The sequence below is a fragment of the Leucopleurus acutus genome (assembly GCF_964270905.1).
Source record: "Leucopleurus acutus genome assembly, chromosome: 2".
NCBI classification, from domain to species: domain Eukaryota; kingdom Metazoa; phylum Chordata; class Mammalia; order Artiodactyla; family Delphinidae; genus Leucopleurus; species Leucopleurus acutus.
In genome coordinates this window covers 96591704-96662794 of record NC_139143.1, presented here as the reverse complement: position 1 = coordinate 96662794, position 71091 = coordinate 96591704, and the positions used below count along the sequence as shown (strand labels likewise).

Sequence of the window (71091 nt, the reverse complement as noted above, 5' to 3'; positions counted from 1 at the left end):
CTCGGGACAGGACACCACCGTTACTATACAGAGATCGTGATAGGGACCTTTATCCTGACTCCGATTGGGTGCCACCGCCGCCCCCAGTTCGTGAACGCAGCACTCGGACTGCAGCTACTGCTGTGCCTGCTTATGAGCCACTGGATAGCTTGGATCGCAGGCGGGATGGCTGGTCCTTGGACCGGGACAGAGGTGATCGAGATCTGCCCAGCAGCAGAGACCAACCTAGGAAGCGAAGGCTGCCTGAGGAGAGCGGGGGACGGCATCTGGATAGGTCCCCGGAGAGTGACCGTCCACGAAAACGTCATTGTGCACCTTCTCCTGACCGCAGTCCAGAATTGAGCAGTAGCCGGGATCGCTACAACAGTGACAATGATCGATCTTCCCGTCTTCTCTTGGAAAGGCCCTCTCCAATCAGAGACCGACGAGGTAGTTTGGAGAAGAGCCAGGGTGACAAGCGAGACCGTAAAAACTCTGCATCAGCTGAACGGGATAGGAAGCACCGGACAGCTGCTTCCACTGAGGGAAAAAGCCCTCTGAAAAAAGAAGACCGGTCTGATGGGAGTGCACCCAGCACCAGCACTGCTTCATCGAAGCTGAAGTCCCCTTCCCAGAAACAGGATGGTGGGACAGCCCCTGCAGCAGCAGCCTCTCCCAAACTCTGTTTGGCCTGGCAGGGCATGCTTCTGTTGAAGAACAGCAACTTTCCTTCCAACATGCATCTGTTGCAGGGTGACCTCCAGGTGGCTAGTAGTCTTCTTGTGGAGGGCTCAACTGGAGGCAAAGTGGCCCAGCTCAAAATCACTCAGCGTCTTCGTTTGGACCAGCCCAAGTTGGATGAAGTAACTCGACGCATCAAAGTGGCAGGGCCCAATGGTTATGCTATTCTTCTGGCTGTGCCTGGAAGTTCTGATAGCAGGTCCTCCTCTTCTTCGGCCACCTCAGACACTGCCACCTCTACTCAGAGGCCACTTAGGAACCTCGTGTCCTATTTAAAGCAAAAGCAGGCCGCCGGGGTGATCAGCCTCCCTGTGGGGGGCAACAAAGACAAGGAAAACACCGGAGTCCTTCATGCCTTCCCACCCTGTGAGTTCTCCCAGCAGTTCCTGGATTCCCCTGCCAAGGCACTGGCCAAATCTGAAGAAGATTACCTGGTCATGATCATTGTCCGTGGTGCGTCTTAAAGTCCATATGTAACTTGTATTTAGTACTTTGACATGGTTCCTGTTTTGTGATGTGTGATGGGATACAGCATTGGATGAAATTTTCTTTTTAATTAGTTGTTTAGTTGTAGCTTTCTTCTTTTTTATATTTTTATAAACCTCTTTAAAATAGAAGTCAGGAGAGTTTAGCTATTATTTTAAGTGAAAGGGATGCCCTAAAGGTAGCAGGCAAATGGATTTACTTTAATTAGGAGTTCCCACTCTTATGAGTAACTTTTTTCCTCTTTTTCTGCAGTTTTTTCTTTTTTAAGCTTAAGCTTAAAAAAATCCTCCAAGTTACAAAACCAGAAATTTGAAAAGTCAATTTGGAAAACAAAGAGCCCACTGACTATATAAAGATGATAATATACACCTGAAAATGGCTTGATTGGTATGTAGGTAAATAATTCCTGTACCAGAAATGTTTGTGTGGCTGAAATTTGATCAGGAATCTCATTAGTATAAGCTGGTAAATCATATAGCATTGTGATTATTTTATTCAGGTATTTGAGTATTTCTCTTAAAATACGTGGTTTATTCCCAGAGAGTTTGCTTTAACATACACATTTTTATCATTGGCTCTTGAGTTCTGTATCCTGTATATGCACTTTTGGTTTGTAGCAGTAACTGTTCAGGAAAAATTGAGGAGTATGTTACAAACCACATATGTCTTATGCTTACACTAGTATGCAGGAAGTGAGTAGGTGCTTTTAAAATCAGAATTCTTTGGTCAGTTGTTGGTGTGTGGTGGTGGTTTCACTGACTTTTTCAGAGAGATGTAGCAGGTACAGTTCTAATTTAATTGTGCATATTTCAAAACTTGTGTTTTTCATCAGAGATGAGTTTTTATTTTTGTATCCATTCAAATTTCTGATTTCAATAATAGAAAGAAGAGTTGTCTGCAGGCTCATAAGTCATCTTCTGTTTCAGTGGGCATTAATCAGCCATATGTCATCGTGAAATGCCTTTGACATACTCTCCAAATTTTGCTTGTATTTTTATTTTCATATTTAAACGCTAGCAATGACATTACATTATTGAAAATACTTTGAATATCTTTGAAATTTTGTGTTTATATTTTCACTGGTGTCCAACCACAGAAAATTGAAATGTCAGTTTAGGAAAACTCTTTTTTAGTGGTTTATTTTCTCAGACACCTGGAATGAATACAAAATAATTTAGCCCATCCTGACAGTTTTTTTCCAAAACTGAAGATTATATCAACTTCTGGTTCTTAACAAGGGTTTTTGCTGCTTAACAGTAATGGGTGTTTTCCTTGTTTGTCTTTTTTTTTCATCTACCCCCATCACCCCCACCCCTAGTTTCTCAGGTCATTTGTAGGTATATTTTCCCCTGTGATTTAAATGTTGAGGACTTTAGCTAAGGCCTTTGATATTTAATTATGATTAGAAACTTGAGGACCTTTGGATCATGGTCGTGTTTCTAGTCTGTGTAAGTGACTTCTTGAAAGCCTGGCAGAACCCAACTGTTTTCTTTCTGTTATCAAAGCTGATAGTTTTGAAATAGCACCAATAATAACCCAGGGAAACGTCATGTAATTTTTAATTGTCCGTTATGACAGGTGTCTAATGCATGTCAGCATGAAAGCCTCATCACTCTGTGTCATCCTTTTTGGTTTTCACTATGCATTTGTAAATTTTCTTTTTAAGTTTGGAAGTTTTTGTATTTTTTGTTTTTAAACTGGAAAAACTAGCCATTTTGAGAGAAGGAAGATACTAGGCTCTGAGCACAAAGGTCCTTGGTGTGCCTGTAGGGAAAATACCTGAAATCCTACAATTAAGACTTTTGGTCCTTTTTGCTTTTAAAAGGCTTTGCTTGACATGCTAATGTGGAGTAGACACCTGTTCAGAAACTTATGCAAGTGTGCAGTCTGTGCATAAGTGGGGTCAAAGTACAATTTGTGGCTAGATACATTTTTTCCAGTTTAAATAATCTCACTAACCATTAACTTTTGAATATCTTTTGATAAGATGGCTGGACAAATAATTTTACTCTTTTAGGGAGTGAAGTCCATGACATCTAATTTTACTCTAATCCAAAGTGTGTGTGGTTTTTGTTTTTTTTTTAAGTTGATGTGACAGCTTACCGAAGAGCAGAGTACTGTGGGTTTTGCTCCATGTTTGTTTGAACCTTAATCTGACATTGTGGCTTTTGTTAGATCTGGGCAGTTTGTGCTTCAATGTTTTTGAAACAATGGCTTGATACCATTTCTAAATATGTATTATAACTATGTTTAGTTTAGTGTGTACCTGCAGAGTGCCATCATTCAGATGAATCTCTTAATTTGTGTTGCTCGTTCTGTTGTGCAGGTTCATAATATTGGTAAACTACTTAAAACTTCAGAGTGTAATGAAAACAAATGTCTAAAACTATCTGGTTCTAATTCTCATTAGCCAGAATTTCATAATCTCAACATTGGATGTTCTTTGTGACAACCAATTGTTTCTTTTACTTAAAAAAAATGTATTTGTTTAATTGATTTTTTTGGAACTCAGTTCAAATGAATGGAAAGAATTTCTTCAGGATATCATTAAATGACTTATTAAGTATTACTGGTAAAAAAAATAAACCATCAAGCTAATGTAGATTTTTAATCACAACTTCAAAGTTTATGAAAAATTAATCATTCAGCTCCTAGCCAATTTTTTTATATTATTTTGTTGGTTATAACTGGTATCCCTATAAAGAGTTTTCCATGCAAAAAATTTAAATTCCTGGTTTAAGATGTATATTTTGACTCTCACCTGAGAGTAGATAGAGTTTTCCCTTTAAGGATTATATCTTAAAATGTCCATCCTCTGGCTGGTATAAGCTCTTGTCACATTTTGAAGGTAATATATATACTGTGGACCTTCTTAACTCAGATCATTTGAGGTACAATAGTAAAAGTAAGTTGGGTGTTGCTTTCTGAGTCAAACACTTGTTTAGGTTTATTTAAAAACTATTTTATGAGCAGGTTTTCACTGACAATTTTTGTGTTGTTTTTTGTCTTTTTGATTTTAAATCCACTTTCTTCAGACAGTGAAATTGCTCATTTGCAGATACAGCTTGAACTGCAGTTTGGTTCCCTATAGGACCCACTCACCAAAAACTGTGGTAACAGAACTAGGAAATCTTGTTGAGAAGAGGGCCTTAATGACCTTTTTTGTGAAAAAATTTTTGGAGAGAATTTCTGGACATTTTTTTTCTGTCTCTGCCACAGTGTTTGGTTTGGAGATAGGAGTTAGGTATGAGAACAAGAAGAGAAATGGAGCTGACCCTCTTAACATTCTGGTTTTAGTGATGTGCCTAAAGGGAGAAAATGATTTCAGGTAACCACGGTGAACTGTCTAGCTTAATGAAGAGTTTTACATGTATGATGTAAACAGAGTTGGAAAGTAAAAGTCCTACAGTGTTCTTTGGCTGTTTAGCGATTGTTTGTATGAGGGTTTTCTTAAAAGAAAATAACAGCTGCTGTCTTTGGTAACACAGATGAAGGTGGATTTTTAAAAGGCTTTGTATCTTGACCCCTTTGTACAGTAATGGAGTAGGTCTGTATTGCTCCATATAAATTACAGAATGAAAATAGAGGGGGTAAAAGTTTGACTAAACTCCACCTTTTTATAGTTTCATTTTTTAAGTTATATTTAGAATATATTGATTATAAATTGATTGTAAACTTGCTTTTTTCTGATATGTTTTACTCAGTTACATGAGTACCAAGGATATTTTCAGTCCTATAATCCTCACTTAATTGCAGTCTTTAAAAAAAAATCCACCCTATTGTTCTACTTGTTGTCTATTCATACAGTAAATTCATTTCAAGGTTTGTGCCAGTGGGTATTATTGGTGCTTTTTGAAGTCTAGGTGGACTATCCAGGAAGGTCTTGTTAATGTTATGTTTAGCTATAATGGCATAGGGGAAATATATATATTTTTAATATTGTAAACGTTTGTACTGAATAACCTTTTTCCCCTCCCCCCCCCTCGCAAGCAAAACTGGTGAACAACGGATGAAGATACGGAATTCAAAGCTCTAATGGACCTTTTTGAAGAGAAGTTGTGGCTTATGTGGAGTTTACATGGGCCTCTTGATGGAAGAAAGCTAATCTGTTTAGTATTTGTGCATTTTACTAAAATGGCAGCTTAAAGTTGTGTATCTGCTATTGTGATGCCAATGCCGGTGTTTTAAGTGGAAAAAAAATGACCTTGCTTTGTGCTGTGTACACAAGATTTCTGGAAAAGAAAAACCCTTTTTATGGCTCACACAGCTTAAAAGTAGCTGTCACTCAAACGTGCGCTCACAGTTGAGCTGCTTTTGTTTTATTCTAAATAAATTGTTTCTTTTGAGGAAAATGTTTTTCTGCCTGGAAGTGAATTGACGGCAAACCTTTGACCCCTTTGTTTGCAGCTGAGGGGGTACTTGCTGCTGCTCAGATCTTGTATGTCTTGAGCAAGAAGCAGGGAGACCATCATTTTGACTATCACAGTGTGTCAATTCTGAAGGATCACTAGTGTTACTGTGACCCCCTTTGTTTGCAGTGAAGGGGATTGTTTGCTTCTCAGTCCTCAACTTGATGAGGAAATGGTGCTGTTTGCTGGCACGCAAGAAGCCGGGGCAAGCACCGTAAGCCTCACCACAGTGCACGAGTCGGGGGCTTTGCTGGTTTGAAGAGCCGGAGTTGCTGAAATTTAAGTTTTGATTTATTTTGTTCACCCATCACGTTTGGCCTTAGTTTCATTTTTAATTTGAAGAAAAGTTTGAAATTGCTTTATCTTGCTCTTAACATTTGCACCAAATTGCCAAAAGAAGGAGAAATGCTCCGCTTGCTTTTTAAATGTTAATGATGATGTTAATAAAGCCTTTCCTGACACATTTGAGGAGCTCCTCCATCTTCAGGGGCTTCTTACCAGAGTTATGCAGTGATGGGTTTAGTTCTGAATGGATGAAGAGTTCCTGAGAGCTAGCGTTTGTAATTAGAACCGTTACTTGGTATCTGTGCCTTATTTGACCTGTGGTTCCACATGCCTTGGATGTGCATGCACCGTGACGGTTTCATAGGTACGAACGCACACTCAGGCCCAGTCACTTCGGTTGGTAGTACAGATTGTGAGGAAAAAATGGAGGCATCCTTAAGGAGGAAAAAGTGTTTGCCTTTAGTTCCTGCATTATCCTGTACAGGGGCTCCTGAGCTTTGGAAGCTGTTTCCAGTACAGGAGAACAACTCCCCTGTTTGCAGCAGGAGACTTCAGTGCACAGTGACAACGCTGGAGTTCAAGAGGAAGCCAGCAGTGCTGCACCATTGGCTTCAGACACCATTGTTGTTTGCCAGTTTTAAACTTAACTAGTTGCAGACGAAGACCACCTTGAAATGCAGGCTTGTTGGGCTTGTTTTGAATTTTAACCTCGGATGGAAGAGGCCTAGTGCTGTCTGTCTCCATGCGGGATGATGATTACTTAGGCAACAGGTGATTATCAACAAAGGATGCCACGCTTATACTCTGCAAGGTGGTGTTCCAGTGGCAAACAGCTGTATAAACTCTTGTAAACAGGTAAGAGGGTTTTTAGAGGTCAAAATGCATTATAATTATTAGGGTGAGGGCTTTTAATGTTTTGGGGTATGTTTCTCTGATTGGAAGTCTTTAGGTACTCTGCTGCTGTTACTAGCTTCCTCCCCTCACCAAAGTGTTGTATTAACAAAATTGCAGGCCAGAACTTTTGTTCTACTTGATATTTTGAGTTTTAAGTTTTAAAATTTGTTTTAACGTTTGAAAAAATTATTTTAATGTGAGAGCCAAAGTATTAAAATCCTGGTTATGGATTTGGATCTACAAAAAATTGACGTTTTCTTTTAGCCATAGCCTTCACCCTTAGTGGTGATTTAATGGTGCTGGAAGAACTCAGCTGGTGTAAAAATGTTGCTTATTACAAACACTGATTTCTAAACCTCCAAGTTAAGAATATTTTAGTATGTATAGCAAAAAAGTGTATTATCAGACTGGGAATGACAGATAACTTAGCCAAAATAGTTAATTTTGTTCTTTTTCCACAGGGAGATTTATTTAATTATAAAATTAGGTAGCTACAACGAACTTTAGGAGGTGAATGGGCAGTGTTGAGGAAGATCTAGCGCTTAACCATTTTCATTGTCCATTTAGCCCTGCCAGCCTTCTGAGCCCTTCCAGCCCCTCCCTCCAACATTAATCAAGTGTGAGGCTTTGGCCGCTTAATACAAGCACAACTTCTTGAATGTATAATACAACTTAGGTTTCCTTGCCTTATTTTAAATGGGATCAAATATTTTGAAGAGAATTTTTCTTTTTCATGAGATTTTTATCTTTCATCTCTTTCCAGAGGGGAAAAGTGAAGTGCGATGGTTTTTAGGTTCTCAGTATGTCATTTCAACAGTTTTTAAAACATGAGTTGGTAAATGATCTCTCATGTACATTTCTTTAAACAGTTTATTCCTGTTGGAAATGTTAGTTTCCAGTGTGTTTTCTTTCTCTGACTACTGAAAGCCCGTTAAGTAGTTTTTACAATTAGTAAAAAATATTTAAAATCACTGGCAATTTGAGGAAGATTTTGTTACACTCTACATATTTCTCCATGTTTGGTATCTTTCTAAGATCTCAGGCTTCATCTTTCAAGAAGAAGAAAAAATGTTGCAGACAGTGCATTTGTTTATTTGTATCTGAAACCATGTCATGCAAAATGGAAGGATACACAGTTTTTTGAAACTACTCATGAAATCATTTTATTTCCAGCTGTACCATGAAGAAAAAGTATTAATTGGGTTGAGTATTAGATCTAGAGTTCTGGTTTTATAAATTGGAAAGTGCCCTTTGGAATTATATGTGTGGTTTTTCCAGTGTCTTTTGTATGATCTAAATTTAGGGTTCTCCTATAAAGGAAATAGTTCCAAGAACACCCCTGAGTTGACTTGTGCTCATTTTGAAAAGTCTGGTTGTATTAAAATTGAAAATGGGGATTACCCTGAGTTTAGTAAAACAACCTAGATTTTATAAATTGCCACTTCAGTAGCTTAAGGCACATTATTATTTACAAGCTGTTTATCTGAGGCAATAAATTTAGTGCTTATGGCTTGTACAGCATCTATTTTTCTTCTTTGCAATAGGATATATGGTTATGGCTTATCTGACCATCACCACCATTTCCCATTCAAGTTTGCTCTTTTTAAGCTTTCCTGGTTAAAATAGGATTTTTACTTAAAAACTTGGATTATAACCTAATTATACGTTCTAAGCAGAGGAGTTTATTGAGTAACAAAATTCCTTCAAACCTCAGACAAGATTGTTGCTAAGAAGCAACCAAAAAGAGATTTTGATTTTGAGGTAAAATTACTTAGCATGCTTCTGTACCCAAATGCTGTGATATTAAGCATTCAGGTAGGGTTCCTGTATAAATTAAATGCTGGCTGTATGTTAAGAACTAAGATGCTGAGTATGTAGAACAAAGTATCAAATAGTGTCTTCCCCTGTCAGCAACTTGTACTCTAATTGGAGAAACTAGATATAAACAGGTAAATAGTTAAATATCAGGGGAAAAAAGTTCATAGTTTAAGACAACTATGAGAGATGTCACAGGTCAAATTTGATTAATTGAATTTTTACTGGCCATATGGGTATATGATTGAGTATATGAACTTTAAGCTGGGGTGGTCAAGAAAAGCTTTACAAAATAATTTGTTAGTTAGAGAAGGATATAGAATGGTGGAGGGAGGTTGGGATTGAGATGTCAGGCCAAGAAGCATGAATAATAATAGAAGTTGATACATGGAAAAGATGCAGGCTGAGCCTAGAAAACTGGTAATGTAGTTGGGTCAACAAAATAGGGAGTCCTGAAAGGCAAGCCAGTTTTAGGCAGGTGGGGAGTGAGGATGGATAATCAGTTGAGGGGTGCTGATGTAAAGCAACAATACTAATAGGAGTCACTTATTAAATAGCATTCTGCCAAGTCCTCGACAAACATTGTCTCATCCACTTTTCACCACAGACCATAATCTGACAGCTAGTAAGTGATAGAGCCAGGGTTCTAACCAGGCTTTTGTTCTAGCTAGGGCTCTTGGTCACTGTACTGTCATACCTCACTTTTTTTCCAGCGGCTGGGATGGGATTAAAGCTGCAAACTGGAGAAAATGTCTGGATAGTGTATTTCATACTATAGTGTATCAGCATTTGAGGTTCTTGGGAAACATACAGGCCCTTGGCTCCAACCCCAGAAATTCTGGGCTTTGTTAGGGCCAACATGGCCCAGGAGTCTTTGTTCTTTTGCAAGCCCTCCGGGTAATTCTGATGTAGTCTGTGGTCAGTGGCCATGGGTTGAGCAACACTAACCCACAGAGAGTAGAGTGTTGAAGTTATGAACTTGGGGTAATGTCATATTTAAGGCATGGGAAGGGAAGATGGTGCTAGAAAAGAGGCTCAGGTAGGAGAGCCAGAATAGTGTTCAGATTCTGAAGCTGAGAGGAGCTTCCAGAAGATAAATTCAGAGCTATTGAAGAGACAAGCAGAATGAAACTGCAAATGCCGTGGAATTTATTACTTAAAATTGTCACTTAAGTAATTGTTTTATAGTCATGTAATTATATCTCCCAGGAATTCAGTCTAGCTTAGTATTTAATTTTACCTTATAACTGTCTGTGAAGAAGCGTTGCTGTTGAGTTTATGAAATGCTAAAGGGGTACCAGAAAAGTTTTATGACTTGGCTGAGGGGTACATAGCCAGAAACTGATTGAAGTATCCTTGAGTTTTCAGTTAATCTAAAAAATAATGTGATTGTAGTCTATCTTGAAATCGAAAGCAATTGTAGGATTGAGTGAGTATGTGTGTGTGTACACAACGTAAGTTGTTTTCCATCAATGAACCATCACTTTTCTCTACTACCTCCTAACTAGGTTACTAATAGGATTGAGATACAATGGAATTATAGGTAAAGTTGAGTGTATCTTTGACTTGTAAATGGTTGAAAGATTTCCCATTTTGAATTATCAATACTTGGTTTGTCTTTGATTGGTGTAGCTAATTATTTAATTCTTCAAATATTTAGGTACCTGTTATGTATCAGGTAGTATTCTAGGTCTTGGGAGTATATTGGTGAGGAAAACAGCTCCTTATGTCTCATGGAGCTCATATTCTGATGAAAGAAGGGAGGTAGGTAGTAAACTAAGTTAGGGCCTTGTTGCCAAGAACAAAGGGTTTAGATTGTATTCTAAAGCTGAATGCAATGGAAAGCCATTGGAGGTTTTAAGCAGGGGGATGAAGTGATTTGATCAAGATTTGACTACGTGTCTCAGGGAAGTAACAAATAAATGTCTTTCAGATTTCTTTCAGTTATTCCCAAGATCTAGAATACTGCCTCGTATATAATAGGTACCCAGATATTTGAAGAATTAATTAATTAGCTACAGAAATTGAAGACAAACAGTATGAGTAATTCAAAACAGGAAATCTTTCAACCATTTACACATCAAAGATAAATGAACATTTCAAATTCTCTGCAAGACGGTGAATATGTTCTTGCTCAGAGATAAGCAGTGTTCTTTTATTTAAATACTGTAATAGAGATTTTATTTCTTCTTCAGGCTCATAATTGTTGACTACCCTGAGTTCTTCCTCCTTGTACATCCTCATTTTCTCAACATGTCATTTTTTATTCTTTCTGCTTTCAGCAAACTGTCATGACAGTTTACACTATAGTCACATATAGTTTCTGCTATAACACACTGACCATGTTTTCTGTATTTCATAACTTGTAATTTTTCTAGTGGTGTCAAACCAAACTTCAATACTAAAAATCAATTTAGAGGGTTTTTGTGGAATGGCTGTCATCCTATGCAAGCCAGTTACATGTGTGTATACAGTTTTAAAGTAGTGAATTAGTATCTGACCTTTCTCACGTAACCAGCAGATTTTCCTTTTACCCAAGCAAGGGGCTTAATAAAAAGCTGTCATGCATAAGCTTGTTATTGCATCTATGTTCAGGGTAGAAATATTATTACAGGTAAAATTAACACTTTGAGGCACCATATACATATATATTTTTATTACATATTTTTAAGGCATATTGAGAAAAGTGTTGTTTGATAAAATTGTATTTTAGCATATAGAAATTGACTGTCAGTGGTTTTACCTTGCTCCCAAGATAAGCATATCGTTTGTGTATATTCTTTTATAGAGAAACACTTCAATAAATACACTCTTTAGAATTTTTCTGCATTTTGTAGCAGAGGTCTCAAACCTGGCTATGCATTAAAATCACCCGAGGAACTTTTCAGTACCAATAGCTGGGAGTCTCTCGTAGATTATTTAAATTGATCTAGGTACAGTGGGGCTCTGCCAAGGCCCCACTGTTGTTTTAAGTGCCCACGGGATTCCAGTATGTAGCCAGGGTTGAGAACCACTGCCCTAGAGACAAATCTTAAACATACGGACCAACACACGCACAATCAGCCTCTTAAAAACTGTTGGAACATCAAAGCGAAAAACTTTCAGAGTATAATTTGGGTTCAGTAGAGTATGTATATTGTTTAGTCTTCTAGAATTTCTGCTGTTGAAAGTGTGGCCCTCAGACCAGTTGTAATAGCATCACTTAGAAGCTTGTTAAGAAATGTAGAATTGCAAGGCCTCACACAGACCCACTGAATGGACTCAGATCCCTAGGTGATTCCTCTGTACTGGAAGGTTTGAGAAGTACTTATTAAGATGCAGATATATAAATGTCCTTTGTAATAAAAATGGGTGATTAGAATCTTATCCCTCATGCATAAGATTCTCAGATTTGTGCATTAGTCAATGACATTTACTTTAAAGATTTAAAAAAAATATTTCAATAAGAAAAGTAAGAACAAGAGTTCATAGGTAGTGAGCTTCTGGTGACCAGAGAATTACCAGAGGGTCTCTGCCACCAAGATAGGGGAGGGGTTATTGTTGTCTATCCTAGTTGGTTGGTTCTTGCTTATTTTGTTACACTTTTATTTTTTTCTCTCCCTCCTATTCTGTTCTAGCCCACTCTTTTCATTGTGAGATAGAATATGTTATTTTTTTATAGATACAGATGAGGATATTTGAGACACTGTACTGATAGGTACCCCATAATTTAGAAAATTTGGTAGAGGTAGGTTCAGAGCTTTCTATGGAGGGGATGGATATGGACAGGACTGAGGAGTGGTTCCTAATTGCTTTTGTTTTTAATTGTATGATAATAACTTCATTAATAAACTGATTTTCCTCACATAGCAACAAGAATCTAATTATGTTAAAGTTCACAGTGACAAATAATAAATATTAAGATTTGTATATATTGAAGGGAATGGACCAATGTGAATGTTCAGAAAATACTGTAAATTGCATGATATCAATTTAGATACAGAAATGCTATTTTTAATGCATAAGTTTTTATGATAAAAAATTCTAAAATACATTAACCAAGCAACCATGTTGATATCAAATAAAAAATTGCAGCCAGATTATTCTCATCCCACCTTTTTTTAATTTTTAAATTAGCATGTGTTTTAGAGGGATTTTTCATTAAGCACAGCAATGTCAGCGTCTCTAGAAAACTTTGGTAGGGTGGTTTTATGATTTATAGATTTCTCCTGAGACATGAGAGGTGCTTTTTTAATTTTTAGTGGAGACTTAACCTGTATCATTTATTTCTCCTGACAAATTTCATTTATGAAGTTTACCCTCTGCAGTGTTATTAATCTTACTGGAAATTCATTCCACGAAAAGGATGAATTCATCTGAGCTTTAAGGTTTGGTGGTTGAAAATACTTTATTTCTGTGATACATGAGTGGTTTTTTCTTTAATATTAATGGTTTAAAGTTATTTTGAACCTTCAGAGACGCCTTTTCTTCTATTTGCTGCTCCTTAAGTTTAGAGATATCTGAAGCCCTAATTTAAAAAAAAAATTTAACACATGGTATTGGATCTACCTCCTCTATTTTTTTTTAATAGCCAAGTTTAAAGGAGGGAACATTTCTAAGTATAGTAATTGGTTAAAATGTCTTTTTTTCCTCCTGGGTTTCTTTTTAGGAACTACTGACAATCAAAAACCTATAGCCGACTTTGGGATATGGCTTTATTATTCAGCAACTAAAAGATGAGTTCTAATTGGCAGACTTCTGGCACTGGCACTTGTCCTTCTGTTTCTATAGAAACTGGGTTGGAAGTCAGAGCTGCACAAAGGGAAAGGGTAAGTTTCTTTTAAACTCCATATTTATAAACCCGTATTAACTGTGGCATGGTATCAGTTTTCACATAAGGATATATACATTAGTGTACTAGAACGCAAATATGAACTACTGATTTTTACTTGAGTGGAAACTGACATCAAGTCATTAAATGTAATAGGAGGGTTTAAATATGGATTTATTTTTCTCGTGACTCTGACTTCACATTTCTTGAAGCAGTGAACTCAATATGATAATTTTCACTTTCACTTATATCTCATTTCGGGGTGATAAAATTGGTTTTTATCCTCTTAGATCTTTATTGTCGTTTTCTGGTAAGTGATATAAAATATGTACAGAGGACATTTAAAAAGTCTGCATGAATTGTAAGTCTCTTCTCTGGGGCAAAGTCTGATTCTTTCCATTATAAAACAAGTACTGTACAACTGACTAGTTTTTTAGCTTCTCTCCTCTCTTAGCCAAGCAGGACGAGGTCGTCTGTTGGGCACATACATGTGTTCTCATCCAGGCAGACACCCATTAATCGTAGAACCTAAGACACCTGGCAGTTGGTGAGTTATCTTATTACTATGGCTTCAGAGGACTATGCTGCACAGCTGGGGCATTTAGCCTTGAAATGGTTTAATCAAGTGTGATAAACTCCTCTGTTCTACAGGTTGGTGTTTGTAAATTAATTTATACTAAACTTTGACTAGTTGGGATATTGAAGGAAGGTAATATTAGCTCTTGTTCTTTAAAACTTATCTATCATTTCCTTGCTCATGAAATACTGCTCTTAAGGGATAGATTTCTCTTTTCCTTACTAAGAGAATGTTGAAGTTGGTTGACACCAACCAAAGAGTGCGACATCTTGGCTTTATTTTGGCCCAAATTGTTAGTTTTGTAAAAATAGTGTAAAAGCGAAAGTTGGAAATTTTTCAATAGGGAAAGTTAATTCAGTTTTTAAAATTTCACTTCACAAGTCCTTGGTCAGTTAATGCCTGAAAGTGGATTTTCATTAAAACTGTATGCCTCCCTTCCTTAAGTACTACTGTGTATCCTCTTTGTTTCTATGTGTTCACTGGAGCTTGAATGATGTAAAAATAAATTGAATTTGTGACTGTTGGTAAGTGTGGACAGAAAAAACTTTAGTCTCTAGCTGCCTGCTGTCAAGTATCCGGACATCCAGATGTGTCTTTACTCCTTAGTAAGGGTGGCCAGCTTGTCCTGCTTTTAAAACGGAGAGTCATAGGTCGCAGGAACTCACTGATTTCCAGGCAAGCCAGACAGTTGGTCACCCTGTCTTATTCTCTGCATGCCTGAAACAATGTCACTAGGTTGTTACTGATCATCGTTTTGGATAGAAGTAGATTTTTACGTTATGTTAGCTTCTGTTGGAATGTACCAGAGAGTAAGTTCTTCTTTTTAAAGAAATGATAGTCTTATTTGTCTCAGTGATCCTAGGTAATGCCAGCTTCCCTCTCATAGAAATAAAACATGAATTTTATTTTATTTATTTTTTTATTTATTTTTTGCGGTACGCGGACCTCTCACTGTTGTGGCCTCTCCCGTTGCGGAGCACAGGCTCTGGACGCTCAGGCTCAGCGGCTGTGGCTCATGGGCCCAGCCGCTCCGCGGCACGTGGGATCCTCCCGGACCGGGGCACGAACCCGTGTCCCCTGCATCGGCAGGCGGACTCTCAACCACTGGGCCACCAGGGAAGCCCTAAAACATGAATTTTAAACTGACCGATTTAAAGGTGATTACAAGGACTTTTGTCGTTTTTCATTTGTGTCCCCATGTTAAGACCATGGGTGATAAATGTGAGACATTTAGGTTGATATTTGTGGTGAATGAGTAGCCAAATGAGGCAAATATTTATGTATATATGTCTTAAAGCCGTATACAAGTTGATTCTGTTTTAAGAGAAACCCTCAAGGCTTTTAATAAGTATTGGGCTTTGGTTTTATAATGAGGTCCTCAGAGGAACTAGGTTTGGATTTTTAAAAATTAGATCTAAAATCAAATATTAATACACAGTGTGCTTTTTTTTTTCTCATGGAAAAAGCCAGTTTTACAATTAGGCAAGTTTATGTGCTAAGGAGCTAATTTTTTGCAAACAAACATAGCATCACATATGTTAATATGCCTAGATTATTTGAAAAATATCACAAATTATTTCAGTCCATTTAAGTAATTGTTGCTTTTATTATACTTTTAGAAAATCATTAAAGAAGAAAAGCCAGGGGCTGTGATCTAATCGGCGTTGTTAATTAGTTTTCAGAATTGGCTCCATTAGGACTAGCTTTGTAACTTTAGGCAAATAACTTGGTCTTAATTTGCTGTTGTCCTTAGGTGTAAGACAGGAATATTAATACCTATCCATCTTCCTCATAGGATTGGCATGATGCTGATGAGGTAATAGGTGGGAAAGAACTTTAAAAACTTAAAAGTACTATAAGGTGGAGTTTTATTTATTTATTTATTTATAAATTTATTTATTTTATTTATTTTTGGCTGTATTGGGTCTTCATTGCTGCGCGCAGGCTTTCTCTAGTTGCCGCAAGCCGGGGCTACTCTTCATTGTGCGTGGGCTTCTCATTGCGGTGGCTTCTGTTGTTGCGGAGCACTGGCTCTAGGCGTGCAGGCTTCAGTAGTTGTGGTGCACGGGCTCAGTAGTTGTGGCTCACGGGCTCTAGAGAGCAGGCTCAGTAGTTGGGGCACACGGGCTTAGTTGCTCTGTGTGGGTAGAGTTTTAGTATCAGAAATAGTATTTCCTGAACAACGTATATAGAAAATTCCTTTTACAGTGGTGGTATGACATTTTCTTAGAGTAAGAACAGCAAGAAATGGTATCTTAATAGTTTTAAATATCTCAGCAAGTAACTGTGAAGAAAGTATTATTGAACTTTTATGTTCAAGTTATGCTCTACTAAATATGTATATTTATAGATAATACTTTATATACTTTATAAACATTTCAACTAATATTTTAGTATTGAGGAATTATAAGTGGCACATACTTAGGCATTACCTTCTTTGGTCAGGGTTGGTGAATATTGGAAGACCTAAAAAAGTTCATTATCTTTAACAACTACATTATTATTGCATTGTACCAGATGTGTTTTGTGGCTTTAATTTGTTTGTTTTGGTTCTTAGGTATTTTGCATCCTCATTTTCATTTCAATCTAGATATTAAAAGTTTATGCCAATTTGAGTTAGAACAAATTTATTATAAGATAACTGCTTACAATTAAATTAGCTTCGTAATCTTGTGACACTGCTAAGCAGCCAGGGTTGTCTGAAGGGGAAAGTGTAGGGTTTTTTGTCAGTTTGAGTTTGAGTTATGACTCCTCTACTTACTGGGTATTTAATTACTTTGACCTTAAGTTTATTCATTTGTAAAATAGTCATCATAGTATTTTCTTCCAAAGTTTGTGAATATTAAATTAAGATTAAATATAAAATGTGTCTGCCTCAGTGACTAGTATGTATTAGATGTTGAAATAAAGTTCTTCACCAGCCTACTTCTCCAGACACATGCTAAGCCTCTTTGTTTCCTCTTTGTCCCATGGGATATCTTGAGGGGGAAGGAGATAGAAAATCAGTGTACGCTTGCTTTTCTTGAAACCCTGTATCTGTCCGAGATAGTATTTGTAGATTATGGTTACTTAGAAATGTGTTAACATCTTATAATATTGTTCAAGGGCAGGAGTAAATGAATAGGAACATTTAAAGTTAATTGTTAATATAGTGAATACATTAGTTATGAAGTCTTTAGCTTCCTGTAGTCTAGGGAGTCAGTCTTTCTTGATCCATACCGCCCAGGTTTAGAGGGGCTGTTAGCATGGAGTAGGATGAAGAACTGCCCTGTTGTGTAAGAGTCATAAAGCCTATGTAAATCAGAATTCAACTTGGAGTTCTTTAGTTGGTTCTACTTTTACTGTTTTGTGGGTTATTTTATTTTATTTTTTTTTGGCCGCGCGGCTTGCAGGATCTCAGTTCCCCAACCAGGGATTGAACCCCGCCCATGGCAGTGAAAGCCCTGAATGCTAAGCACTAGGCCACCAGGGAACTCCCTGTAGTTGGTTCTGCTTAAAATGTATAGTTTGCTTTCATAGGAGGAAAGAATCTAGTTGCCCTAGGTAGTTAACGTCTTTTGAGAACAGTTATTGCTCAAGAGGGAAGGGGGGACGGATAGAGTGGTTCCTAGTAAATCATTGATTTTCTTAATCTTGTGCTTTGATGTAGAAAGAAGAAGAAAGGAAATTATCAGCTACTGTGTATGAAGGGTATTTTGCTTGGTACAAGTATGTTTTCATTTAATCCTCATAGTATAGCTGTGAGGTAGCTTGGTGGAATCCTCATTTTACAGAGGAGGAAATTGGGACTCAGAGAGGCTAACTTTCACGAGGTTACATAGTAACAGGTAGCAGAGCTTGGATTTATTATTATTTTTGCTGTTTGTGTGAGGCGGTACTGTTTCTGCTCTATTCATATTGTCTTACATCTGAAATGTAAAAAGAATGTTAGACATTTACATTTAAGTGTAAAACCTATACATTTTAAATAGGACCGACTGCAGTTTTTAAGATAACCCAGATTTGAACCCAGATTAATTTGGTTCCAGAATTGGTGCTGGCCCTTGGGAAATAGATCCATCTTGTTGATCTTGCAGACTGATGGAAAAGATTGACATGTCAGCTCATATATAGTGCTCTGTTAAAAGTTAGATGGGGAAAGGGTAAGCTGCGACAAAGCGAGAGAGAGGCATAGACATATATACACTACCAAACGTAAAAGAGATAGCTAGTGGGAAGCAGCCGCATAGCACAGGGAGATCAGCTTGGTGCTTTGTGACAGCCTGGAGGGGTGGGATAGGGAGGGTGGGAGGGAGGGAGACGCAAGAGGGAAGAGATATGGGAACATATGTATATGTATAACTGATTCACTTTGTTATAGAGCAGAAACTAACACACCATTGTAAAGCAATTATACTCCAATAAAGATAAAAAAAAAAAAAGTTAGGGCTTCCCTGGTGGTGCAGTGGTTGAGAATCTGCCTGCTAATGCAGGAGACACGGGTTCGAGCCCTGGTCTGGGAGGATCCCACAGGCTGTGGAGCAACTAGTCCCGTGAGCCACAACTACTGAGCCTGCACGTCTGGAGCTTGTGCTCCGCACCAAGAGAGGCCTCGATAGTGAGAGGCCCGCACACCGCTATGAAGAGTGGCCCCCGCTTGCCACAGCTAGAGAAAGCCCACGCACAGAAATGAAGACCCAATGCAGCCAAAAATTAATTAATTAATTAAAAAAAAAGTTAGATGAGATTACAGAGGAGAGAATGACAATGCTGGGGGAGGTTTTCCAGAGGCTTTTGGTGAGTCAGATTGTGAAGGATAAGTGAGACCGTGCCTGGTGGAGAATGGCAAGCCATTGGGATTGTAACTGGTGGCACAGCTTGTACAAAGGCACACGTAGAGAGTGAGAGGGTGTGGCATTTTGGAGCTAAAACCAGGCTTTCAGTTTAGGATTTTTCTCTATAGGGAATTAATAGATATTTCAAAGCAGAGAGGAATGGAAAGATGGAATAATAATAGTAATAATAGTCTTGAGGACCATTCTGAAGGAGATTCTAGAGGAGGTTGGTATTGCAGAGAACTCTAGGGTGGTCTTTTTTTCCTTTTAAAATCACCCAGATAATGAAGAGCTCTCTATCCACATGTAGTTGCTTAGTCTAAGTGACATTAATTAGTTAACATAATTATTCCATATTTAAGAAACATCTTTTGGTTTATCTCCCGTTAAGAGCCACCTATTCAACTTTCATATAAAACTTGTTCTGAAGATATGTCTAGATATTTAGCTTGAACATTCCAGATAATTAGATATAGTGAAAAAGTAACATTGTTTGGATGAGTAGGAATACTATTCAAATGATCTTGCAATAAAGGTTTGTTGTTTGTGGGGTTTTTTCTTTTTTTAGCAGTTCTTATTTATTTTTTTATTACATAGCAATACATGTTTATTATAGAAAATTTAAGAAGCAAAATAATGAAAGAAAACAAAGATTACCTCTAGTTAAGAAGCAAAGATAAACTATTTGGGGGGTGTATACTCTTCCAGTCACTAAACAATGTTTCAATGTTCATTCACATTCCAGAGTTCAATGACTCTGTTTAATACTGCTCTATATGAAGGAAAATGGTTTTCTGTCTTTACATATTTTTGCGACTGAATTACCATGGCACAGCTGAGAGTTTGGTTAATTTATTATTACAGTACATTCTGATTTTCATTTAATATCTAAAGTAACTGCTTCAACTGATTAAAATTTTAGCCTATTTGATTAAATACTAACAGAGTTTAATTTAAGTTGCTATTACTCTTTTCTTACCACCAGTTAGACATTCTTCAGAGTGCTAAAGCAAAAAGGAACCTTAAAAAATTATGTGGTTCACCTTCTTAGTTTACAAATGCGGGTACTTTTCTTCCATGCTTTTGTTTCCAGTGACTTTTAGTTTAGACTTTCTTTTGTTAAGCTCTCACTTGATTGCAGTCCTCTCTCTTTCTGGTCAGACTGTTTTTCCATCTCTCAGCCAATGGTACAAAGAAAAGGGAAACTGAAGAGAGGAGATAGCATATGCCCGAGAGGTAGAAGGAGCCGGTGTATGTCTGGGTATAATCATATAACCAGCCTATACGGAAGGAAGGATTTCTGTTAGTGATGCAAACCTTTCCATTAGTAGTTCCCAGCCATGAACCGTTCCTTGAAGGAAGGAGCCTCCTGTACTTACTAGTCTGTATTGTGACCCATTAGAAAGTTAGTCAAGCTGCTTACCTGTCTTATTTTCTATTGATGAAGTTAAATCAATTCCATCTGAGTTAGGGGTTTAAACGTTGGGTTAAAAGTAATCGTGAACCCAGAGCCCATCTCCAGTCTTGTAATGGAAGTTGGAGAAAATTAGGAACACGTACCATTTCATTTTACAATGAATTTTATTAGAAGACCACTATTCTTATGAAGAAAAGTATTGTGAATTACTATTTTCCAAAGAAAAAAGTGAGAACTAATTATTATCTTTTTTTCCTTCACTGAAGAGACATTTGAATTCTTACTGTGTTCCCAGCAACGTGCTAGGTGTTGAGGATATGATAATGAGCCAAAACAGACATGGTCCCTGCCCTCATAGACCATATCGTTTAGTGGGGATTTGGTATTACCGCATAAATTACACCTGCGATAAAGGCTGTGAGGGGATGGATGGTTCAGGAGGTTATGAGAACAAATGAAAAGGAACTGACTTACTTGGCCAAGTGGGTTAAACAATGACGATAATTCCCCCTGAAATCTCAAAGTGCTCTTTTAAAAGCAAGAATTGGGAGGGTCCTCAAAATCATTTGGCTAATGGCACATACTAGAACTTCTTAGGTGAAACGCTTTTTTTTTAAAAAAGTGTGAGTTTGTGGTGGCAAAGAATATTTGTGCAAGGCACCAATGTTTATACATTATTGCAAAAGTCAACCCTGTGAGAAAGGCAAATAATGTCTCAATATTATTATGAAAATGGTTTTGACCTCAGGCTCCCTAAAAAGGGCTCAGGACCTCTCGGGGAGTCACAGTCTTTTCTAGATTATTGTATGCATATTATGTTTGTAGATGCAAACTTACAATATGGCTTTTATAAGTTTTTATATTTAAAATCTTGAAAAACCTTAAGTCAAGGATGTTATTCTGATCATTTATTCAAAAAATTTTGGTACTCTATGCCAGCACAGTTCTGGTTACTAGGGATAAACCCATGGACAAAAATGGATGAAAATATCTGTCTGCATGGAGCTTACATTGTATCTTTTGATTTTCACTTATGTCTTGGAACATGATTTCTCACTGGATGTGTAGAGTATACCCTTTTTTTTTTTTTTTTTTGGTCTGATTGTGTGTCTCTATCTCCTCTCCTTTTTATTCTCTCACTTGGCTCTGATAGAGACTTTCAATTTTTGTTTGTTTGCTTCATTAGCTTTTTGTTTCCTTTTCTTAATGTAATGAATGAATGGAATGTTTTATTTAAATTCAGCTAACTTTAACTTGCTTTTACTGTTTGATCAGTGACCTCAATTAAATGTTTCTTGGAGTTAAGCAAAATAGTGAAACCGACTGGGACAAGTCTTTGTATTATGTTGATTGACCTTTAGATATCTAAGAAACGGTTGACCAATCTGTCAGTTTTTCTAGAAATTTCTATGAAGGAGGAACTGTGGAAAACAGAAGCACCCCCTCTTATCCTTCGTCATTCTTGCCTTCGTCCCTTAGTATAGCAATTTACCAGTTTATATATAACCTGTGAATTGTAAGACGGGTATTTGAAGTAACACTCTAGGAAAAGACTACAAATTCTTGGAGAGGGAGGTAGATAGTGCTGCTAAAAGGTCAGGAGGGTAAAGCTAAAAATAGTGAAACTGAGTTGTTTTATAAATCCTGGAGGGACTAAAACAGTTTAAGAGAAAACTGCTTATAAGCCTTTCATTTCACATACATTTAAAGTCAGAATGTTGTTTCTGAAATGTGAAAGATTAAGATATATTTAGTGTATTTTCTTACCAGGGCAGGGAATTACTTAGCATGCTTTAGAACTGTTTCCATGTATTTCCATGCAAAGTTTTTATTTATGTATGTATGTATGTATGTATGTATGTATGTATGTATGTATGTCGTGTCGCACAGCTTGCAGAATCTTAGTTCCCCAACCAGGGATTGTACCTGGGCCCCTGGCAGTGAGAGCGCTGAGTCCTAACCACTGGACTGCCAGGGAATAACCAATGCAAAGTTTAATGAAATAATTTGTTTTAAATCTGTTTCTCCCATTCATGCTTGATTATTGAGAGATTAGTATATTTTAAAATTCTGTCTCTAAGATCTAATTGCCATTCCATACGATAATAATGTGCAGTTGAGTATTTAGTTTTAAGATGTTATTTATAATAGCAAATATGAGGTGACATGTAAGATGCAGGACTATAATGTACTATTATTAATTAATTGTCCTATGAAAATATTAGCTTCATAATCAAGCTTAAATTTAAGTGGCTACTAGGTAAGTTAAATTCATAGCTTTGCTGCTTTAACCAAACATCTCTGTTTGGTTGGAATAATTAGCCTTTCCCCACCATTGAAAGTAAAATAAGACTGTATAGGGAATTGGCTGGCAGTCCTGTGGTTAGGACTCCTCACTTCCACTGCACGGAACGCGGGTTCAATCCCTGGTCAGGGAGCTAAGATCCTACACGCCACGTGGTGCAGCCAAAAAAAAAAAAAAGAAGACTGTATATTTGATCTGATTTTATTAGGTCTTTGTACTTTTTTTATAATAGCACGAAATAGATGTATACAAATGCACTTTCAACCCTAAACAGTTTCAGGGTTATTGTTGGTAGTTCAGAAACCACTGCATTCTAATCATTTTCAAATGGAAATACACGCATAAGTTGACATTCAAAAGACTGGGTTTCTTTGTGGTCATAGCAAAAGCATTGTGAGTGGCAGAGAATACTAGCCACAGCCCAGGAAAGCGTGCAATGGATCTGAGCCTCCACTCCATGCTAAGGAATACTGTATGTAGCCAGCATTCTGAGGAGTACGCTGCCTACTGGTGCAGACTTCCTAAGCTGAAGTCCCCTCTAAGCATTTCCTTGGTGTCTCCAGACTACCTGCATCAGATTCTCTTAAGATGCATGTTAATTGTGCAAATTCATTGGCTTCCTAAGCATACTTCCTCCTAGGTGGCACCCAGTTGATTCTTACATACAATAAAGTTGTTGTCCAAATTACTTCTTTATAGCTGTAACCCTTGTTCTGGGTAGGAATATCTAATAATGTTTCCTGTGATAATTTAAAACAACTAAGAAGATAGGCCTCAGCTTCCTTAAACAGTTTTGCAAACCAGTTTTCTTACAGTCAACAAAAAAGGGATTGGAATAATCTTTTAAATTTGATGTTTAATATAGAATCTAAATTCATTTTTTTAAATGTCAACATTTTAAAAATGATACTCTATATCATTTTATGGGTTAAGCCATACACGTTTAAAAATGAGTTTAACATCTTGTCTAAAAAGTATTCATATCTGATATCTCAGAAGTTGATTTTTAGCTGATTTATGAATCCTTTTCAATAGGATTACTACTGTAAGTTTATTACTGGTCATCTTGTTAAGATTTGAAATACCCCTAGAAGGCCCTTAATTCCAAAGTTCCTTGATGGTAGTTCAAATTAGTTGTTGAGGATTCTGTAAGTGACTGGCCGGTGTTGAACCAGAGCTTCTAGCTGTTAGGCTGTAGAATAGTGGCAGACTTCCAAGGTGTGCAGAGACAATGAACTTCTCACATTCTTGGGGTCACTGGAGCTGCCCACTGGCTGTTAGCAGCCTTGTCATTTCACTTAGGGTGTGCTGTACAAATATTTCCTGTATGTGCCATGAAGGGAAAAATCTTGGGAAACATGGTTTAGCAAATGTAAACCTCAGTGCCTTTTAAGACAGGAGCTCTCTAAAGGCCTCATGATAGAAATTTGCCATCAGATTTACTGGTAGTGCTATAAGTATTGGCTCTGTGTTGTAAGTTTTATTAAGAGGATTGTGGTCTGTGTTAGGATTTTGAAACTTGATTCCTTGGCCTTGCAAGGAAAGGACTACCTCCCCCCTCTCCTTTTTAAACCACAATAGAGAGCTATTTGGAATTTATGTTAGATGCTTTTGTAGGGATTCATTAATCCTAGGAATGCTGTATCAAAGTAAAATTCTGTGGGTTTTGTTGCTTATGGGGAAAATAACCACTGGATAAAGAAATGATTTACATTGTTTCCTTTTGCCTCTTCAGGGTATAATACATTTCTCAGGATTTAAAGGACAGAGAACTTTGTTCTGCCTTCTCACTTGTCCCCCGTATCCCCAGTCTCCAAAATGGATTTATAGCAGACCAAAAGGTTGAGTTGCTTGTGTGTTTGTTTTCCAAATAAAATTTCAGGCCGTAGAGAAATTCTCAACTGATAGGCCAAGATGACTGATAAAACTCTAGAGGGCCTGGTTGATAAAAGGTGGAGTGAGGACTGGGTGGAATATCTGTTTAACATTGTATCTGAAATGAGGATGTAATAGAGATAGGAAATGACCTGTCATTTCATGAGGAGATGAACTTTTCTGTGTTCATGGGACAGAGACAAGCTTAGATGGATGAATTTCCATTTTAGCCATTGTCTTTTCTTGTAAAAACGCAGATAGAGAGTTAATGCAGGACTTCCCTGGTGGCGCAGTGGTTAAGAATCCGCCTGCCAATGCAGGGGACACGGGTTCGAGCCCTGGTCCTGGAAGATCCCTCATGCCGCGGAGCAACTAAGCCCATGCACCGCAACTACCGTGCCCGCATGCCACAACTACTGAAGCCCGCGTGCCCAGAGCCCATGCTCCGCAATAAGAGAATGAGAAACCCACGCACTGCAACTAAGAGTAGCCCCTGCTTGCTGCAACTAGAGAAAGCCCATGTGCAGCAATGAAGACCCCACTCAGCCAAAAATAAATAAAACTACATAAATAAATTTATAAAAAAGAAAAAAACTTGGAAAAAGTTAATGCAAAATTACCAGTTTTGCTCCATGGTGTTTCTGATGAATTGTGAGGTTGAATAATAATAGCAAGAGGGCTTCCCTGGTGGTGCAGTGGTTGAGAGTCTGCCTGCCGATGCAGGGGACGCGGGTTCGTGCCCCGGTCCGGGAAGATCCTACATGCCGCGGAGCGGCTGGGCCTGTGAGCCATGGCCGCTGAGCCTGCGCGTCCGGAGCCTGTGCTCCGCAACGGGAGAGGCCACAACAGTGAGAGGCCCGCGTACCGAAAAAAAATAAATAAATAAATAAAAATAATAATAGCAAGAGAGAGATATACTTCTTCTTTAGGAACTAGTTACCTTTAGCTTATTCTGGAGTACAATCAACTTATAGTTATTTGGCATTAGAAACAACTCTCCTTGAATTTATTGAAAAAAATTATTTTTGTGAAATATCTGCTTGATTGAGTGAAGCTTTACTATATTTTAAGGTCATTTTTATTATACCAAAGCTTAGGGTGCCTTCATTTAAAGGTAAGAAAATGGAGACATGGGTTACTGTGGCTCAACCGAATTTTCAATTAATGAAGTGGAAGAAGAATGCAAGTTCTAACAATTCTCAGTTTTAGACATTTTAGACTAAGTCCTAATGTTAAGCAGTGTATGTGGCTGACAGAATGAATGCTATACCATGATCCAATAAAGTATGAAAGAACATTGAACAAATAATTTTGTCTTCTCTTTGTCCATGTGGCAGCTAGTAGAGTTCTGTGCTAATAAGTTGCTTAATAATTATTGAATGAATACTGAGTTATAATCAAATAATTATTTGTGAACCAAACAAAAACAAAATAAATGAACAAACCAAGCCAAACAGACATGTAGATACAGAGAATAGGGTAGTTGTTATCAGAGGGGAAGGGGCAGGAGGGAGGGCTAAATGGATAAGGGAAGTCACCTGTATGGATGGAAAATAAATTTTTGGTGGTGAAAACAAAAACAAAATTATTTATGGCATTTTAAGGGAGTTTTCAGAGATTTGTGATTTAAATTTTTTATATTAAAATAAATATTAGCATAATATATGCACTGATTAGTTGGGAAAGGGGGGTGTATGTGGAAGAGAGAGGAACTACATTCGGTGGTTTTGTTTTATAGGCAGCTGATATGGGCTGTTGGTGGTTTTATTTTTATTTGTTTATTTATTTGTTTGTTTGCAGTACGTGGGCCTCTCACTGTTGTGGCCTCTCCCGTTGCGGAGCACAAGCTCCAGACGCGCAGGCTCAGCGGCCATGGCTCACGGGCCCAGCCGCTTCGTGGCATGTGGGATCTTCCCGGACCGGGGCACGAACCCGTGTCCCCTGCATCGGCAGGCGGACTCTCAACCACTGTGCCACCAGGGAAGCCCAAGTGGTTTTATTTTTAAATGAAACTGAAGAGCCCTTAGCATTTTGAGCTCATACGTCAAATACCTCAGGTACAGGACTAGGAATTTAGCATAAGTAACTTATATCTGTCTTGTACATGGGAGAATATGACTGTATACTTGTTTTTTTTGCCGAAGGCACTATTTTTGTATTTAGATTGCTTTCTGCAGGTGTACTTTTGTTAACAGGGGTCTATTAGAAATGTATATTAAGTTTTAAAAATATTAATACTTTTTATTTTTCCACAACCTTCCAAGGCTTCCATCTTGGTGTCAGTGTATAGTTCTGGATGCCATCTACCAGCAAAAAACAGCATTTGGGTTTAGATGAACAGTGACATTTGGTCTACCCTTGGGTCTACTGACCACCTAGGTCAGGAAACTAGAAAAACCCCGAAACTGGTCCAGTCTGAAGCAGGCCATATTATTAACTAAAATTGAATTTGTTGCTGAGTATTGGCAAGAATAGGGAGAGCTGTGGGGTGGAGCGGGCAGGGTGGTCGTTTGTGGGGAGTGGGGGGGGATAATTTTTAAACTATTATTTATTTCAATGCCTGTCAATTTTAACCAAGATCTGATGGAGAATTTTGTTGCCACTGTATTTATCATAATCACCATTACAAAAGATGTATAAATAATTTTCTTGCCCATATGCTCTATTTACGTTTTTTTAAAGAAAAAAAGTAACTTTAAAAAATCTCAGTTATATGATTCCTTGGGTTTCCTATGCTTTATATTCCCCTTTCCTTGAATTTTTAAAATATGCTGTATAGAACTAACTTGTTTTTCTTTTTTATTTCCATACAGGAAGGAGAAAATTATTATTCATGTACCATTTTTAACTAGTCTTTTGACTGAGGATTATTGTGAAACATTTTACTGTTTGCTAGATTCCTTATTTTAAATGCCTGTAATCTTTTATAGGAATTTCACCTTTTGTAATTTGGTAATAACAAGTCTAGGTAAGTAAAAAATGAGGATCTCATACAGTTCGGAAGATCTAAGTTTGGTTTAGAATTTAATATTTTATAACCAGTAAGCCTTTTGATTTAGTTAAAGCTAAAGACAGTAACGTAACTTGCCTGTACCAGTTGAGGGTTGAGTGGATCTGTAACTCAGTATTTCTGATGTTCTTTAGTAGTTGCTGCTGGAGTCAGAAGTTAGGAACAAATCTAATGGCCTTTGTAAAACCCTCTTGTCACTTCACAGAGCAAGGACCTACAGCAAGGGCTCTCCCGAAGTCTCCCTTCAGCAAGAAGCCTAGCACTACATTGTAGTCAATGAGAAACCGTGGTACAGAGCAGGAAACTTAACTGAATTATATATTATTATCATAATCTTGTTTAAGATACTCTGAGCTAAGCTTTCAGCAATAGCCTTATCACTTCCTTTGACTTTTTTGTAGAACTTAAAAAATTTATGATTGCCTAAATAACATTTTCAGAGTTAGCAGGTAAAAATTCTACCATGAGCTCTGTCTTTATCCTCACATACAGTGCTAGGGTATCATGGACATTGGGTAATAAAAGGCTTGTAACTTTTTTTTTTTGACTCACTAATAGTAAGAAATGTGTTTTACATCACATATGTTTTCTGTTACATAGGTGTGTGTGCGTGTGAAATAAATTTCACAATAAAGTGATGCACTCTGATTTCTAATCTGCTCGTGGTCCTTTTTTATTAAAAAAAAAAAATTTTAAAGATCATGACCAACAAATTGGTTTCAAGACCCACACATACATCTATAGCTTTTTCCTTTTAAGTAATACTCCTCACAGAACTTGCTTTGTCTTCTCATACATTGAACTCTTTAAATATTTTTAAATGTATACAAAAACATTTATCTCTAAACATGTTGTAGTTTTGTTATTTGCCTTCATCATTTGAATAAGATATTCTGTGCCCTGGTATTTGTTACTTCCCTACACTTTTGGCCTAATAGGCTTGAAAAGTTCCAAGGCATCATTAGGACAGCCAGTGAAGAAGGGTCAAAATTGAAAAAAATTCATCAGCGAACTGTATTTGAACTCTGTATTTCACTGACCTGGATACTAGCCATAGAGTAGCTCTGCTAGCCACCTCTGGTGCTTGGTCTTTTACCACTCCCTGTATAACAATTCTGGGCTATAAAATTCTAGCCTGTTTTCCAGTTACGACGTATTGGCTGAGTTAGAGCTCATGGGAAGAGGTGTGTTCATAAATGCAAATAAGGACTTAGTTGTGTATTTGTGTAATTTTTTCCTTTAGATAGGTATACCTAAATTGAAACTCAGATAGTGATACATTGTTTTACCTTCAGTAATAATTTCTTTTATTAAGTTTTTATACTTTTGATATTTGCCTTTAAGTCTTAAGTTCATAGAGGTGTAAATCTAATGTCATTATAAAACTTAGTTTAAAAAAAATGATAGTGGGACAAGATCAGACCTTTTTTCTGTCTTCAGGACTGAGGGAAGCAGAAGTAAGTTTTAGGCTGAATTCCTTTTTGTGGATGATTGGAAATGCTGTACTAATTTGTAATTCAACTATATTGAGAACCTATAGTGTAAGATACTAAAGCCTAAGTCTGTTTCCTAAAGAAATTTGTGTGAGTAGGCAGTCTTTTAATAGTCTTAGATTAAATGTTCAGCAAGCACAAAATGTCCCAATAGGTAAAAAGTGAATGTAAAACAATGTTTCAGTCTTAAAGTTGACTTAAAAACAGAACTCCCCCAAGTTTTACTCTACTTGTATTTAATGTTCTCCAGTGGCCCCACATATCCTCTCCACAGATTCTGGCCTTAATCCAAGACAGCTTTTGTTTGTTTTTGTTTTTAACCATCATAGGTCTTTGGGCATCTGATAAAACTCTGGATTGTCTCCCCAGAGAAGTAGATATACACACAATCCCTGCTCTAAGACTCCCAAGAGAATGTAAGAATCTGCCTAGTGCACATCTGTTGAATTAACCCTGAGATTCTCCTGGATTAGTGATGGAGTTGTGAGCGTTGGTATAGGAACAGCAGAGATAATCATCAGTTTCTTTTAACCTGATAACGTCGTTACGTGTTACCATTAATCATGGATCAGCATTTTGTTTCATTGCTTTTCAAGTTTACTCAGAATGTGGGTAAGCTGTTACCTGCTAAAGGTGGTCCAGAAAGGACAGCCATCCCAGCAAAGAAACTGGCAAGCCCCAAGAACCTGTGTACCATAGAATTCCCAGACAGATCAACCTGCAGGGATTAGAATCCAATGTTAGCCATATTGAGGGTGAAATTCTGTGGAGACCTTTGCTTACAGAGGGGCAAATACTGTGTATGTCATCTGAAACTGTGAACAGTTGACTTCTGAGGTGATTTGGATGGCATTTTACCCTGATATTATGAAAGAGCTGAGGCAGATAGGGAATAGTAATTTCAGTAGGCAGACAGTGTTTTCATTTTATTAGTAAGGAACGTTGGTTTTTGTTTCTTTTTAAAAATCTTTTAATTGGTTCAGGGATACTTTTTTCCCCTGAACCTCACTGCTTTTCTCTGTTAGGAAATGGTATTTACAGTTGGAGCTGACAGTGGTATTACTGAATCCACCTATGGCTGAATACCAACCATTGGTTTATAAGAAATCAGATATCACAGGAGTTGATTTCAGCTTTAGAAAGTTTGATTTTTGCTTAAGCCTCATATAAGATCCTGCAGCACTTATGCTAATATTGATATCAGGTCAGAAGATTCCGGGGGATTCTGTTGCAGCACACTGGGGGCCTAGTTCTAAGAACCCATGGGGTTCCAAGAAAAACCCAGAAGTATTTGTATAACTCAGTTCCGTTCAGGTCTAGGACTTTATGTCAATTTGGGGTAAAGATGTAGAGGAGTTAAAAACACAATGTCCTTATTAAAGTATACAGAACTTCTCTCTACAAAAGAGAAGCCAGTGCTGGTCAGGAAGCCCTTTTTTCTTTTAAGGAACTCTTCCAAGATGTGTCTTAGAACCAAAGAAATGTCTGGACCTGAAGGAAAGAAGTGAACAGAAGTCTAACCTGGGAGACTGATAAGCAAAATGGAATCCTTCTGATCCCTATTTTGCTCTTCTTTCCTGTCCCACGTCCCATGGGGGGATAGTCCTCTCACCCCCCCCCCCGGCCCCACCCCCCCAAGGTGAGATGAATAGCTGGATAAGATATAGCTACAAGGTTTCTGAGTATGTTTTTAATTATAAAATTAATACAAAATATGTTTTCTCTTTTGGGGAGGTGATTGTTAACACTTTTACTAAATGGTGTAAGAACATTAATGAGTACGTCTACTCACCAGTACAGGAAGTATCAATGCCAGGTAACCACCGGAGAAAATGGCAAAGAAGATGGTATAGGTCATAAGTAGTGGAAATGTGGTGGCAAAAGGAGCAAGCAGGTTAGTGATGCCGCAGAGGATGAGGTAAGACTTGTGGTAATGATACTTCTTTATCCAGTTTTGATCAGCAACCCATCCGGAGATAATCTGACTGACTGTCTCAGTGATACCTGGAACAATATTGAAAAGGTCTTATGAAATCCTAATTCCATTTTCCTAGCCCCTTTGAAAACTGTAAATGCATAAGGCATCTTTTCCTAAGTAATATGACTTCATCCTGAGGCTGGGACATAAGAGAAAAAAAAAACGGTTCCATTTGTCTATCAATAGATTCTGTCATTTACTTACCTATTCCAGACACATCAATAAAATACCAGAAAGACTCCTTCAGAGTTGGGTAGAGGACTCACCAGGTATTTTTTCTCACTGTGTTTGGGAAACTCATACCACCAAACTGGGAATACCAGGTTATAGAGAACGCTGGGCTCAGTAGGCCTCCCTTGAAGTGGTGAGGAAGTGAGATTTCTTGAGGATTAGTAAACCCACAGGTTAGTGTCCTGGGGAAGTCATATGGTGGACGACTGGAGTATAAATAATAAAGTCTTATGGTGAAGAAAAAAAACAGATGTTGAGACTCATAATTGTATGAGGTTTTGGTAATTAAGTCCTTCTCCAAAGGCTATTATGTTTAACTTGAAAATATGTAGAAAGTCTGGAAATGGGAGATCATCTCTTGGAACACTGGAACTATGGTGTAACTTGAATAAAATTTAAGAATAACATTTTTCACTTAGTTTTATGATAACAGAACATTCTTATCCTTTATCCTATTATATGTTACTGTAGCAGTTAAATACTGAAAGAGATTTTCACCAAGAGGAGCATGAGCTGCAATTGTTTTATACTTAAAATTCTCCTATGGTTCAAACATAAATTGCTCCACAAAAAGGAATTAAAAATTCATACTGCCATCTCTATATTTTTACAGTTATTTCCTAGGATACATATTGAAACTTTATTATGTTCTTTGGTCCTGCTGTAAAGCCCTAATCTGATCTAAATTGATACTACCAGACACTTTAGTGGAAAAAAAGTCAGTTTAGCTATGTATCTTTTTCTTGTGTACATAAGTTTTATTTGACTGAAGCAGTTGGAAATGGGGTGCAGTCAGTTTTGCAAGGGCTTGGTAAATAGGCTTTTCCAGAAATTAGCAAGAGAAAAGTTAATGTTGAGCTACTGAGAATTTCCAGATAGAGCAAACCAGTTCCATTTCATTCATTTTCATTTTTTTAGACTCCCTATTTTGTCAGTTGAAAGAATCCATATCTTCTAGATCAAGCATTCTGTTTCCATACATTTTTATAAATACTCAACTAAAATGATTTTTTTTTCATTCTAAATGTCAGCCTACCCATTAATGACTAGCCTTAGTATGCTTATTTGTCTTATCCTCTTACTTTGAGTTAAAGGGGGAAAAATTCTTAGCTACAAATACTACTAGAACATCATTGAATGCTTACAGTAGTTCATGTACTATTCTGAACTCTACATGCATTACTTGCTTAATCCTAATAACCTTCTGAGAGTAGATGCTATTATTCATATATTACAAGGAAATTGAGACACAGAGAAGGCAAGTATCTTGCCCAAGGTCACACTGTCATACACTGCAAAAACTTGAACCTGGAAAGTCTAGCTCCAGAACCAATCCTTTCAACCACTGCACTGTACAGCCTACCTAGGATTGTTTTTGCTTGTTAAAATGGCTGTTGTCACTGAGCACCAGCTTTCTAAAGTTCGGTATCCAACAAATACTTAGATACTGACATATGAAAATAAGACTTGCTTTGGGGTCCACTGTCTGGTAGGGAAGAGGCTGTGTGCAAGATGCAGTGACAGGTTGGAGGGAAAGTCCTGCTGCTCCCACCAGCCTCAAAAAACTTGCTTTTCTGGCCTTCCCACAACTCTTTTTTTAAAAAAATTATTCTTCTTAAGCTTTTTAAAAATTAAATTTAATAAATTTTTGTGAAATTAAGTTCATTTCTCCTTTTGAGGGTGAGGTTGAAGTAGACTTTCTTACCAGCTACAGAAACGAGGTAGGAGGCGTCCGTGATATTAATCCCCAGTGTTTTGGCTCTGGCTACCAGGTGAAAGGTAGGGATGAAATATGCCAACTGACTGAGGAGAAAAGACCATGTAAATATGTAGAAAAAAGGATTCTTAAGAAGAGAAAAATCAAAGAGTTTTTGTTTGCAGCTCCACAAAATAGTCTTATTCCCATAACTTTCTTCATTAGTTTTTTGGAAGAGTCTGTTCCTGTTAGGTTCATTGTTGAACTCTTCATTTTGATTTTGTGAGACTGTTAAACTTATACCAGGTTGTCCATCCTGTATAGTATTGTCCCTGATGGCAGACTCTTGTATCTCATTGCGGCATGATGTTTCTGTCCCACATGCTGCCTCTGGACCACTTGCAGAAAAACTGCTACTTTTATCTTTAATATCGGAATTGCTCTCGCTTTTGATATGGGTGGGTCTCAAGAGCATACTAGAAGGCACCAAATGCAATGTGATTGCTCCAAATAATATAAGGGCACCTAAACAGGAGAGAGAAATTGAGAAGTTAAGCTAAAAATTACCTCTCTCATTTCACAATACTCTGTATGCTTAGGCTCAGAAGAGGCCCCACCACTAAATATTCAGTCATAGTGCAGTAATTCCTGAAAACACTGCTTTGTCCTTGTATTTAGCTGAAAGCATTTAAATCCATTGACTTAACTGTTAGCCGTACACACTGCTGTATCCTTGTGAAAACGGAGTCCTTGCAGATAGAAAAGGGGAAAGCTGTGCCACTAGGGGGCATGGAAGGAGAGTTATTTGTGCTAAAGGAAAAAAATGGTTTGGGGTGGGGGGAAGTCATTTCAAATGTTAGAAAATTACAGTGTGTTTTAAATATCCTGAAGGGAGGGTGTAGATTTAGGTACAGAAAATACAGAATTAGGTAACGGGAATCATTTGGAAACTGCCTTAGAAGAGGAGATAGCCTGTCATCCCGTGATGTTTTAAATGTCCTAGAAAGAAGACATGCCAGTGTTGCCTTTGAAGCTGAGTAGTTGCTTGACTTCAGCATGTCCTGACCAAAGCTGTGACTTGGGTGTGTTGCTTCTAGAGATAGAATTAGCTGTAGGTTCTGCTATCCTGTCTTATGGATTTGTCAGCTGGTCTTGTTCACCATGAGACTACTGGTGGTTTTTTTAATCAGGAAAGGAAAAGTTCAACAAAACTGCTCTGTAGATAGGAATAGGCTTATATATTCACATATATGTACATATACATAGATTTTTTCCCCAATACTTTGAGGTTATTTTAATCCAAATGTTTTATCTCAGGTATGAAGAAAATTGTGGAGTGAATGGTTTTTATTCGTGAAAATTTATAGTTGACAGTATATAAAAGATTAAGTATTAAGGAACATAATCCTCTTTTCACTCAGTTTTTTTCTGTCTATTTTAGTGAATCTGATGGAGGAGACTTTTTTAAATGCAGATTTTTTTCTTAAAGAGAAAATTTGAAGAGAATGCTTTGAGTAGAGGATCCTTGTTTCCGCAGGAGTACCGCTTTCCCTGCAAAGGTGTGTTTCCCCAGCCACATAGATTGCCCTCCATCCCCTCAGACTTGAACTCTATGGTGAACTCTGAGTTGCCTGCATGGCGGGCAAAGCCTGCAAGTAGTTCAGAGTCTCTTTTGCCATATATTCTCCAAGGAAGAATACTTTACTTTAGAATCATGCTCACTTCCTCTGTAGTCATCATAGAGAGGGCTCAACATTAAATCTTACAGAGTTGATGGTTCAGACACTTAGAATGACTCACCTGTCCAGTCATATAGATCTATCAGGACTTTTGTAAAAGGCGCTAACAGAAATGTCAGTCCCATCCCTGAACGGGCAATAGCTGTAGAAAGAGCTAATCGTTTTTTGAAGTATTTGGTAGTGACCACAGCAGCGACTTGGTACAAGAAAGCAGAACCCAAACCTAAAAGAAAAACATAATAGCTTGGAATCACTTTCACATTAAGTGGCTTGGTACTGGACAAGATATTCTCCTGGACCTGAGATAATATAAGTAGGCCTTTTGAACTCATGGAGAGTAAAAGGGAAGGTTCCTGGTTCCATGTTTTTTTTTAAGTCTTAACTTTTACAATGGACTCACCAGGTAAAAATCCCATAGTCACACAAAGAAAGGGAATGCTTGTAGCCCAGCTGCTGATCAGATATCCACCAGTAACAAGGAAAGCCCCAAGAATGGAGGCAGTTTTCTCTCCAATTATGTCACAAGTAACAGCAACTAGGGGACCTTGGGAAAAGAAACAAATGCTAGTTAAATGTGCTCTGGCATCCCTTATCTTCTGGTGTGCAGTTTAAATGGGCAACTGAAGGGAAATAAGAGGACTCTACATTTGTGTATCCTTCAAAAAGGTGTCTGTATTGAGTTTCTTAATATTCCCAGCCCCACACTATTTTGCTTTTAGGAAGAAGTTTTGTTGATTTTTGTTTGTTTTAAAGAAAAAATTGTAAATAAGCAGGTTTGGAAAGGAAGCTTGCTGAAAATGCATTATGAAACCTTTGCAAAAAAAGGTTGCCTCTAGTGACCTATGACTAGAACAAAGTTCAGTTATTTATCTACACCATGTTCTAGCTCCAACTAGAACTAAAGGAAGAGGAATTGGTTCTGTCTTTTAGAGCTTTATGGTCAGAGCTTTATGGTCGACATTCCAGTTGAGAGACTGGCTCACTGGACCTATATTAAGACACTGTTGAAAGAAACAAGGCATGAAAATTGAATCATGGAATTAAATAGTTAGATTCTTCACCTTTCTTTGTTTAAGCACTAATTTTTCTAGTTTTTCCAAGTCAAGCGGAGGCTAAACACTGCAAGTCCTTTTCTCAGCTTTACATGTTGATAAATGAACCTGAGTTTTAGCAAAGCTTCAGTCTTGATTGACTGACAGGTGAGTCTTCTTGGAATTGCCCTTTGGTGGTCCTTTTCCTTGGACAGCAAGCTTATTGATGGCTTTATACCTGCAGAAAAACGAAGCGATGACATGATGGATCCAATCCAACCAGTTTGCTCTGAGGTGCCTTCAAACTCTTCTTGAAAAACCACAAAGAAAATTGCAAAAGTCTTGGTCATCCCCATCACGAATACATTTACCTAAATCAAAGCAGACCAAAGAGTCCAAGTCAGGTGGTGAGTAAGCCATTACAGGGGAGGTTGGAACTGCTGGAGGCTCTGATTCTCTGTGTAACCTGTATTTTACCAGTTTGTTTGCCAGTTCCTCTTTGTAACATTTTAAATTTTAGGGGCGGGTTGTCCACTTAGAGTGTCTAATCACTTTACATGAAGGCATCTCATTTAATTCTCATTACAAAGGCATGGAATAGGTGTGTCAATATTGTATTAGAAATTCAGAAAATTGAGATTTAGCTTAAAAGTTGCTCAAGTTGGGGATGCTGGAGCTAAGACTTGAACCCAGATAGACTGACTCCAGACCAACCACTATACCATCCTGTTACAGTAGCATCTGTTAAAAACAGCTAATTCCAGTTACCTTTGTGAGAGATGTGTGTTGATCCAAAAGAATTGTTCTGTCAGTCCTTAGGTTAGCTTTGCTTTAACTCTGCTTTTGAGCTGAGTACCCTCCCTCACCTGGTATATAAATACGGCAACCATAATAATTTATCACCCAGTTGAAGCTCTTTGAGAGTGAAAAATAGTGCTATTAATTGATGCCTGGACAGCAAGGGTAATGAGGATGTATGGTCACATGTATGGTCACCTTACGGTTGGGTCATGTGCCCCCACCCTTTTTTTCTGTCCCATCTAACCCTTTTGCCCGCACCACCCTCATTCCTTCCACTAGGCGGAGCTCCTCTTTTGAGGTCAGGTTTTCTTTCAGTGGAGTACCAGCATTTGTTTCTTGGAATTCTGATTAGAAGGGGGGCAGTGAGGAGCAAGGGTCTGAGGGGAACTAGAAGGGAGGCCTAGCCAGGCTCTGCAGTCAGTCAAAGCCCAGGAGCCACATGTACTCACTCTTGTCTCCAGGGGCTTTTTAGTGGCCCCTTTCCTTTCCTTTTTTTCAGTGGCCTTGGTGTTTCAAGGCCACTTTCTCTGCTGTAAAGCTGGCTATGCATTGTGGAAGGACCACAGAACCTGGATTCCTTTTCACTGATTCTTTCTCTGTTCACCTGGTAAATATTTTCCCCTGTGGTTCTGCAGTCATCTCACTTTATACCTGCCCCATAGACAACCATTCAGTCTCAAGGTTTTAATTACCACCCTTGAACTCATGGTGTAGTTGTGAATACTGTGTTCCATCTGCAGTCAGCCTGCCTCGGCCAGAATCCTGGCTCTGCTTCCTATTAGGGGTGTGACCTTGGGCAAACTACGGAAGTTAAGCTTCCTCTTTTATAAAGTAGAGGAAAAGTAAATGTCACCTAGCTCATAGTACTGTGAAGACTGAGAAAATTCTGGTAAAGTAATACTTAGCACTTAATACTCAAACTATTAACTATGTTTTTGTTATCTTGTGTAACCATTCTGCTCTCCCAAGAGCTCGAGACTCATATTAATGTCTACCATATCTTTCTAACTCAGGTTAACTTATCCAAAACAACTCATCTTTCTCTTATCCCATGCCTACTCTTCCTTTTCATTTCTCTTGATTAGTACCATCCACCCACTCACCCAAATCAGAGACCTACCTCCACTTAGGAACCTCCTTCCCTCAGCCTCTACCTACTGAATAAAATAACCAAGGCCTTCCCCTCCATCCTCTCTGCTAGACTCTTACTTCAGACAAGTATTATTTCTTGTTTGGAATAAGGGACTAGGAATCAGTGGTGGTGCTCCAAGGTTGCAAAAGATGGGGTGGTGAGGAGGAAGTCCCTTAATGTACTTTTTCCCATTCTGATTTGATAGAAGCTACAAGACTTTCCTTATTTAGAGTGAACAATGCTATGGACACCAGGGCTATATATTCAAAAATGGAAAAAGCATTTTATCAAGCACTTTGTAATCATAACGTGCCTTAAAGGCACCCCTATCAGGAAATGAGGCTAGAGAATATACATGAACCTTAAATGACCCAGACTTGTTTCTTTCAGTTTAAAATACAGGGCGGTGATTGCCTCCTCTCATGAGCAGGGAATGTGACAATGAGGCATCATTCTGTAAAATTACCCTTCCTCTTTTTCTGTGGACATGGGTTCTGTGCTGGCATCTACATGATGCTGGCCTCTATGTTCTTAGCCATCTGAGTTTGGCTAGCTACTGGTCCCCCCAATTTAGCACCTTTCCTCTCTGGTCTTTCCCTGGTGTCTGGGCATAGCAACTGTAAGTGGATATGACTTGTCTCTAATAACTGGGTCTGTGCCTACAAGAAGTGTATATCTTGTGTATATCAAGAAGGCCAAGGACATAGCCTTTTTAGCCACCCTGCCTCCTTCCCTTAACTTGTAACCTTCCAACTTTGTTTCTGTTTTGACTCAGAGCTATTAAAAATCTTTTCCCCAAGGTCCAGATATTCCCTTAGTTAACTAAGCAGACTAGATAAATCTATATTATACTATTTCATCTCGTGTTTTGGACCAAGGTTGATGGGTTTCAGTCCTGTTCCAGAGTCCACATCAGACACTGTACATGGGCTTACCCCGTCATCCATCCATCCATCCTCCCATCTGTCAACAGGTATATATTGAGTGCCTACTGTGTTCCAGGCTATTTACTAGGGCTTACAGTGGTGAGCAAACAGACTTGGCCCCTGTGCTCATGGAACATTCAGTCCTGGGACACAGGCTGAATACAGAAAACAATCATGCAAATATGTAGTTATAAAGTATGGTAAGTTAGAATATGAGTCATTTTTTTAAAAAAAGTAGAGAGCTCCTGAAGAACATGTTGTTATTGGGTTTTTCACTCATCTTTTCAGGAGCTCATCTATTATAGAAAAGTAGACTTGTAACTTATGCAGACACAAAAGCATTGTCATCTTAAGTACCCACATTACCACTGTGGGTGATTGGCCTGAGTTAACTGTTAACATTTTGAGGACCCAAAATGTTTTTTTTGTGTGTGTGCTTTTATAAGTAGCATCACACCCAAAAAAGTGGGACATTGTTTATTAATCTGGTTGTTAGACAGCTTTTCTTACCAGCAACTAAATTGATCAAATAACTTCCTATCCTCAGAGGATAATACAGGAAAAGGAGTTATTGGGGAGAAAGGTGGGAGAATTAGAGATCCTCACCAACAATGCCAGGTCTGCAAAGCCTGTGATGTGGGGAGGTGGCCCAGTCACAGGAAGGCTCTCAGACCTAGGGTGTCCTTAGTTTCCTTTTTAGTAACACTTCTGGGAGGAAAAAAAAGATTCCACATTCTTTGGTAATGAAGCTAATGTTTAACAAATAGTCCTGTGGTTCGGAGTTTTGTATTATGTATATCCTGGCTGAGGACTTCTTCCCCTCCTTTCCCCTTCTCTGTCATAAGGGAGGAGGTGTGGTATTTCTACATTGTGGGCTTCAGGGTAGTTAGTAGTCACCAGGACCTGCACTCCCTTCCCTGGGAGCTTCTTACTGTAGGGCTGGGCTGGGGAGGAGGATCAGGAGGGAAGGGTGTCTTTGTGAATACATCTCAAAGTTAACTTACTTGGGAACACTTAAGAGGAATTGGGGAGCTGGTGCCATTCTCAGGGTGGTTTGGGATATAGCTGTGATGGGATTCACCAGTCCCATCAGAATGAGCATGCTGAGTCACATCACCACTGCCTCACATAACGACCCCAAGAGCTTCTGGGAGGATGAAGGAAAGAAGTTAATTAAAAAACAGAGTGCGGAGTCCAGCTGCTTATGGATGAAGGAGGAAAATCAGCCTCCAGTTTCAGAATCCACATCATTCTCTCCCTTTCCAGACATGTCAGAAATATACATTGGGCCTAACTCTAGCATAAGTTATAGTTGGCGGGGATGGGTTGGGAAGTGGACAGCAGGCAGAACAGAAGAAAAGTCCCTGCCCCCTAGGAGAGACGGAGGTTGCTTCCATCAGGGTTACGTCTATGCTGGGCTGAGCTGGGGAACCCCCTCCCCACCCACCCCTGCAAAAGCACCTTTTAGTGGTTTCCAGTGCTACTTATGGGATGGTTAAATGTACGATTGTCCCCAAATCCTAATTGCCATGCAGCGAGGGCAGAGCTGCTGATGGTAACTGGAGCATTCTGTAGGTTTAAGGAGGGGTGGGAGACAGGATGGAATGCTTCTGCTTTCACTCAAGGAGGACGTTTTCAACTTTCTCTTGGGTTCATTGGCAGTTCCTGGCCTTGCTCTAACCCCCTTTCCATTCAAATGTCAAGGATTTCATAAGTGATCTTAGTCTGCTCTGAGCCTTTCTCAGGGAGCCTTCTTTCAGGCAGTAGCAAAGGGGAAAGTAAATTCTTACCAGGAAGAAATGAAACACAACCATCCATCCCCAACCTCCATCCAGGGTTTTCGTGTAGGGTCGGACCTTCCCCTCCCTCTTCAGCATGATGCTTCGTTTGTTTTAAATGCAGAAGATTCCTGTGACGAATCCAAGACAGAGTTGACTCAGTTGACAAAATGATCTTAACTTTTATTTCCTCTGTGGTATAAAACCACTTGTACTGTAATTTTTTTTCAGCCCACCTCTGAAACTAGATGATTTCTCCTCATTTCTAAAGTTTACAGACTCTCTGGAGTTTATAGACTCTCTGACTCAACCTCAAAAATACAAGCAGGGCTTTGTACCATTTGAGGGATTTTTGTGGAGGTCTGCTGCCTGGCTTCCCCTGGAAGTCCACAGGGAGCTGACAGTTCTCTTGGAGTATGTCCTTAGTTACATATAAAGTCTGCCCGACTAGACTGTCCCCTTATCCTCGTTTATTCCATAATCATGATCCAGGCAGAACCATGGGAGAAATGAGAAAAAGATAACAAAAGGCTGTGATGTGAGGGACATCAAAGCCACCACATAAATCTCTCTTCCACCAGTTTGAACGGCCTCTGAAAGATGACCACTCAGTTCACTTCAGGCAGGAATAGCAAAGGAGTTGATCGCAAAGCCTGACCTCACTGATTGTGGAGTGGCCATTCCTTGCACTATTCTCCCCCCAGGTCTGCAAACCAAATCCTAGGGCAAACTGTGCACCATCCTCTGGGTAAGCTCTTGACTTTAGAGAAATAAAAAAGGGATGGGGAACTTAAGGTTTGGAAATTCCCTTTCACAGCACTTGCTAAAATGAAAATATTCTAATGGACTAAATAGACATGACAACAACATGTTCCTCGAATGGATCCCAGGCCAGAAAAAAGTTGGAAAGGACTTTAGGAGCTGCGTTGGGGAAATTGGAATGAGGACTGTATAGCAAACCAGGTTAGATCTCTTAGGGGTGATGGTGGTCTTGTGGTTCTGCCGAAGAATGTGCTTGTTCTTAGGAGGCGTGTGCTAAGAAGCTCAGGAGTGAAGTGTCATAGAGTCTGCTACCTTCTCAAAAGTGGTTCAGTAAAATAAATATATAGAGAGAGGAAAAGCAAAGAGAAAATGTAGATACTCTGAGAGAGAGGGCGGCATTCTTTATTTGCCACCGGCAGGTAGGCAGGCAGGCTCTTTCTTCCTGGGAAGGAGAATCTGCCAGCACGGCGTGTGGTATGGCCGTCTGTCTGGTGAGCAGGCCGCGCAGGGAGAGATGCTGGTTGTTCAAAACACTATAGAGGACCAACCCCAACACACAGTCCCATTTTCATCCTACCTTTGATGTGGTGTGTAGCAAGGGAATCCTCCACAGACTTGAGACAATCTGGGAAGAAAAAGAAACTATACAATTTTCCAGAATGTTGCTCTTTTTCTAAGGCGTTTCATTCTTCTGCCCTGTGAAAACAAGCAAGCATTGTGAGAGCCCAGGGTTAGAGCCAATTTAGGCACTCCTGCCAGTGGACTTTACTTCCTGAGGGGAGGAGGAAAGACTGTAATTTGACATCATCCTAGGCCCTCCCTCTACCCAAAAGCAAGCATCAGAGTAAACCAAGTAGAAAATCCTTTGGGTAACTGTTGCTGATTAAACCTGGAGGCCGTTGCACTAAGGTGGCTCTAATGCCAAGTTGGCCTATGTTAGCAAACCAAAATCAAAACAGGGTTATGAAATGGAAACCTAAGGATGACCAGTCACAAACAGCCAGTCAGGAATTAAGCTGTGGCCCATTAATAACTTCCTTGCTTCGCTTCTGCCCTCTCTATAAAAGCCTCTCCCTGAGCTCCCGTTGGTGGAGCGCTCCTAACATCTTCCAGTTTGACACTGCCCGGTTTGAATCCATTTTTGTTCAAACAAACTCTTAAAATTTTTAATATGCCTCAGTTTGTCTTTTAACAGTTCTGGTGTCAGAAGAGGGAACAAAGGAAGGAGACCCCGAGCAGCCAGAGGTAGGTATCTGCTGAGCCCCTTGGCTTGCTGGTTTCTAGCTGCCTCTGGAGGTGTGGGTAAGTCCCTCTCCCACCCCAGCTCCACAAGCTTTTGCAGTATGAACTGTCAGACTTTAGTTGAGCCTTTCTTCTTCCAGACTGGGTCCAGAAACTGGTTGGAGTCAGCCTGGGTCCGGGGTCAGACTGGGTTGGACTTAAACTGGGCTGGTCCTGTGTGAGGTCTCAGGTGAATGAAATTTTGTTTTAAGGGTGAACAAGTAGGCTATCCTTACCAAAGACAACCTTGTACTACAGTAGCCACAGTTTATCCACTTATGAGGTGCCCTAGAGAAAAAGGGATCCCAGCCAACCCTTACAATAAGGGTAGAGGGAAAATTATTCTTCCTCCTCTACAGTTTCTGGTGACCAGGATGACACCTGCTGGGACACTCCACTTGCTTTAGAGCCTGCTGATGGGATCCCGGGAAAGCTGGCAGAAGCCCATAAAGGGTGAGAATTCTTACCAAAGTCAGTTCTCCTGGACCTCCATCTGTGGTGCCTGGTTGAGAGAGGAAGGTACAATTTCACAGTGTTCCTTCCATTCTAGATTCAGATTGGCAGGAGAAAAGTGTTTGTAAGAATTAGATCTTTGGGGGCTTCCCTGGTGGCATAGTGGTTAAGAATCCGCCTGCCAATGCGGGGGATATGGGTTCGATCCCTGGTCCAGGAAGATCCCACATACCGCGGAGCAACCAAGCTCGTGTGCCACAACTACTGAGCCTGTGCTCTAGAGCCCTCGAGCCACAGCTACTGAGCCCATGTGCCTAGAACCCGTGCTCCGCAACAAGAGAAGCCACCACAATGAGAAGCCCGCGCACCGCAATGAAGAGTAGTCCCCACTCACCGCAACTAGAGAAAGCCCGCGTGTAGCAATGAAGACCCAATGAAGCCAAAAATAAATAAAATTTATTATAAAAAAAAAAAAGAATTAGATCTTTGAATGGTGGCTTGTGAACTTTCATTTAAGTCCCCACTGGTTCTTGGTCTTTTTACTCCCAGGGACAGCTATAGCTTTCTCATTTATCTTATTATGTCCTGAGAACTTGGCTTGGCTTTCTGCCCATCAGGGCACACAGGTTGGCAGTTCTTATGTGTGCAGGCAGCTCAACTGTCACATTGGGGACCCCCAAAATATGGCTGGACAGAAATGTGGGTCACCAGCCACCAGGGGAATTGTCTTTCTTTCTTTCTTTCTTTCTTTTTTTGCGGTACATGGGCCTCTCACTGCTGTGGCCTCTCCCGTCGCGGAGCACAGGCTCCGGATGCGCAGGCCCAGTGGCCATGGCTCATGGGCCTAGCCGCTCCGCGGCATGTGGGATCTTCCCGGACCGGGGCACGAACCCGTGTCCCCTGCATCGGCAGGCGGACTCTCAACCACTGCGCCACCAGGGAAGCCCTAAGTCTGTCTTTCTTTGATTATCTTTGGGAATGGCTCTGGATCTTGGGGCTGGGGGAGTAATATCTTTTGTACTTTCTTTGGGGATGCCTCTTGCATCCATGGTTAAACTATGGTTTTGTTTTTGAGTCATTTGATAGGGATACCTTTGGTTTAAAAGTAAAAGAAAAGTTTGTTTAGTATTGCCAGGAATAGTTACTGTTTGTCCCACTTAAAACATGTTAATAAAATATTTAAAAGGATTTTTTTAGTGATCTTTCTGGTTAGAAGTTGGCCACTCTGGGGAGTTCCTTGATGGCCTAGTGGTTAGGATTTGGTGCTTTCACTGTGGAGGCCGGGGCTCGATCCCTGGTCGGGGAACCATCCCACATGCCATCCCGCTTGCTGCGTAGCGCGGCCAAAATGCAAAAAAAAAAAAAAGTTGGTTACTTTGGAAGCTGATATTCAGAGCCTGATAGGAACTGTTTTTAAGGGCTTCTCCACCAAGCTGAAATGAAATTATGTACCCAGAGGGAAAGAAAAACATTCTGAGGCTACTGTGGAAGAATTTACTAAAGCATTCAAAAGATGCACAGCTCCAAATCTGGAACATAGGAATCTTTTAATTTTCATCTTAGTTGGAAATCTCCCTGACATAAAGAAGCAAATTGAAGATAATATAGTTGGATGGGTGGGTTCGCTGGGCCTCAGGTGGCAACCCAGTTCTTTGAGGAATAAAGAACAACTACTTGTCTTACAAATAGAGTTTTGACAGGAACAGAAATGCAGCTCTAGAAACAATGAAAAGTCTATCCTTTTTACCAATCTCAAAACCTCCTCTATTCAGCTCAGAAGGCTTACAGATATTATAAAACATCTGGATTTAGGGAATAAGAGTTCTTCTTGGTGGAATTTACATCCTTTTTCTGTGCCTTTGAGCTTTGAGATGTAAGCATTCTGCATCTCAGGTATTTAGAGCCATTTCTTTGAAATGTAGACTTCAGGGAGGTGATTCTTATTAGAAGGACAAAAACAAAAGTATGTGGGGGGCGATTTGGAAACTAGGTGAAAGTTCTACTGAGTTAAATTATGGATATTCATTGACTAGATCATTTCCAAGTAAGATAAAATACTGAAACATTAATTACTGAACACAAATTTATCTACTTTTGGCATTTTATCTACTTTGGCTTCTTATTACAGAGGAACTAAAGATATTTGGGTTTATTGGTAAACGTGTTTTATGCCATATCGAAGAATTTACTGTGAGGGAGAATATACTTCTGGAAATTATGAAATGTATTTATAAATGTGCCAGTCCACAGAATGCTAGTGTAATAGTCCACAGTTGCTTGCTTCTTAGTTTTCACTAGGAAGTAAGGATTCTAAGGGTTACGAATTCTAATCGTTACATGTAATTTAAAACTACTAAAGTATAGGGGTGAAAGGAAACAACTGTGTGAAAAGTAGGAAGGAAAGTAGAATGTGTCTAGGGGGTAAGGAAAGGTATGGAAGGACTTTATTAAAAGTCTTTTTGTCATTTGCAGAGAGTTATTGTTTTACTCTGATGCTTTCACAGAAATGCTTCTTTGTCTTTAGAGATTCATGGAAAGATCTAGAATACAGGTTTCTGATAAGTTTAAGAGCATAAAAGTGAACTGGGTAAGAATTTTCAGAGCTAATGAAAAAACTGGGTTCATCCTGAACAAGAATTAATAACATATGATTAAATGAACTGATGAGGATGATTATAATGTTTTTTACAACTTTTTCTTTGAAACACTGCTGATTCCTTAATGTTTTGTTTTCCAAATTTAAGGAAACCTTTCTGTCTTAAGGCAGTTTGGTAAATTATACCTTTGTAAACAAAAGTGAAACTTTTTTTCCCTACCTGATCCCTCCAGAATTTGGAAATTTGTTGTGTAGTCTTATTTTCATGGCAATATAGTGATTTACATAAGCCCAATAAGAATATGTTCTTATAACAGGACACAATTAGAAGCCTTGGTTATATTACCAAGGCTTTGACTAGAATGTCATATTTGAGAATATGCATAAAATCAGATATGACCAGACAGTTTTAAGGAACTAAGGCTGACTTTATGGAGGCAATAAAGCTCCTAAGAAAAACTGGCCTGGCATCTTGTTTATAGGGTTCCAAGAAACCTTACCAGGTGAGTAAGGAAGGTCACTTCCTGGCAGGCCCGAGAACCTCAGGATATCTTAGGGACCTTGAGAAGAGAGGAATTCACCCAAATCTATAGGTATTCCAGATGAAGTCTGAAATGACAAATCCTTGACTTGACTTCTTAATCTGGAGAGCCTTTAAAAGTTCAATCTAAGATTCCTTATAAAAAGTCCTAGCAAAACAGATTTAAAAAGAGCCTATATGGTCAATTACTCTTCCTACTGCACCTCTGTAAATAACCAGCCCAAGTTTTATGAGACTAGACTTATTCTGCAAACAAATTAGCCTTACTGTGATTATCTTTGATAGAAATGGGGGTGATTATAAAAAAAATTATGTTGCAGTAGAAAATTATAATACGATCTTGTGGATATCAGATTCTAGTCCTATTCACTGTCTTTGAGCTTTTGTTATATACCTGTAAACCGGACTGGATCCTAAATTGTTCTAGTTTTCTCAAATATCTGGCTACTCTCCAAACTAAGATTTCCAGTTTTCTCCTACCCTTCTGATTTGAAATCACTAAGAACAAAGACTACCCTTGAACCTCCTTAGAAGGGACCGTACCAAGTCAGCAGTCAAACTTCAGGGCCTTAAACCTTGGGTCCATATCTCCCAGTTAAAAAGGGCTCCTCCAGACTCTTGGAACTATACAACTGGAGACCTAAAATTAAAATTGGCTTATGGAGGTTCCTCTCCAGAAGCAGATAGCATCTTGAGATGGACAGCTCTCCCGAGATCACAGATCAAGATCTTTATTTCCTATTTGAAACCTTTATTCGTTTTGCCTTTTCACTACTTGCTTTTTTCTCTCTGTTAATGCACGGCAAGACAATGCTTCTCTGGCAACTATCGCTGAATCTTGCTAAGGCCATACCTACAGAACAGAAGTCCCTAGGTTTTCTTGGTAAGATAATTTGACATAGTAGAATTGCTTTAGATTACTTGTTGGCTAAACAAGGAAGAGTCTGTGCCATAGCGAATACCTTTTGCTGTAGCTGGATCAACACCTCTGGTAGTGTAGCAAATGCAAGAAATTAACAAGCCACTTGGCTGAGGCAACAGGAGGCCATTAGACTAAGGTGGCTCTAGTGCTGTGTGGCCTACATAAGCAAACCAAAACCTGAGCCTGTAAATGCCTCAAGGTTATGAAATGAAAACCTAAGGACAACCAGCCACATACAGCCAACTAGGCTTTAAGCTGTAGCCAATCAATAATTTCCTTGCTTTGCTTCTGCATTGTCTCTGCAAAAGCTTCTTCTTGATCTCCTGAATGGAAGAGCGCTCCTAACCTCCTCTGGTTTGTCAGCACCAGCTTCCCATCGATTTTTGCTCAGATAAGCTCTTATCATTTTTAATATGCCTCAGTTTATCTTTTAACATTATGCTCAAGGCAGGGAGTGGGGCCCCAGAGTTGGGCAATACGTTTCCTGGACTATAAATGGCAATCTGCAGCATATTTGTGTACCTTCCGTGTAATGACTGAAGATTCTGGTTAGTACCTTGGAGTTCCAAGCCCTCTTTTAATTACTTTTCTATACATGTTACCTTAACTCCAAACACCTCCCATGAAAGGTGTATACTTATATTTAATTTTAATGAAACTTTTTTTTCTATTGCATTTTGGAAATGGTTAAGGCTGAGTCTCCTAGAACATTACTGGGACAATTCAGTTTTCTTATCCCATTTCCTTCCTCTGTTCCACCCTCCACATCAAAAAAGAAAAAAAGTCAACAGGAAATTGCCTTTCATCTTCCCAGCACCAATGTTCCAGGTTTTAAACCAGAGTGTATTTTAGGCTGATGTGTGTTTTTCTGGTTTTATCTGGAAAATCTGCACATATTTATTATGCATGTTTCTTAAAAGGTAAGGGGCTTCTCAGGCTCTTAAAACCAACTCTATAATATTTTTGATTCAAGCGCTAGCAGAAGCACAGCTTAGTGGTTTGGGAAGATGGCCTCTAAGTTAACAATGGAAAAGATTATGCAATTATGTGGGCCTGGTGGTAAGGATCAAACAAACCTTCAGCAGAAGACAAAACCCAAAAGAGGGAAGGTGAGTGTTTTTCAGAGAGTTATATGTAGTTACTAACATAATCTAGAAAACATTTTTTAGTAAACATCTGTAAGACTTTGTTTTTGGTAGGTACTTGTTGCTCTTTTAAAGCAGGGCTATCTATGATTCTGATCACAGGATGACATGAGGCTAGCTTTGTATTGCTAGAGAGCTCTGATGCTGAGGGCTGGGTCAGATTTGAAATGTGGCAGAACAATGAGTCATTCCCAGAGGCTAGGAAAGCTGCAAAGATGCTGTCAGAGATGAACCCTTTGAAACATGTCTTTCATACAGAAAGCTTTGAGGTATAGTGGGAAATGCAGACTTTGTTAGAATCTCAGCTTTGCCATTATTTAAGCCTGCACACTCTGGGCAAGTTACCCTCTCTGAATCTGTTTCCAAACCTGTAAAATGTGGCTAATATTATTTACAAGTTTGTTGTCAGGACTATGTATATACAGTAACTGCACATTAACAGACCTGCTGTTGGGACTTAGTTCATTAAAAATGGTTCTTATTAATCATGTGGGGCTCTAATATCAAGAGCAAAGAGTTCTTAAGCCACCATTGGGATATTAGTTAAATTTTGACATCTGTACCCAATCGACTTAATAAAGCTTATACGATTTTTAACTAAAATAATTCCCTCAACCTCTGACTTTCTAACTCTTGGCCCTAAAGTTATTCAGCAAGGATGCAGCATGATTTTCCTGTCACCACTATTACCCTCACCCCACTGATAAATACAGTCCATGAAACTTTTTGGCACTTAGGGACTTAGAGTATAATACAAGCACTACCAAGATTTTATTTTCCCTGTCCTCACTCTTTGTGAAGAAATGAGTTAAGATTTGGGGAGGGTTCCCACCATTCCTTAAATTATAAGAGATCACTGTGCTTAAACTAGCACTTTATATATTTGTAGTTGCTTGATATTTTTGAATAAATGATATATATTCTTTGTATGCTGTCAAATATTAAATTGCTAGACAGCAATACGAGCTGCATTCAAATTCAACAAAATGAAGTCTTTTGTATCTTCTTATGCACCATTCTGTTGAGAATGATAAAGTCTGAAGAGAAGATAATGTCCTATACTTTCAAACTGGTAGATTTTCTTCTGGCCAAACATACCTACTTCTGTAGTAGTCTGGCTGTTAAAAGTAAGGCTCTGACTTGGAGGCTTGGGTCCAAATGGTGACTCTGCTAATTCCTTAGCCTTAGTTACACAAATGCAAAATGGGTCAAATTAGAGTACCTACCATATAGGGTTGTTTTTGACAACTATTTATGAAACTTTTATGCTTCCCTGTAATATTAGAAAAGTTTGTCAGGTTTACAAAAAAAAATTCCTACTGCCATCTTTATTACAACACATTGTATTCAGGAAAAATTCTTTGCAGATTTGATATCCTTTTGTTACATTGTATTCAATATTTTGTATTTATTTAGTTCTGCTCAATTTTTAATCCTTAAGAGTTTAAACTTTTTCTCCATACAGGTTTTTTTCATCCTTTATTAATTCCTAAATGCATTATTGTTTTTGTCGCTATTGCAAATGTTTTCTTATTTTGTATTTTGAGGTATAGAAGCTTTTTCACTTTTTGTAAGTTGATCTTCATCTTGTAATTCTGCTGAATTTTTTATTAGTTCAGGTGGTGTTTTTATTCATGTTTTTTAATTAAAACTTTTATTGTGGTAAAATACATAAAACAAAATTTACAATCTTAACCTTTTTTTATCTTAACCATTTTTAAGTGTACAGTTTAGAGGTATTAAATACATTGATATTATTGTTGCCACCATCACCACCATCCATCTCTAGAACTCTTTTCATCTTGTAAAACTGAAACTCTGTACCCATTAAACAGTAGCTCCCCATTTTTTCCCCTCACCCTAGCAACCACCATACTACTATCTCTATGAATTTGACTGCTCTAGGTACCTCACATAGGTGGAATCATACAGGATTTGTCTTTTTGTGACTGGCTTATTTTACTTAGCATAGAGTCCTCCATGCTATAGCACGTGTCAAAATCTCTTTCCTTTTTTAACACTGAATAATATTCCATGGTATGTATATACATTTTGTTTATTCATTCACCCATCAACAGACATTTGAGTTGCTTCCACCTCTTTGCTATTGAGAACCCATATAGGGTTGTTAACGAGAACTGAATGTGTTCCTGGCATATAGTAAGTACTTATGATATCTACTATTATGTTTTTATTATGGGGTAGGAGTATGCTTGACTTGTTTTATATATCCATGGATGTTTCTGTGAGAATCTATGTATTTCAGGAGCTTCCGAAACAGAATGGTTTGGAGCAGTTACCTTTTTAAGAATGATTACAATTTGATTACAATTTGAAAAAATAAACATTTGATAAGAGTTTAAAGAATTCAGAAAAGATCCAAGCTTTCCTCCAACCAGTTTTATTAAACATAACAAAATTCTGTATACAAAGTGACCTAAACTTGCTTCAAAACATACTTCCCTTAACTAGTATTTTGATAAGTCAATTTTGATAAGTCAGAGTGTCAAAAAGCAGCTTACTCTAAAATTAATAGAAAAGTGCCTAATGCACATTACATGAATGGCCTAATTACTGGAACTCTAATAGCTCTATAAGATAATTAACATAAGGTACGATTGAGTCCCCATGACAAGCTGCTGGAGAACTGATACAAGATGTCAAGAGGCCATTTTGTGCACTGCCACTGTGATGCCATCGTGTTTCTGGATCATAATGTTCCTGAAAGGCAAAGTGGAAGATATTCAGTAAAGTGTTGCAAGTGGGAGTCGACGTAAGATTAAAGATGCTGTTTGGTTTAGGACACAACTAAAAAAATAATACTTACTTTTCTATGTATGAAAGCAGTATCTAAATACAATAAAACATTTGGGAAATACAGAAAAGTATAAAATATAAAAACGAAATTAATTCTATAATCCTATCACTCAAAGACAACCACTATTAATATTTTCCTTTTTTAATATGCATGTATACCATATATACATTTTTTCTCACTTTACAGAACTGTGATCATAATGTGCATAGTTTATTTATTTATTTAAAATTTTTATTTATTTTTGGCTGTGTCAGGTCTTAGTTGCAGCACAGAGGGATCTTTCATGGCAGCACGAAGGTTCTTCATTGCGGCACACGGGCTCTCTGGTTGTGGCACGTGGGCTCAGTAGTTGCAGCGTGCAGGCTTAGTTGCTCCGCGGCATGTGGGATCTTAGTTTCCTGACCAGGGATCGAACCCGCATCCCCTGCATTGGAAGGCGGATTCTTAACCACTGGACCACCAGGAAAGTCCCTGTGCATAGTTCTGCTTTTTTCATTTACTATTATTCTGAGGACCCTCACTTGGAACGTCTTTGGTATTTCTATTACTACAGACATTGTTTCTGTTCTTTGTTTAGTCTTCCTCTGTGTTATTTATTGCTTCTTTTATTGATAGTTCATGACGACTCTTACTCTTCATTTAAATGTCTTTGTGGTGTGAAAGCACATTAGCTTTAGAGACCAATCCATCTGCTCCTGTAGTCCAAAGGGTGGAACCTTCCTCCACGTACTTCGAGAAATCACTGATGAACACAGGGCAAGCCCCAGTCAAGTTTCCCAGGGATTGATTTTTCTGAATGAAAAGGAAAGGAAGGGATCTGCTGTCATCTACTCACCCATTATCTGATTCTAGACACACCACAGGAATATCAGTGGGGTCTGAGGTTAGCTTAGCTGCTTGCTGGGCTAAAACAGATATCACCCCAGCATGCTCATCTGACAGGGTTCCGCGGCCTGGAAGACAGAGATGGTATCACGTTGCCTGACTGTCCAAAAATGAGTCTAGACGTATAGTAGAACTGAACTGAATTATTCACAAAAAGAAGGTTCAACTCATGGTCTCTTAGGTTAGGTACTGACATAAAATGATTCTGCTCTGATACTCAGTGGTTCCATCAGTGAGAAAGCCAATAACAGCTTTTAAGTCAGTAAAAGGCCATAACACTCAATTTTCCAAGTCATTCCCATCACCATCTCTAAACACTTTCTCAAGCATATAAGGAAGCTGTAATTCAAGTCAATCTGAAAGCAAACTGAAACGAAGAAATTCATAGGTGAGACTGACAAAAACCAGTAAGGGCAAGAGACTTGTTGAAACTAATTAATTCCTCATGGAAAATCTGATTTCCTTTTACTGAGATCAACCTCAAAGGATATAAAGATTTTTACTCAGGAGTTTGGCTGTAAGATCACCTTAACAGCATGTATAAATATTCTGTGAGCAATTATTTCCACTAGAATAAACTGGTTTTTCAAATAGCAACAGAATTGGCTTTTTACTAATGTTTGTTTTAGCCTGTAGATAATAACTAAATCTTGGATGTCAGGTACAAAACGTAATTACTAAGTTTACAATATCTTTCTGTATATAAAGGCAACACAAGCCCATCTGCCTGAAACTAACTCAGGTAATAGACATGCCAGTATGGCAGAGTTGATGGATTTACTGTTGTTACATAAAACATTAACTGGACACACAGTGCAGTCTTTTGGGCGAAGTTTTCTTGAAGGAGTACATTTAGTTTTACATTTCTGCACTTGAATTTCAGCCTTTCCTTTGTGAGCCTGGCAAGTGCTTCAAAAAAAAATCTGCCTTTTTTCTTCCAACTAAACTGATTTGTGTGTAAAACCTGAGTTACAGACTACTTCCTTCAATTACCCTCCCAGCAAAAATTCAGAGCTTTAAAAAGTCCTGCAGTACAGAGGAGTAAGGAGCAAGGTGTCCTGGGTTTACTAGTTCTGACATTACTTAGCTGAAGGCTTCCATTGTTACCTTTCTGGATTTATTTTCTCATCAGTAATTGTTACCATTTATTGAGCATTATGTCTGGGTTCTGTGCTGAGTGCTTTACATATATAATTTTATAGTATTCTGATTAAGAGGCTTCTGAGCCAGACTCAAATCCTAGCTCAGCTACTTACTAGCTGTATGGCCTTAGGCAAGTTAGTGACCCTCTGTGCCTCCATTTCTTTATCTGCCTAACAGGGTAGTCATGAGGATTAAATGACTTAGTATACACAAAGCACTTAGAACGGTGCCTGGCACATAGTAAGAGCTCAATAAATGCAATTCCATAATAATAATTCTTATTAAGCAACAGCTCAGTAAAGAAACTGAGGCTCAGAAAGGTTCTTTTTGGTCCAAGCTGACACCACTAGTAAATGGAAGAGCAAGGGGTTGAAGCTAGGTGTGTCCAACCCTGCAGCCCCCATTTTTACTACCTACTCACTTACTCTTAAGTGAAGTTGGACTAAAAAGTAACACCACCCATCTAGCAAGGTTATTGTGAAAATTAGAGATAATGTATACAAAGCTTCACAGTCCCACCATATGGCAGAAATTCAATAAATGGTAACTGCTGTCATTATCTGAAGTCCTTTCTAGATCCAATTTAAAATGATTAAAATACTACTTTAGTAGAAACGACTCTGTAGTGCTAGAACTGCAAGGAACATTTCTACCTTTATAGAGAAGTTTCAGTTTCCTAATTTTGTTATTTGGGGATGATCTCTACGCTTGCAAAAGTCCCCAGAAAGTGGCAGGGTAACAGGAAATAAAAACTAGAGAATAATAGCACACTAGGCTCCCAGTCAACATCAAATGCTGTGCAGTCCACCAAAGGGTTGATGTGAGATACTTACAGCCCAAATTGAGTCCTTGTGAATCTGTGCACAGGACTCCAACAATGGATGGATTCTTCATTCTAATTCCAGGAACGCAGGAAGAAGAAAGCAAATGATGTGGGAAAATGAATTTAAATAATTATAACACAAATATGCTTTCTCTGTACCAGGCATTGTTGTAGTACTTGAAGTCAGTGTTAATCTTTTTTCACTATCGCCCACCCCTGTCCCAAGAAAAATTAAATTACAATTAACTGAATTAAATAGTTAAACCAGTTTCTCTCTCATGAGAATAAAGACCGTGCCCAGGTACTGTTGAGCTCTGGAGGGCCACAAACATTGCAATAGTTGGGATTTTGTTGCCTTCGTTAAAAATGCATATGTTAACATACCAACTCACTTGAAACAACTGTTGACAAACTCTTAAGTAACACGGGCTGCCTCCGGGAGGGGTAGTGGGAAGCTGAGGGGCACTGATGCGAGGGAGGTGTTTCCCTGTACGCCTTCTATTTTTCCAACTTTGGATTTTCCGTAGATATTACTCATTCGAAAAATTTAACGGATGCCTTTCAGCAAGTAACTGGTTGCACCCGGAAGGAAATAATACGCTGTGTGTGTTTACGTTTATAAGGCAGGGCTCTGCACAAGTGGTACTTCCTTCTCCCAAACGAACCCGGTTCCTAAAACTCCCGAAGAACGACCCTGTCCGGACAATTTCAGCACGAGAGTCGGGTTTGGGCTCGGGCCGCGGAGACCCGCTCAGAAGGGAGTGTGCGGAGCCCCGGCGGGATTTAATTCCGGGTCATTTCGCACCCACACCGGAGGCCCCGGGACAGGGCGTCCCCAAGGCGCCCGGCCGGCGCTCGCAGCTCGCGCCCTCTGTCCCGTTCAAATCCCCCAGCCGCGACCTCAGGACAGGCCTACGAGAATACTACTCACGTGTCCTCCAAGTGCTGCTCTAAAGTTGCCTCCATGCCGCCGTGAGTCGCCTTCTTCTTCGCCGCTGGTCTCGGGTGCCCCTCGGTCGTTCACATGACGCGAGAGGGCCGTGGGCAGGAACGGTGCCTCCAAAGGGACAAAATTCGTGGCGCAGCCTTCGCGTTGTGTCCAGGATGACATCTTCACGCGCCCGCCACCGCGAGCCGGGCGGAGGTTCTGCTGCCTGTGCAACAGGCGAGGGGACGGCGCGGAATGCCGCCGTGGGAGGGAGGCCTGCAGTCGTCCCTCGGAGCCGGCCTCCTGGCCTGTCCCTCTGTCTCCTCCATACAGACCTTTGGATTACAATTCCACCGACTCCAAGAAGTCGGGCCAGACCCTGTTGAAGTTTTACAACAACCCGGGCGGCCCGACGGGGTCTCATCCAGGCGGTGGGGCAGAGAGAGACAAGAGAGACACAGGACCCCGATGAAAGGCTTACAGGGGAAAAGACTGGACACAGGGATTAGAGGACGAGATGGAACAATGCTAATAGGTATGGGGAAAGTGTCGGGATTTTAACGAAAACGTTGGTTCTTCCCCTTTGGCGAGGGCTTGGGAAAGAACGTGTCACTTGTGATAAATAATCTTTAAAAAAGTTAATTATAAAAGCAGTTTTAAAAAATAAGGAAAGAAAGCCCACCCATAGCCTCTGTCCAGAGATGACTACTAATCCCTTGGAGAATATTCTTTCAGCCAGTTGTCTTTGCAGATGTATGCTTTTAATGTTGTTGTTGTTGTTTCTTTTTTAAGCAAAATTGACACACATACTGGACATACAATTCTGTAGCTGACCCTTTTCACAGAATTTAGCATAAATGTCTTTTCATGTCAGTAAGTATTCATTTACACAACCTCTGTAACACTTACAAAATAGTCCATATTATAACTGTTAATTGATTTAACCAACCCATATCAATGTGCAGTTAGGTTGCTTATAGTTTTATTGTTATTTTGGGTTCTTTGGCTATTACAAATGATGAATGAATATCCTTATAGCCAAATATTTGTGCAGTTTAAAATTTTCCTTATGAGTTACTAGAATGGAATTATTGGGTCAAAGGATATTGACAGTTTTAAGGCTTTTAAAATACACTTACAAATTGCCCTGAAGAAAGGTGGTAACAATTTACACTCAGATTGGTAGCATTCTGATGAAAATGGGAGTATGTCCAGAGGTCGCCCATCGCCCACTCCTTGTGCTTAAGTCCTCCTAACATCACTCCTGGAGCTACCTTTTCTCCAACCCTCTTACCTTCAGCTTTTACTCACAGCCCACCTTCTGTTCTGGGGCCCAGCTTAAAGGCTTCTCTCGACTTGAATTCACAGTCCCTCTTCATTCCCTAGCTGTGATGGTGAGAAACTTGCAGCTGCCTTAAAATTCCAGTCTTGAATATTGTAATTCAGGAGTTTTAGACTCCTGCCCTAGAGAAATGATTTATATTAACCTCGGGGTCACATAATATGGGCCATTTAAATTTTAGAAAAAGCTGTTTAAAGCTACCCTTAAAAAAAAGCATCAGAAAATGTGAGGAGCCCGCCTGCTTGCTGCTGAAGTCCTGCCCCAGGCAGCTCGGCACCACAGTAGCGCCCCCTTGTGGTCCCAATGTGGTGTAAGCTTTGCTGGACTGGGGCATCTCAGCTCTGGCTTTCTAACCCTCAGGGCAGCGACGTCCAATAGCAACGGAATGTGAGCCAGCCACAGCTGTAATTTTAAATGGCCTGGTAGCCACGCTAAAAAAAGTAAAACAGGTGAAATTAATTTTAATAATTTATTTTATTTATCCAAATACTATGTCCAAAATATTATCATTTCAACATGTAATCAATTTTTAAAATACAGAGATGTTTTGCATTCCCCTGCCCCACCCCGGACTAAGTCTTCAAAATCCGGTGTATATTTCACACTGACAGCGTGTTTCAATTCAGACTAGCCACATTTCAAGTGCTCAATAGCTATGTGTGTGATGGGTGGCTACCATTGGTTAATGCAGCTCTAGGATATCTGTGATTATCTCAAAGCCAGATCAGTGATTATAGGATTCCCGGAAAAGCTGGTGATCACTTTTTACGCGCTACGGAAGGCCTCCAAGGGGAAAATGAGCACGTAGGAAGAGGATGACCGCTGGCTTAAACATCCTTGTTGCTCCGGAGGTGGGAAGGCAGACTGTTCCACACCACCCCCTCTTTCTGTGTCTTCTTGCTGTTTTGTCCCTGCAGAAGGAGCGGTGGCTTATATAAGCTGGGGAAGTGCTGTTGGCTGGAGTGATGGTTAGTTGGACAAGGTGTCTGACCCCTAATTGTTTTCTACTTCAGCTTGTGAGGTATTTGATGATTCTTTATTCTCAGTTTTGAGTACTGATAACCATCTTGGGTGTGACAGGAGAAGTCCCAGGACACCCATATCAGAGTACTTGCCTCATTGCATTGTAATTTTTTATATGTTTACTTTTCAAGACAGAAAGGGTGTTTTCTCCATTTCTGCATGCTGAGCGCTGTGGAGCACAATAGGACTCCAGTAATATTTACTGAAGAATCTTGATGGGTTTTTTGAGAAAAAGACTGTTATGTAAAGAAGCTTTTAAGTCCTTAACTTTAACCACCTTTATCCTCTTCTCCCTCCCCCACTCCATAAACAAGCTCTTGGAAAATGGAAATCCCAGGAGGGTGCTGCAGAGATTGCCCATGCCCACATGTCCTGACTGGGAAAGGGGAGATGAGAAGCTGGGTGGTGTGAACCAGACCTTGTAGTTCATCTCAGGGCTGTTGGCCTGAGACCCTAAGCGCTCTTCTTTGACCTATCAGGAGCAGAATCCTCGGGGCGGGGGCGGTCCATTTAAAAAGTGACACTCTAGTGTCACTAGCCCTTCCCTGGGTGCAGAGGGCCCTGCTGCGCCAGGGCCAGCCCCCTTGGTCACTCTTTCAAGTGCTTAGGGGTCGCAGGCCTGCAGTGGAATGAGCCTGAAGCTGGGCTGGGAACGAGCCCTCACATGCCACCAGGGGGCACCAAGGCCATGGAAAACTCTGCTCAGGCTGGAGGATCCTAAGGGAGTTACAGGGACCCACGAGCCTCCTGAGCTGGTACAGCTTGCTGAGGACAGCACTAGGCTAGACTGGTGGCCTCGGAGTCAGGCGATGTAGAATTGGATCCTGGCTTAGCCACTGCCTACACATGTGACCCCAAGCCTCAGGGGCTCATCTGTGACATGGTAACACCATGACCTGCCTCATCAGGTTGTGGGGAGGATGATATGAGATTTTTCATGTAAGAGGGCCGGTGCATTGTGGGAGTCAATCAATAAGGTTTGCTAAATCTCAGTAAGAAGACCCATATGTCTCCTCAAGTTGCTTACAGTCTAGGCGAGGACACACATGAGCAAATAACTAACAGTTCAAAGATGATAAGAGCCGAATGACCACTACAGACCTCAAGCAATCTGGTGTTCATGTGGGTGTGAGGTCGCAGGGCTGCATTTAAATGAGATGATGAAATATGTGTTATTATACTTGTCTAGGGTGTGTAAAATTAATAAAACAGTGAGAAAAAAAAATCACCTGAAATCCTAGCCCTAACCCTAATGACATGAACGTGAAAAGCCAAATGGAATGGGATGGGATTTGGAAGGTGGAGATGGGGAAAGGCATGTCCCAAGGTTCACAAGAGTCCTGCCAGCTAAAGCCTCTCACTCCACATGAGCTACTGGGTAGGACACTGGGGTGCAGCCCCCTGTCTTCCGATCGTGGACACTGCCTGAGAGCTGAGTCCTAGATCCAAAGCCTAACTCCTGATAGTAGTAAGAGCAGTAATACCCTTAGCAGTTCGTACACATGGAGGGACAGCTGCGTGCCGGGCATTTCACAGGCCTCATTAGTCCTGAGAACCTTTTTGAAGTAGCTACTGTCACTGTCCTCACTTAAGAGTTAAAAAAACTCCCTGAGGCTCAGAAGATCAATCCTTGCTCAGGATCAGCCTGCTTGCGAGTGGTGGAGCCTCACCATTAACCTGCCCCCTGTGCTGCCTCAACTTCTCTTATGTCATCAGCAACACAATCCTGGAGACGTGAGAGGGTTCTGGAGGCCCAGTCCAGCTCTCTTATTCTCTAGAGAAGAAATCTGAGGCTCAGAGAGGGGAAGTGGCTAATTTAGAACTTGAACATGGAATTCTTAACCCTCCATGTGGTGTTCTAACTATATTGTGTTGCTACAGGTTGTCTTAAAGCTTTAGTTAAACCAGGTTTAGAGACACTCGTGTTGAATTGTGTCTCCCCAAAATTCACATGTTGAAGTCCTAGCCCCCAGTACTTCAGAATGTCACCTTATTTGGAAACAGGGTCTTTACAGAGGTAATCAAGGTAAAATGAGGTCATAAGGGTGGGCCCTAATTCGCTATGACTGATGTCCTTATAAAAAGAAATTTGGACACAGACATTCGTAGAGGGAAGACAATGTAACAAGACAGAGGGAGAAGACAGCCATCTCCACGCCAAAGAGAGAGGCCTGGAGCAGACCCCCCCCCACAGCCCTCAGAAGGGCACCTTGATTTTGAACATCTAGACTCCACAACTGTGAGGCAATAACTTTCTGTTGTTTAAGCCGTTCAGTTTGTGGTACTGTGTTATGACAGCCCTGGGAAACCAATCTACTCATATATCCATAAAGTCTACAAGTGAATGTCTGTGATCACAGGCGTTTGGCAGCCCTTAATTATAGAGAAACTGGTTGGGAGGCTCACCCTCTCAGAGGCAAAAGGATAGAGCAGATAATCATTCCAGCTTGCTCCCAGCCTTGACACTTGGCTAACTAGGATGTTTTTCTTGCATTGGCCAACAGTGTGGCATGACCCATTTGACTGTGGCCTTCTAGAGCCTGTTTTATATCTCCCTGAGCCTGGCCTATAAAAGGTGCTCAGTAAATGTGTGCAGAGGGGATAGTGGGAAAATAGGCTTCTGGCCACCCTGGTCCAAGCCTCTCCAAGCAATGGGTTGGGCAGGGGAGTAGGGTACAGGCTATCAGTGGATGGAAGTTGAAATTAAGCACTGCCTCCTAAAGTTTATAGCTAAGCCCCAATTTCGGAAGACACAAGCAAAATATATTTTAGATGACTCAGGGCGGGCCAAGGACATTTCAGTTCAGGAAGCTGTTTTCCTGCTGCTTGATTAATTTTGCTACTGAGGATAGATGAGATGCAGACTTCCATATCCAAGTCTTCATTAGATGCCCGGTTGATGCAGCCATGACAAATGGGAATGAAACCCTTATGAATAAAAAAAAGATCAGCCCAGTATAAAAAATTGTAGACTAGAGAAAAGGAAATTTAGAGGAGCTGATAAAATACCCTATCCTTAATTAGACTGTCTGCATCACACATCAAATCAGCCTTAATGCCAAGATTTATTGGCCCTTGGGATTGTGTAAACGAAATAAGTGCTTGAAAATGAACGGGAAAGGAATTACCTGTATTAAAATGTATTTGCAGTGCCGACCTGCACACTGATGCTTTTAGTTAAATGCAGGCTTTCAGCTTCTTTGGCTACCCCTCACTGTCTACCCAGCATGGACTCCCTTAGCCCCTGGGGAGTTTCAGAAAACATGCTTGTGGGGTAATAATGTGTCCCCTTGTCAATCATGTCTGCCACTGTCCTGGAAAAATCCTTCTTGGGCAGTGAAATATCTTCGTGTCTTTATTTCAGCGTCTACGAACTTAGTGAAGTGTTACTGGTCCTTACTTCAGAGTAGAGAATGTCGTGAAGACAAGATGACCCATCTAGTTCTGCACACCCTGCCATGAAGAGCGGAGCGAGAAGATTTTTTGTCGGCTGCCACCGTCTCTCTTGGAATCTGAATTTAGCTTCGGGAGCTTGCCTATTGTTACAACACTGAATTACCCTCTTGTAAGACCTTGGACAAGTCCTCTAATGCCTTGATATCTCAGATTTTTTCAATTCTCCCTGAAGATAAGAATAGTATCCACCTCATGGCAGTGGTGAGGGAACTCCATGAGACGATGCATGTGAAGCCCCTCACACAGTCTCCGGGGCCACCGCAGACAGTGAACAGGTGAGAGCTGCTATCGTTGCCAGGACCTCAGGAAATGATAGCTGAGGCAAAGTTGAACTAGACTGTCATTCAGGGCTCTTAGTTGCAAGCAACAGAAGCTGACTTTGGCTTATAGAGTAGGAAAGGACATTTTAAAATGACACTGGTAGCTCACGGTTACCCAGTTGTTGGGAGGGCTGGAGAGCTCAGTCTAAGCTTCCAGTGACAAAGCTCCAAGCCCACCACGCCACCCCTGCCACTGGTCTTGTGGCAGCCCACAACAGCGTGCGGCACCAAGGCCATTACTGTGGCAGGAACCTAACCTTATGCTTGCTACGCCCCGAAGCCAGACCCCCTCTGCTGCTGCCCTTGCCAGCAAAGTGGAATTTTCCCAGAGCCTCTGAATTGAAGTCTTGTGTGGGTAAGTTTAAGCAATGCAGCCTGGATCACATCCCTGGCTTCAGTTGCAAAGGAGGCTGAAGAGGAAATGTCTGCTTTCTATATCTGTTCTGCAAGTGCCTGAGCAAAGCAAAGGTATTCACCTTGGGCCGGGCAGCAAGAGAGCATTTCAAGTGTCTCCTACAGGGAGGGGGCTTCCTTCTTTGCGTGAGGGAGAGCTCTTAGGTGAGGCACGCACAGCTCCTTCCATACCTCAGAGAGCAACTTTACCAGGCAAAGTTCCACGCCCTGGCAAGGGGAGGGGAGAGCTATCTGCCCTTTCTTCTGCTTGAGTATAAGAATATGAAATTCGAGAGGTTGGTCATTTTGCTTTGTGCTTCTAGAGATAAGGGCCATGAAATGCATCTCAGAGTATGTATATCTGCCAGCTTCGTGCCGTGTCCTCACTGTAGATCTGTAGTTTCGTTTTTTAAAATTGATTTCTCACTCCTAGTTTGCCAAATTCTATGTGGGTAGTAGTAATAAATCAGGCAGAGCTTCCTCACTCAAGGAGTTTATGTTCTATACAGTAAATAAGCTAGAGATCATGGAAAAAACAAAACAAAACCCAAGTTTCATTTTGGGTAAGAGAAGCTGTTCGAACCAATGATCATTACCAACAACAACCTGAGCGTCTGGCCCAGACCTGAGTCTGGGGCCACATTCTAAGGAAAGGACTCAGTGGGGCAGGCAGAGCTGCTTCTGGGAGGGAGAAGACACACGAACGAGTGAGTGAGAGAGAGAAGGATGAAAAGAGAAACACCAAACCCTCAAGGTCAAGGGCTTATCAGAACTTGAGTGTGTTGTCTTTGCCCTCCATGGTCCCTAGGAAAGCATGTAGCACACAGAAAGTGTCCAGCAAATGTTCTGTTAGGCGGGGAATCCCTTTGAAAATCTCAGGAAAGTGACCCTCTCCAACCCTTCATCTGTCCATTATTCTAGCTCCCAAGGAGCCAGTAGAAAGTGGGGGCAGGGACGCAATCACAGTGTCAAAAGCAGTGAAGGCAGTGGACAGTCTTCATAACTTACCTGACTGAAAATGGATTTCAGGGCTTCCCTGGTGGCGGAGTGGTTGAGAGTCCGCCTGCCGATGCAGGGGACACGGGTTCGTGCCCCAGTCTGGGAAGATCCCACATGCCGCGGAGCGGCTGGGCCCGTGAGCCGTGGCCGCTGAGCCTGCACGTCCGGAGCCTGTGCTCCGCAACGGGAGAGGCCACAGCAGTGAGAGGCCCACGTCCCGCAAAAAAAAAAAAAAAAAAAAGAAAAGAAAATGGATTTCATCTCTCTAGGCCTCAGTTTTAATATCTGTAAACTTGGTTGGTTTCTCACTCAAGAACATTGCATTTACTCTTGTACTTAAAGGTAAAAAATTAACATTTATAAAGCACATCTCTTCACACACATTGTCTCTTGTTAATTCCACAGTCATCCCATCAGGGATCTCCATCCTCATTTTGTGGATGAAGTAACTGAGGTCTGGAGGGGTCTATAGCTTGTCAAGGCCGTAGAACTTGAGAGTGTCCATGGCTTTGGGACTCCAGAGCTAGGGCCGGCCAGTCTCCAGGATGTAGATCCCAGGTGAATCAGTCTCTCTGCAACTGTCTCCTCAACCAGTCCAGACAGCACAGGCCTGTGAGCTGGACCCAGAAAGTGGCCAGAGGCTGCTCTCTCCCCATCTCCCCTCCCAGCAGTGGGAGGACTTGTCTTGTCTACTCCTTTAGACACCAGGAGTAAATCAATTGACACATTAATTCTGGGCTGTCAGCATTTCCCCCAGGAGAAAGTCAGAGTCAGGGAGACTAATGTCTCATTGATCTTTCCAGTTGCCAAAGGGGAAGGGAGATGAATGTAATCCCATCTGTCAAGGTGGAGAAGGGCCTGTCTGAACGCAGGCTGGATGACTTTAAGGAGATAACAGTTTATCACTCTCTGGACAAGCAAATATGAAAGTAGGACAGCCTTCTCTATGAGTTGGTAGAAACATTGGTCAGCAAAGAGAAGGCCTGGAGAAATGAGTGGCACGATCTCTGGCCTTTGTTCCACTTGTCCTTCCCCTAGGACTTCGTGTTCTTTGTGTACACACAACTGCACAAGTGGGACAAAACCCACCCCTGACCCCCAAGAAATAGTTAACATTTGTTGAGGATTGATTATTGCCAGGTGCTGTACTAAGTGTTTTATATTTACTATCGAGCAGCTTTCTGAGGTGTTATTATGAGCACCATTTTACGGGTGTGGAAACCGAGGCTCAGAGAGGTTGAGTGAGTTGCCCAAGGTTGCTGAGCTAGTGAAAGGTGAAAGGGTGGAGGCTGGCTCACCCTGAGTCTGCCCTCAACCACTCAGAGAACACACTGGTTACGCAGCCAGGAAAGTAGCCCAGCAGCCCTGCTTCGAGATCACTGAGTCCTTCCCTGGTCAGCCCCTTAGGGAGCCCTGCTGACCCCAGCGGGGAGGTGTCTTTACCAGTGGTAGAGGCTGAGCCAAGTCTGAGGGGCTGGGAGGCCTCAGTCAGGGTGTCTGGACAGCTGAGGCTCTGGGAGCGGTAGAGGAGTGGGCAGGCCCAAGGCCATGGGTCTCAGCAGCACGCAAGGCACAGGCTCTGCTGAGGCTCCTCTGGGTTACCGCTGTGCATGGGTTCCCATGGAGGAGGGGGAGGTCAGCGACAGCCTCTCAGCAAGCCAGAAGCTGGGACATCCAGTGTCAAGCCACCATACAGGCTGCTGTGGCCGCCGAGAGCCTGAGGAAATGCCACGGCCATGGGCTAGGAAGCTCAGGTGGGAATGGCCTGGGGGCCACAACAATGTGATCTCAAAAACCCAAGGAGGGGGCTTCCCTGGTGGTGCAGTGGTTGGGAGTCCGCCTGCCGATGCAGGGGACGCGGGTTCGTGCCCCGGTCCAGGAAGATCGCACATGCCGCGGAGCAGCTAGGCCCGTGAGCCATGGCCGCTGAGCCTGCGTGTCCGGAGCCTGTGCTCCGCAACGGGAGAGGCCACAACAGTGAGAGGCCCGCGTAACACACACACAAAAAAACCCAAGGAGGAATGTGCACACCTGAGATCCTCAGGGAACACAAGTCTCAGTGTTAAATTCAAGCGGGACAGAAGCACCCTGCAGAGTAAAGATCCCCAAAGAGAGGGGCTTTGCCACCAGCCGTGGCTGGGGACACTCTGCCAAGGCAAAGGTCACTTGAGGGTGGCAGTTCTCATCCTCCGTGGCCAGAAGTTAAGGTTTCTAATTAATACCACTTTGCATCAGACAGAGGTGGCTGCTCTGTCCCGGGCTTGTTTGCTGCTTATCCCTGTGATTGATACTGGTAACCTTTAGAGTCTGTCAGGGAGATATTTCATGGAGGCCCCATGTGGTGGGATGGAGACAGCCAGGAAATGCAATTCCCTAGTTAAGGCAGAATCAGAGATGAATCTAAAGTATGGATGGAAAGGCCTAGGCCCTTTCTAACCTCTTGTCAGGTAGGGGAAGGGGGTGCGGTGGAGGTGGAGGCTTGAGAGGACCTGGAGCTATAGCAGGGACCTGTCCTGAAGAGAAATGACATATGAAAGAGGCAAGAGGCGTTTTTTTCCCTAAGGCTTTCTCATGGAAAGTGTCACATCTGTGTTGGCCAATAGACTTTGCTGGCTAAGACACACAAGAAAGGAAGCAAACAGGAAGGAAAACACTCTTCCTGCTGTTTCCACGGTCTTTAATGTTCGCTCCAAACCACCATGTCTATCTGCCAAAAGTCTGCCCATTAATCATAAGGCTGATTTCAAAAGTGAAAAGGTGTTTGAATCCCTCGATTAGAGATGATCTTCACCCCGACACCCACAGCACTTTGTATGTTACTGTCAAAGCATAATGTTCACACATTTAAAAACATGGCTCTCATAAAATATGGAATGGGCGGGTGTCAAAGATTTAGTAATTCATGAATGAGGGAACCAGTAAGTTGGCAAAGCTGGTTCAAAGAGCATTTTGAGGAAATGTGTATTTACAAGCACTTAAAAGGAAATGTTCAAGTAAAATATCTGGGTTAAGAACAAAACTGGTTGCCCTCACATGTATGGTCAAATGATTTTTGGCAAGCATGCCAAGACCATTCAATGGGGAAAAGATGGTCTTTTTTAACAACTGGTGCTGGGAAAGTGGAACACCCATGTGTAAAAGAATGAAGTTGAATTCTTACCTTATACCACGTACTAAAGTTAACTCTAAGCAGATCAAAAGACCTAAATGGAAAAGCTAAAGCTATCAAACTCAGAAGAAAACATAAGGGAAAAACTTCATGACGTTGGATTTGGCAATGATTTCTTGGATATGACACCAAAAGCACAGGAAGCAAAAGAAAAAAATAGATATGTTGGACTATATCAAAATTAAAAACTTTTGTGCATGGAAGCAAACTATCAGCAGAGTGAAAAGACAGCCCATGGAATGGGAGAAAACATTTGCAAATCATGTATCAGATAAGGGGTTAATATCCAGAATATATAAAAGAACTCCTGCAACTCAACAACAAAAAACCCAAACAACCTGGTTTAAAAAATGGGCATAGGACTTGAATAGACATTTCTCCAAAGAAGATATACAAATGGCCAATAAGCACATGAAAAGATACTCAACATCACTAATCACTGGGGAAGTACAAATCAAAACCACAATGAGATACCTTATACCCATTAGAATAAAAAAAACCAAAAAGTAGCAAGTGTTGGGAAGGATCCGGAGAAATTGGAACCTTTGTGCACTGTTGGTGGGAATGTACAACAGGACAGCCACTGTGGAAAACAGTATGGTAGTTCCACAAAAAATTAGACGTAGAGTTATTATATGATCCATCAATTCCACTTCTGGATATATATCCACAAGAACGGAAAGCAGAGTCTCAACAGATGTTTGAACACCCAAGTTTATAGGAGTATTATTCACAATAGCCAAAAGGTGGAAGCAGCCCAAGTGTCCATGGACAGACGAATGGATGAGCAAAATGTGGTGTATATGTACAATGAAATATGATTCAGCCTTAAAAAGGAAAGAACCTCTGACACATGCTACAATATGAATGAAACTTAAGGACATTATACTAAGTGAAATAAACCAGTCTCATGGACAAGTACTGCACGATTCCACTAATATGAGATATGTAGCATAGTCAAATTCATAGAGACCGAAAGTAGACTTTGGTTGCCAGGTGCTGGTGGGAGGGGAGGATGGGGAGTTATGTTTAATGGGTGTAGAGTGTCAGTGTTGCAGGATGAAAAGAGTCCTTGAGATGGATGGCGGTGATGGTTGCACAATGTGAATATATATATTATATATAATATAGTTAATGACACAGCTGTACACTTAAAAATGGTTAAGATGGTAAAATTTTATGTTATGTGTATTTTACCCCAATTAAAAACAAAACAACTGGTCAATGTCTTACAAGGCAGTTAAAAAAATCAGTCTTTAATGTTATGCTTTCTATTGAATAGACATTATTTATATCTTTACTGGACATGGTCTACAAGTTAACATGTAACTTCACAGAGTCTGAGCCCTTAATTAATGGTAAAGAGCCATTAAACAAAGATACCTTCCCCTGGGTGATTAAATAATCCTTGGGTGGACTTGCGAAACAATGACCAAATGACATTGGAAGGACTTACTGTCCTCTTCTGGCCATATTTCCAGGTTTTGAATTATTAGTATTATTTCTTAACATCACAGTCCTGTACATCCTTGCTTTTCCCACCAGTCCCTCGAGGGTAGGGGCTCTGTCTTATTCAGCTTTGCCTTCTCACTGTGTGCTCTGGTTTGCTGAATGGAACTGAAGAAGGACCAATGGGATAGAGCCACTTGGGAGCAGAAGACCTGCATTTAACTGTGTCTGTGACCATGACCATAGTCTCACCCATCAAATGAGGACACGGCACCTGAGTCCTGGGTGCAATGCTGGGCACTGGGGGTGCTGTCTAATCTCAGGGTTTCCGTCCAGCTCTAAGATGCTCGGATCCTAGTTTGGTCATCATCACACAAGAAAGGATGCAAACACATAAATGAAACATATAATGAACACACACAAGTGCCTTTTTCAGGTGCACATAATACACAGAGGCATTTTTTTCTAGCTTTTCTTAGAAGAGCCATTCTTGATGCCACGTCTGTGGCCCTGGCTCCTGGGTTGGGAGGTGCACAAAGATGTGCTGTTTGTAGCTTTGCTAGAGAGGGAAGAGCTACAGTTTGCTGGAGGCAGGAGCACCTCCTCCCAGCAGCTGGGGGGCCCTGGGTCAGCCGGCCTCAGAGGGACAGTACCCGACCTCCAAGTCTGCCCTTGAGAAAGGAATTATATTGTCTTATTTTGCTGTTTTCAATTAATTTCTTGACAGATTCTGGCTGTTCCTCTTCTTGTTTTTCTTAGGACAGGAGGACTCCCGGTGATTTATTAAGAAGGTGAAATTATGTGCCCAGTTGGGAACTCTGGGGAGCTCTTGCTGAATTGAGTGTTCTGGAGCCGGATTTACAAGGCAGAATGGACCTGGGACTGCTCCTTGTGGCAGAAGCTGCTGGGCCACTGTGGATGGTCCTTCCCACGTTGCACGATGTCCCCAAAGCCCTTGGAGCCATGCTCAGCCCCATCCTGGTATCCCCTGTGTCCCTCGTGCCTCTGCCATGGAGGTCCAACCACTTTACTTGGCTGTGGGTCTCATCAACTTGCAGGTGAATCCATCTATCCCCCCTCCCAGCCTGGCTTGGCCCCCTACTCATAAGCACTTACACAGTATTTCACAAAGAACATGTCTGCTGGCTGTGTCCCAGACTCTTGAATGTTAGCTCACATTAGTCATGGCCACGGATGCGGCTGGAATCTTGCTGACCAGGTCCCCAAGGTCTCTGCTGGTCTGTACTCCCCATGCTTGGGTTGGAGGCACTGCGGAGGGTTTGGATGGTGAGTGTGGGCACCTCCCAGCTGCACCATTTCCTGGCATCCACCAGGCTGCCTCACGTCCACTCTAGACCCTCGGTCTCAGCAGGGGAAACCACAAATCTCTCCCTAGCACCACAATCATCTTTTGCTGGCTGCTAAGCACCCTTGCTCTGAAAACAATAACCAACCACCATAAAAACAGTAGGTCTGCCTTCTCTGTCTAAGCACGTACTGTGTAGGTGCTTTAGGGAGAGCCCCAGAGGCCAGGGAGGACACCAGCTAAGATGGGACAGAATGAGGATTATTATTAGTTCTAAATAATTCCAATACTCATGTTCTTTTTTATTATTCCCTTTCCCACTCCTTTCTAATTATTCTAAAGTAACATTTACTTCATTTTCTATTACCGAAAGAACGTGTGCGCAAATAGAAAACAGAAAATGTAGAAACGTATGAAGACAAAAGAACCACCAAGACAAATAAACCAAACCCAGGGTCATTAGCAGTTCCTCCTTGCCAAGATAAAATGTGAACATTTTAGTTCCTCTCTTTTCCGTCTTGTTCTTTGTGTGTGTCCATGCCTTCACACACACACACACACACACACACACACACACACACACACACACACACACGCACGTGTAAAATGGGGATTACATTGTAGATTCTTTTTTGTTTCCAGCTTTTTCCACTTAGCCATATAATGTTAACATTTCCCCACATCAATAAAGGAGCTTCAGTCCTGGGCTCATTAACTCATCCAAGGCATGTTCTGCCCAACTTTGTTTTCTTCTGTGTCCAGCCATATGCCTCCTCTGCAACGGGGCACACAGAGGGGGGACACAGAGCCTTTTCCAGCAGACTGAGCTTGTTGGTACTGAGGGGCTTGCTTTGCTTTTGTCTGTAAATCTATCGAACTGTATGCAGGATGGGCCTGTTATCTTGTTCAAATCCTACGAGAGAGAGAGAGAGAGAGAGAGAGAGAGAGAGAGAGAGAGAGAGAGAGAGCGCCTTTTCCACAAGGAGGCTCCAAGGCTGTGTGCAAATGCCTCTGTCCATGCTGGATTTGGAACCAGAACAGCAAGAGCAGAGAATGGGGCCCAGCCCTGTTAGGATGGCTGACCCCCTTCCAGCCGCTCCAGTCCTGTTTCCTAAAGGGAATTAATTGTTGGCCTCGGGGAAAGAATTCTCAAAGGACTGTTGCATGGACATGGTAGGAACTGTTGACCTTGAGACCTGTACATGCTAGGTCTTATTTTCAGCTGAAATGAACCACTAACTGAGGGAAAAGAAGAGTATTTCACTTTGTGGTGAATCCTCTGAGCCTACGGGAATCATCTTGGCCCATGTTTATGTGTCACCTGGCCTCCGCCCAGGGTGGCCACCCAGGGGGGCCACGTCCTTAGAAAGGATTGGCAGTCCAGGAGGCAAGGTTCCTGGGCAGGCTTTCCAAGGTTCAGCCCTGACCTCTTTGCCAAAAGGTGTTTTTTTTTTTGTTGTTTGTTTTTTTGCGGTACGCGGGCCTCTCACTGTTGTGGCCTCTCCCGTTGCAGAGCACAGGCTCCGGACGTGCAGGCTCAGCGGCCATGGCTCACAGGCCCAGACGCTCCATGGCATGTGGGATCTTCCCAGACCGGGGCACGAACCCGCATCCCCTGCATCGGCAGGCAGACTCTCAACCACTGCGCCACCAGGGAAGCCCTGTTTGTTTGTTTTAAGCAGTTTATTTCATGAACCACTAGAGCTGGGGAAAACGTTGATGAGTCATAACCCCATTCCCAGCACCAACAATCTATAGCTCTCAAAGGAAGAACTGTAATTCCAACTCGTTGACCTGAACCAGGAGGCTAAATGCACTGCTAGAATTCATTTCTGTGATTAGAGACAAAAACATAACTGGGGCCTCCTACTAGGAGTTGAAACTCCCTTGATCCTGAGCCTTCAGCTGTTATCTCATTGATATTTTCAAGGATAAATCCAGTATAAATGGATTATCTCTGAACAGAGTCCCGTGATTAGAAAATACATGGCACGTGTGCCAACAGTTTCCCATCCTGTACGCATGACAAACATCACCGGTCAGTGCTGGCGCTCTCTCCCACGGAGCCCAGAGATGACTTCAGACCCAGTCTCAACACATTCCTCTAGGCAGCCATTATAATCAATCAGCATTGGCGTATGGAATGAAATCATTTGACTTTCCTGAATTAGTTTATAATCATAGGCAGGATTTCCTTTTTTGTTTGTCTGTTTGTTTTTCCCAATAAGAATGAGGGCAGAGTATGGAGGTTCCTTAAAAAACTAAAAATAGATTTGCCATATGATACAGCAATCCCACTCCTGGGTATGTATCCGGAGAAAAGTCTAATTCAAAAAGGTACATGTACCCCGATGTTCATAACAGCACTATTTACAATAGCCAGGACATGGAAGAAACCTAAATGTCCATCAACAGATGAATGGCTAAAGAAGATGTTAGATATGTATACAATGGACTATTAGCCATTAAAAAAAGAATGAAAAAATGCCATTTGAGGTGACATGAATGGACCTAGAGATGATCATGCTAAGTGAAGAAAATCAGAAATAGAAAGACAAATATCACATGATATCACTTATATGTGGAATCTAAAACATGATACAAATGAACTTACAAAACAGAAACAGATGCACAGACATAGAAAACAAATTTATAGTTATCAAAGGGGAAAGAGTGGGGAGGGATAAATTAGGAGTTTGGGATTAAGAAATACACACTACTATAAACAACAGGATCCTACTGTATAGCACAGGGAACTATATTCACTATCCTGTAGTAAAAACCATAATGGAAAAGGCTATGAAAAAGAATATGTATCACCTTGCTGTACATCAGAAACTAACCCAGAAAGGTGGAGGGAGATGGAGGAAGCTGGGTTAAGGAGAGCCACACGTCTTTTTCTGCTCTTACCATTTTCTGATTTAAGACTTGATATGACTCTTCTCAAGTTGCCACAGGCAGCCTCTGTTCCTGCCTGTTCCTCATCCAGCCCTAGGACTTTTTCCATCTCTAGGCAGGGCAGCTTGAAGCGGGGCTGGGGTTTCCTTCTTCCTGAGGGTAGGCAAGGGGCAGAGCTCTGTCCCTGGTGATTTGCAGCTGGCCCATGCCCTCGGGT

At 40.6% G+C, this 71091-nt stretch overlaps 3 protein-coding genes and 1 long non-coding RNA gene across 4 annotated transcripts in view; 2 read left to right on the top strand and 2 right to left on the bottom strand.

Moving 5' to 3' along the window:
* The window catches only part of RBM15 (RNA binding motif protein 15), a gene marked incomplete at its 5' end in the record, with an annotated part of 7418 nt that extends 1696 nt beyond the window's left edge, over positions 1 to 5722 (top strand). The window contains 2 exons of the mRNA XM_082862953.1: positions 1 to 1173; positions 5197 to 5722. The exon at positions 1 to 1173 is cut by the window's left edge and continues 1696 nt beyond it. Coding sequence (XP_082719079.1) covers positions 1 to 1173; positions 5197 to 5219 — 1196 coding nt within the window. The 3' untranslated portion in view covers positions 5220 to 5722. The remainder of the gene's footprint in view (positions 1174 to 5196) is intronic.
* Positions 5723 to 19260: 13538 nt separating this feature from the next.
* On the bottom strand, positions 19261 to 41698 carry SLC16A4 (solute carrier family 16 member 4). Its single transcript, XM_082833542.1, has 9 exons — positions 41562 to 41698; positions 40235 to 40353; positions 35824 to 35956; positions 34955 to 35098; positions 34616 to 34777; positions 32825 to 33340; positions 30703 to 30914; positions 29535 to 29628; positions 19261 to 20090 (listed from the first exon to the last, which is right to left on the bottom strand). The coding sequence occupies exons 2-9, from the start codon at positions 40319 to 40321 to the stop codon at positions 19930 to 19932; spliced, it is 1509 nt and encodes a 502-aa protein (XP_082689668.1). The 5' UTR covers positions 40322 to 40353; positions 41562 to 41698; the 3' UTR covers positions 19261 to 19929.
* Positions 41699 to 50291: 8593 nt separating this feature from the next.
* On the bottom strand, positions 50292 to 54634 carry LAMTOR5 (late endosomal/lysosomal adaptor, MAPK and MTOR activator 5). Its single transcript, XM_082832484.1, has 4 exons — positions 54523 to 54634; positions 53602 to 53663; positions 51576 to 51693; positions 50292 to 50643 (listed from the first exon to the last, which is right to left on the bottom strand). Exons 1-4 carry the CDS (start codon positions 54555 to 54557, stop codon positions 50583 to 50585), a joined length of 276 nt encoding a protein of 91 aa, XP_082688610.1. The 5' UTR covers positions 54558 to 54634; the 3' UTR covers positions 50292 to 50582.
* Positions 54635 to 54766: 132 nt separating this feature from the next.
* Positions 54767 to 67623, top strand: LOC309975832. The gene is made up of 3 exons (XR_014326970.1): positions 54767 to 55054; positions 60249 to 60615; positions 67430 to 67623. It is a non-coding gene; the product is annotated as an uncharacterized lncRNA (long non-coding RNA).
* The last annotated feature ends 3468 nt before the right edge of the window (positions 67624 to 71091 follow it).

Bases quoted from the DNA above. Each gene is read 5' to 3' on its own strand.
- SLC16A4 (XM_082833542.1), bottom strand. From the start codon at position 40,321: ATGCTGAAGAGGGAGGGGAAGGTCCGACCCTACACGAAAACCCTGGAT. The intron at 35,957-40,234 runs GTAAGAATTTAC...GCTTTGATTTAG, and splicing joins TTGTGTTTCATTTCTTCCTG to GTAAATGTATTCGTGATGGG. The intron at 30,915-32,824 runs GTAAGAAAGTCT...ATATTGTTCCAG, and splicing joins CTACCTCGTTTCTGTAGCTG to GTATCACTGAGACAGTCAGT.
- LAMTOR5 (XM_082832484.1), bottom strand. From the start codon at position 54,557: ATGGAGGCAACTTTAGAGCAGCACTTGGAGGACAC. The intron at 51,694-53,601 runs GTAAGTATCTCA...TCTGTCTTCCAG, and splicing joins ACAAGGACTCAATTTGGGCT to GCCGCGGAACCCTGTCAGAT. The intron at 50,644-51,575 runs GTGAGTAGATGA...TTTGCCTTTCAG, and splicing joins TGTCTAGAATCAGATAATGG to GAACATTATGATCCAGAAAC.